The 63,066-nt window shown below is 44.8% G+C and overlaps 1 protein-coding gene across 1 annotated transcript; it reads left to right on the top strand.

Annotated features, from left to right (window-relative positions):
* The first annotated feature begins 38,657 nt into the window (after window positions 1–38,657).
* On the top strand, window positions 38,658–51,650 carry LOC8042487 (cytochrome P450 2U1). The gene is made up of 4 exons (XM_040206959.3): window positions 38,658–38,667; window positions 38,717–38,986; window positions 42,194–42,379; window positions 51,463–51,650. Exons 1-4 carry the CDS (start codon window positions 38,658–38,660, stop codon window positions 51,648–51,650), a joined length of 654 nt encoding a protein of 217 aa, XP_040062893.1.
* The last annotated feature ends 11,416 nt before the right edge of the window (window positions 51,651–63,066 follow it).

Raw genomic sequence — 63,066 nt, 5'->3', positions numbered from 1 at the left:
CACGGTGTGCGGTGGCAGCGGCGGCTTAATAAAACTGTCTGTGAGATCGGTATATTTGATAACGTGTGTTTGAGAGCGTATCTCATAGACCTGCCAAGTAATGCGTGTTAAAACTTGTGAAAAAAGCAGGGCCGGCAAATTCTGCGCCGTGATTCGAGGTTAAGAAGATTAGCTTGAAATTTAAATGAGGTGACACTGGTGCGATAGGAGTAGTCTGAGTAGATGAATGTTACTGCGCGGTTTTGCACGTATTTCATTGTATTAGTAATATTAGATTGATGTGGGTCCCAAAGAGCAGATGCGTAATCCAGTTTGGGTCGGACTGGTGAGAGGAAAAATTGTAGTTTTACCGGTGGTGGAGCTAAGCGTAGGTTGCGACGAAGAAAGCCAATGACGCGATTCGCGTTATTAGCTATGTCAATGAGGCGTGATGACCAAGTTAGATCGTTTGAAAAGGTAATGCCTAGGTATTTATATGAAGGTACAAGGTATATAAGGGAACCACAATTGACGTAGTCAGTAGTTGGGTAAAATTGTCTACGATGAACATAACGTACAAAGGCATTAGTCACTTAGCACACCAGTCCTCGATATGGTACAGATCTCACTGCAGGGCGTGAACGTTAGTGCTGTTATTTATAGGACAATAAACAACGCAATCGTTTGCGAATAAACGTATGTTAGATTAGATATTAACAGGAAGCTCGTTTATATAAATTAAGAAAAGTAAGTAGTGCCTTGGGGTACTCCAGAAGCAACCGGGGATCAGAACGAAGAAATGGTTATTAGCATGAACGAATTGTTGTCGGTTTTACAAGAAGTTACGAATCCAGTTACAAACTTGATGGTCGAGGTTTAAACGCGAAAGCTTTAATAGGAGACGTTGGTGTGGAACTTTGTTGAAAGCGTTTTCGAAATCTAGAAAGTGGACATCCACAGCAGTTGAACTGAGATCGTTAGTAAAAAAAGCAAGCGGGGTTTCACAGGAAAGTCATTTTAAGAAAATAAACAAATGCTAAAAAGAGTATGCGCAAGCGGGGTTTCACAGGAAAGTCATTTTAAGAAAATAAACAAATGCTAAAAAGAGTATGCGAGTAAATTATAGGTTCCATTAATTTTGATTAAACACTGGTGATTGAAAAGAGACTATAACTTCTGCGTGGAGGTAGGTGCCTTTTTTTTCGGTATGTTAACGATCTTGCCCACTTTCCAGTCCAGTGGTACCACTCCAGTTGAGAGAGATTGCTGAAAAATGTTAGTATCTTTGAATTGATGCAGTTAACACCTGCGGATGATGTTAGTTTCGAACCTTCCTTGCCTTTAGGACTCAATTAGAATTAAAGGTTAGGTTGGACATGGCCGGGAGATCAGAATAAAGAAATTCAGGGAGATCACGGCTGGTTCTTGTGTAAAAACAGAACAGAAGGGGGAGTTCAATGTTTGGGGAATGTCATGAGTGGGAATGGGCTAATTGTTCTGATCACATAATGATATCGGCTTGGATTGACCAGGGATGATCATTTTCTAAAATTGCTTGGTATTGCAATGCAACAGTGCCGGCGAAGTAGAAGAAAAAAACGTGCGTTTGGGTTGAGCAAAATTTGAGTCAAACATTTCTTTGGAAGCCTTGTATTTGTCCCATGCTCGCGCGCTGTTCGACAGCTTAGCTGATCTAAATTTTCTTTTTCTTTTTTTTGCTGACACGTTTCAACACGTTATTGATTCACGGAGTTGATGTTTGCGCCATAACAGTGATAGTAGGAATGTACGTTTTGATTAGATGTTCCCTTTTGTTTTTAAAAACAATAACCAGTTTCTTTCAACAGAACATTTTGCAAAGTCAGTGAAAAACCAGCTCCAGAAAGCGTATAGTTTTTCGTTCATGCTTTTGTAGTCCCCTTTATCATATAGTGTTAATGTTTTCTTCACTTTTTTTGAGTGCGGAATTTGACACTGAAATGTGGGTTGTATTGTTACGTGATCACTGAATACGGGTAAATATGCAATTGAGAACATGTTTTCAGGATGCGAAGCAAGTATAAGGTCAAGAATGTTAGAAGAATTATCAGTTTGCCTGGTAGGGGAAGAAACAAGTTGCGATAAACCAAATGTGAGGAACATGTTAACGAAGTCTCTTTGATTGGTTTTGATCTAATAAGTGCCAGGTCGGCTCAGGTTATTGCAGGAAAGTTAAAGTAACCGAGCAAAAGAATGTGAGCGTGTTGATATGACCTAGTTGCCCATCAGAGGGCTTCGTGAAATTCACAATAAGAAAAGAATTGGGATCTGGTGGACGGTAACAAGCACCAATTATAATGGGTTGGTAGGAAGCATTACAGGATATAAATATGATTCCTAACAAGGGCGGGGGGGGGGGGGGGGGAGTTCTAATGGAAACGCATTGCAGGTTGCGTTGAGCAGTGAACAAAAGGCCTCCGCCGCGTTTGCTCGCACGATCGCGCCGAAAAGTATCAAAGTTATAAAAAAAATAACAATTCTGTATCACAAATAGATTAATTTAATCACGTTTTGGTGAATACGCCAAGATTACATTCAGTGGTATGAATGAGGCTGCGAAGTGATTCACGTTTGGGCAAAATACTTTTGATGTTCGCATAAAAGAGAGATAAGCAGTTCTTGTTTCAACTTGCAGAAACGTTTGTTGACAGCTACGAGGGACGTGGAATAAACTTTTGTTTAGTGTGATCGAATACGTAAGTCGTGTTGTTAATTATGAGTTTGTCATGACAGAGCCTGAAGAGACTGAGTTGGTTTTTACCAAATTCAAGCAAATGTTTTCGAGCAGTGCGAGTGTTTGTCGAGTTGCCTTCGGAAATACTGTCGCTGGTACCCTTAAAGGGGTCATGAAACGCTTTTCCAAATTTTTCCTGTTTAGCTTTCCTCCTCAACTCATAAATCGCGCATTCCACCAAACAGTTAAAGAAGACGAAAAGGGGGAGTCCCCTCTTGCTCGCACTCTCGTTTGTGTAATCCGGACACATCCATTCTCCCCCTAGAAGATTAGCCCGTCGCTCAAAATTCAGACAAAAGTTACTTTCCCCACCCCGTTCATTCCGAAGCTGACAGTGCTGTTGAAGCTACGTCCTCGTTGGGCCAGCCACCTTGCCACGTGAGCGTGGCAAATGTGGCTGCAGAGAATGAAGTAAGGTGATGAAAGGGAGGCGGCTGATTGGTCCGGCAAGCGCGTAGCTTCCACCACAATGTCAGCTATGGGGAGAAGGGAATAAGTGAGGTCCGGTTGCGTGTGACGTCAGTTTGGACCCGATGACGCGCTTTTGGGACCGCGGATGTATCACAGTGAAAAGGCAGAGAGGTTGCGAAGGGGAGGAGGTACGAAATAGTCCGCTCTGTTTTCAAATTTTGGCACTGAAAGTCAGGCTTTTGACTTTCTACCTTTTTTCTTTTGGTCCACTGAACGATGTACTGTTAGTAAAATCCCAGTCTAAAATGATTTATCCCAACCCAAAAATCGTTTCATGGGCCCTTTAAGCTATTTAGCAAAAGAAAAAACCTGCTTTCTGATTTTGAAATGTGCGAACTTGATCATAATAGGCCTATTTTTGTTCGGCTGGAAGGTTCCAGTATTGTGCGCTAGCTCGATGTCTGTTGGGTGGAGGTGTACGTTTAGCTCAACGGCACAATGCTCAATTATTAGGCTTTCGGACTGGGCCACGGTGTAAGATACACTATTTAGGTGAAGACACGGCGGGGCTAAACGCGCGGCGCGAGGAATCAGATAGCGTTCCTTCGACGGGCATCCGAAAGGCTGCATCATTCCTCGGCAACCGTGCCCGCGGCTGAAAGTGTCCCCGGCGGCCAAACGGCGAAACTGTGTGAGAGCGAAAAAAATTATCTCGTTGCCATGACACCCCGGCACTCCGTGGGCTTTCTGCATGTGCGACAACCTCGCTGGAGCTCTGCGCGTGTGGAGCATGAGGCGGCACGAGCCCTCTTGTGCACTGCTGCCTGCCTCCTGCGTCTTACACCGTGCCCAATGTGCCCACGGGGTCGACGAGTCATCTGCCGGCGCCGCTTGAAACCATAGTGAGAGAGAGAAAGAGAGATAGTGAAAAGCGAACTTTATCGGAACGTCGCGAGGAGCGCGCTGTCCTCACCTGAAGAGTATTATCGTACACCATGGACTGGGCCCATGTTTTGCATTAACTATCTTTGCGTCCGAAAAAAAAAAAAAAATTTGCTTGACGAGCCCCGTTTTCAGAGTCGTCGAATTTTGCTGTCAGGTAAGCGATCTGTGTAGCGCTGTCCTTGGCGAGAGTCTGAACGCTTTTGACCTGTGGCTTGATTGTAACTATAGACGAGCAGTCTTCTTGCATATTCATAAGCCTTTTTTTAATATCGTTGGACGTTCTATCGTGTTCTGATAGTTGTGAACGGATCGATTTCATTAACTCTAAGAGTGGTGTTTGCCCAGATCTGATGTCGTTTAGGGCCGACATTATCTCACTGTTTTCAGTGGTATTCATACCTGTAGAGCGAGTAGGGGGAACAGGGTTCACTGCAACATCCCCAGATAAAAGCAGTAGTTTCAGTATTACTGCTGCACAGTCATGAACAATGTTAACACAATAGCTTGTGCTCGGCACCATTAGCAACGCGGCGTAACTAGTACGCGATGTATATAAAGAACAGCAAGTGATTACCTGCGAAAAAAAAAAAAAAACATGCGGCGCTCGTGAGCTTAACCCATTGCGGGCGTGCCGCCGAGCCCAATAAAGCAGATGCAGATCTCTGGCAGCGTTTTATCGCAGAGACAGCGCTCCAGTGATGACGGTGTCGATGCTGCGGCCTCTTGCGATGGGGGTGGCGATACGGGCGATGACAGGCGGGGCGGCAACTCGTTCGGGGACGTTGTAGAAGGGTTATAAGTAAACGACCCTTGCGTGGTAGAGAATATGCTGGACATCAGCACGGGAGCGCCCAGGTGATGCCGGGCCAGCGAGAGCGCGACTTCCATCGATGGCGTGCTCGTAGAACGGTGACCGAAGGCAGGCCAGGGCGACGGTCTGCGTAAAAAACATGCGGCGCTGGTGAGCCAAACCCATTCCAGACGTGCCGCCGAGCCCAATTAGCGTATTCCAAAATCCCAGTCCACAGACCTATCGATCGTAGTACGGCTTGAGGCTCTCTACGTGGACGACTTCCAGTCGTTGAGAGCGGCGTGATTAAGTCCGTGTTCCGCCGGGCATCACCTCGTAGTTCAGATCACCTAGTCGATGAAGCACCTTGTAGGGTCCGAAGTACCGTTTTAACATCTTATCGCTGTTACCGCGGTGGCGAAGCGGTATCCAAACCCCTATCCTGTCCCAAAGTTTGTAGTGGACGTCGCGGCGACGAAGCTCGTACCGGCGATCGTCAACACTTTGTTGGTCCTAAAGTCGGAGTCTGGCTAGCTGCCGAGCCTCCTCTGCTCGTTGAGTTATCAAGTGGGCGTCGCCGTTTTCTTCGTCTGCTGCGTCGTGGCCTAGCATTGCGTCGAGCATCGTTGTCACCTTTCCGTTATGCACCAGCTGGAATGGTGTCATTCCAGTGGTTTCTTAAACTCCACTGTTGTAGGCAAACGTGACGTACGGCAACACTTCCTGGCCGCTTTTCCTGGCCGCTGACATGTTAGAGATCGACGGTAAACTCTGAGATAAAGCAGAGGTGCTGGATCTCACGCGCGGTGTAGTCGGTGTGGCTTCGACGGAACAGAAATATCAGTGGCTTATGTTCGGTCAGAACGTAAAAGTCCCGGCCCTCGATGAAGTGACGAAAGTGTTTGATAGATAGATACACTGCTAGAAGTTCCCGTGCAAAGGTACTATACCTCTGTTCAGCGTCTTCGAGTTTGTGTGAAAATAATCCGAGCGGCTGCCAGACAGAAACATTCTGTTGAAGAACCGCGCTGACAGCTACGCTTGATGCGTCTGTGAGGAGCAGGGGTGGCGCGTCTGGGGCAGGATGGGTGAGCATTGCGGCGTCAACAAGTGTCTATTTCGCTAACGAAAAGGAAGACGCTGCACTTTCGCTCCAATTCAGAGACGCCGAGGCTTCCTTTTTGGTGGCGAGCAGGTCAGTTAGGGGTTTTAGTAACTCAGCGCATTTCGGCAGGAACCGAAGATGGAAGTTTAGTAGCCCCAAGAATTCACGCAACTTTTTTAAAGATGTTGGCTGAGGAAAGTCACCAATGGTGGTGACTTTGGTTTCTAAAGGCTTGATGCCTTGTGAGGTGACGAGGTGGCCCAGGAATGGGCCTTTTCCGCAAATGTTGGGCGCCATCTATCGGCAAGCAGGAAGGCGTTTTTGATGGCCTGCCTTGCTTCCGGTTCTGCCCTCTCCAAGCTATGTTAGCTGTCTGAACGGTCTGAACGCGGTCGGAAAATGCGCTCACTGCTCAGCGTTTGTTTTCCCTCTATCCAACACAATCGACGAGCAGATTTGTTTTCAATTAATGTGTTAACTACGGACGACTTCGTCCGTTTGTACATTTTTTTCCCGAATGAATGTACGACTGACTTCGCCGTGGCGCCTGTTGTGACTGACGACACAGTTGAAGCTCTCTTCAACCTATGAGAAAGTGCAAACGGTTACATTAAACTAGGATTCGTGTCATATGCAGTGCCGGCAGTAAATTCAGAAAATATTCGAGACCAAGTTACAGTTAAGGAAAGGCTTTTTTTTTAATTGCAAGCTATTTGTTTAATTTGCTGGAAAATTTTATTTGGCAAGATGTATTCTCATAAATGTGAAAGCTTACTCTAAACCACCCAAAAAGCGCCGGCGCCTGAACGTACCGATGTAATTCTGATCAAAGGTGTATTTTAGTGGTGAATTTCACCTTGTGAAATTTCAACGCGTAGCTCCATTTCTATTATAAAATGAGACCTACAAACCTGGCCGGGTCAACGGTGGACTTCTTCAGCGACTATACTAAATGTCATTTGCGAGCGCCGCTGACCCTGGCGAGTCTGTTGGTCTCGTTTTTTACTGAAAAAATGCACCACTTTGAAATTTCACAAGGTCTAAATCCCCACAAAAAAAAAAAAAAACATCTTTAATTATTATCTAAGATTAATACGTGCAGCCACCGATTTCTGAGCGAGCCTCGTCATTGATGTCACCCCACTTCAGGCTACAGCTGTGTGTGACTGCAGGTCCTGAAGAAAAAACACATATCGGCCACACCTGTTTGCTTTTTTTATATTTTTTTTTATTTTAGCACCTGCAGAAAATATTGCAAACTTATTTTTTGTTTACTCGATACATACACGAGGACAACACATCAAAACGATTGTTTCCTCTTTCTTATTTAACCGGAAGACCAGCAGATGGGGTCATTGTAGCGATAGATCTGCTCCCATTTCACTTTCTGGGTATGCACGTAGCAAGAAACTGTGCAGCATAGCCACTTTACCTCAATGATTTATAAATATATGAAAACTGTGAGTTATTTCAATGTTTACAACAACCAAAAAGCTGACAGGCAGTTTGCGTAGCAACGCGAGACCGTCACATTGGTAAACAAGGCGCTCGCTCTGCGTTGCACATAAGCGACACGACAGCATACCTAACCAATCTGCTGACTTGTATTCACGCACAAATAAAAAATGAAGGAACAAAAACATGAACCTTCCTTGAAGTGGCAACTGCAAATGCGGGAGTGCTTTGAAGGCTGCCTTTACGAGCCGTCCGCATTGTTTCGCTGGATCGCCCGAATCCAGTGCTGCCGCTTCGTCGAGTGCAGGCTAGTAGAAGGAAACCCAAAGAAGCTTAAACCGCGACGACGCTTGCTGTCGTCGCTGCATCCAACAACGAAACAGCGCTAGATCCTATTGGAGAGCTTCGAAACGCGCGACCACCGCTGCCTCCTGCAGCCCCGAGCCGGACGTACCACGCCACCAAAGATGGCGGACTCCAATCTGCTCCTGCCGCGCATGCGCCGTGGAAACCCCGGAAAAGGCCAATTCGATGTTGACAACGCCTAAAAAGACATTTGTTGGGGTTGATGACCAAACCGTAGTCATCAAGCCGGGTGAAAAGGGCACCCAGATGTTCCTCATGTTCTCTCTTCAATACGCTGGCGACCAAAATATCGTCTAGCCTAAGCGAAATCGAAATCTAGGCCGCGCGTCACCTCGTTGATGGCGCGTTGAAAAGTTTGGGCGGCATTCCGCAAGCCAAATCGCGTTCTCACATATTCAAAGAGGCCAAAAGGTGTAACGATGGCGGTCTTTGGGATGTCTGCAGGCTCCACCGGAATCTGGTGGTATGCCTTCACCAAGTCGATCTTGGAGAAGATCTGGCATCCAGCCAGATTCGCGATGAAGTCCTGTATGTGAGGCCGTGGGTATCTGTCAGGTTGAGTCTTGGCGTTCAAGGCGCGATAATCACCACATGATCTCCAGTCGCCTGCATCTTTTTTGGCGACAATGTGAAGAGGTGATGCCCAGTTACTCGACGATGGACAAACGATTCCAAGTTCGAGCATGTGCTCGAACTCGCGACGAGCGATGGCCAGGCGTTCTCCAGACAGTCGAAGAGGACGAGCAAAAACGGGAGGGCCAGAGGTAGCGATGTGGTGAGTGGTGGTGTGTTTCACGGGCGACTATCTTGTGTGCGGTCTTGTGACGTTGGGAAATTCGCAAGAATTTTCTCGTAGTCTGACGACGGCGAAAATGCGCGAATGGCTGTCGCCGTGGTGGTTGAGAGCACGTCATTCACAGAGAGGTGTGTGGTTAAGTCAATGATGTGCCGTGAATGAATGTCTACGGCAAGGTTGTAAAAGCTGAGAAAGTCAGCGCCCAGGATAGCCTGCTTGATATCGGCGACAATGAATAGCCACCGAAATGTGCGGCGCAGTCTGAGGTTGAGTGTGACGGACCGCTGACCGTAGGTGACAATAGGTGAATTGTTGATCGCCTGGAGCGGAGAGGTATTTTGCTTGCGTTGTCGGTCCAAAGAAGAGGCCGGTCGTACGCTGACCTCGGCTCCAGTGTCGACAAGGGAGCGATGGCCAGCTACCCTGTCTACGACGTAAAAGAGGCGGATTTCCTGTTGACCGGTGCCGCTTGCCGCCACCAGCGCCCGGTCATCTAGTTTCCCGCCCTAGAGCAAGGTAGGGTGCACTTGCGGGCAGCGTTTCCAAAGGTACGATGGTACCAGCACGCACCCGAGGTAGTGTCATCCTCACCTGTGTTGGAGAAAGTGCGCACCAGGGAACGGGAGCGAGAGCCCGAGCGTCGAACGGAGCGGAACCGTGGTTGGCCGTGCCGCGTCAAGGTGCAAGAGTGGCAAGTTGACGGCTTAGAGCATCAATGCGGTCTTGGATACGAGAAAATCTTGAGTCTTCCGTTGTTATTGGTGACTGAGGAGTAACGTTGCTGTTGCTAGGGGACCTCGAATAGTCTGCGACTCGGTCAGCAAGTTCAGCAAGCTTGTCTAGTGATATGTCTTCCGCAGCCGCTAGCACCAAAACCATGTTCTGCGGAAGACGTTGGAGAAACAACTCACGAAGGAGATGGTTGTTGGGGTCCTGGTTTTGGTCTCCCAGCAGCTCGCGCATTCGGTGGAGGAGTTGCGACGGGCGTCTGTCACCAAGTTCCTCTGTGGCGAGAAGTTGTTGCAGCCTGCTGCGCTCCTATTCGGACTTCCGGTCAAGGATGGCTGCCTTCAAATGATCGAAGGGGTTGACCGGATCCGGTGTGGAGAGAATGTCGGCCAGTTCCTCGGCTACGTCGGCTGGCAAAGAGGAGACGGCTGGTGATGTGCCGGAGGCGGAACTGTGCCTTGACTTGCATGAGCCATACTCGGAGATTTTTGGACCAAAAAAGGCGGAAGCCGAATGTTCTGGATCGTTGCTGTGAGGAGGGCGTCGCTGTGAGGAACGTTTGATGGGCCGGCGTGAGCCCTGGAAACAGCAGCAGTATGGAAGGCGTGAGTTCGATACCGGGTCACCAAAGCTGTAGGAGCTGGATTGAGAGCAACCAGTACAGACAGCGGTAGGATTCGAACTGCTTTTATCGGCCCGCGACGCGCGAGCCCCGCCTCTTCTTCATTTTCTTTTGTAGGCCGCCTTGTGCTGACCGTTAGGGTCGCTTTCCATTCTAACAGGTGCTGCTCGGTATATTTCTCCGGATTGAGGCAGATTTTTGAAATGAAGGTAATAACTTTTTTAATGAGATACCACATAAATGTCATTGATATGTTTAGCAATATTACGGCCTAGCGTTTGTGTATATCTTCTCGCAGCAATGTGGCTAAAATATAGCGTTGAAATAAAAATTAAAAAAAAAACTCGCAGCGCTGTGTAAAAATAATTGTTCCCAAATTGCTTGGGCAACAGCACTGGATATCGGACAGCCATCATCACTGTAACCAAGCTCTTCGGAAAATATGACTAAGAGGTATCAATATCTTCAAAGGAATTTATACTCCTCTCTGTGTTTCAAAATTACGAATATAAGGTCTTGTTTTTCAAAACATATAATTTATTTGTTTAGTATGCAGTATAGCGATAACCCAAGTACTGCTCCTATCACAGCTTTAAAAAATGGCACAAATATCGATATATCAGAGTCCTAATGACGCTTAGGAAGGTTACAGTGTACCTTGTATAAGCCAAAATTAATCTGTGGTTCCAGGCTAAGTATCAGCTTAGAATAAGGTTATATTAAGCATAATTTGATAGGACTCCTCTTCTGGTATTTTTTGCGGTCTCTGCTATCTAGTCAAGCTGAAAGGACTGCCTGGTACCTATAACAACAGATCTGTTTCTTTTGAATAAACAGATGACCTATTGTTTAATTGGTTGTGGGCTTGATGCTTTTGTTTGCAGTAGGACGATCTAGTTATGCCCTCTGTTTATTTTATATCTTTCATCGGCTTACTTTATTTCACTGTGAAAATATATGACAGTCTTGGCGTCACGGTAATATACTTAGTGGGCAGAGCAACAACATACGTAGCAAAACCAAAACTTTGAGATTACGTATGTAGATTTTTATTGGAGAGGGAAATAATAGTTGATTATTTACAATCACGAAGAGGTCAACCTGCTAATAACCTGATTTGGTTCTTCTCAAAGTTCCTATTACCATATTGTGGTATTAAGCGGCGACCTGCTGCGTTACACAATTCCGATTTCAAGCAAATTACATTGTTGCTATTAACTTAATTTTTGAAACTAAATAACACAAGAGGGATGTAGGTATTGATCAAATGCAATGGCGTCCGGCATTATACAATGAAAGAAGATGATGAATGAAACGTTAAAGACGTCGCCCCGCGTCTAGTCGAGTAGAGAGTTCTAACCTAATGACGGTGTATCAATATTCTACATATTACTTTTTTTTCTTATCGTATGATATTCAGCCTCTATTTTTGTCGTTGTCAAATGAACAATCTTCAACAAATATTAATTACCAACTATGTGCTTGGCAGGAAAAGAGCGAAGGCGAGAAGGACTCCAAATGAACGCAGTTCATATTCTAGTGTATATGATATTCGTTGCTTAGCAGCAAGTATTCGTCGAGCTCTACACCTGTTGCACACTCCGTGGTGAGTTGCGAGCAGAGAAAGAAAGAAAATTAACGAGCCGATGTTTCACATATGTCGTGCAAAAAATAAAAAAAATCGTACAACCACAAGCGCACAAGCCTGCACCTGACACGTTTCTCCGCAGGATATGCGATTGAACATCGTAAGCGTTCATATCGACTAGTTGAAAAATAATACCAGCTAACTCAGTCCACCATTTATTTTATTGCTCGTTTACCAGAACAGGTGCACGAAATTTTCCAGCCATTTTTCAGAACGCATCCCATCGTAGGGCGCCCTAATTAATCCATATGGGGGTTTATTGGCGCATGAACTAGTCTATTTATTTCCATGCTTCAATTTGAACGTTCCCGGCAGTACTTCTGTTATTGCAGACAAAATTAACCACATAGAATACGTTCTTGAGACGGAGAATCTCGGTGCGATTTTTTATGCACTGTGGGCCCCCCGCAAGGCCGCGGGGCGATTTGTTGGGGGAATGATCGCGCGAACAATTAATAAACAAGGCGTGACGTGAGCTTCGTGCTTTCGGTGTTTTGTGTTTTCCTTGGGGAATGACCCTCACCGGCAAGCACCGGAGCGAACTGGGCTAAGGCTCCCATTTGACGTCCAGAGTGGAGCTCGTTCGTGTGGCCTGCTCCCAGAGGTGATTGAAATAGACCGATCTCACCAGCCAGTTTGGCTACGCCACCGCTGCCGCAATGCGCCGAGAGAAATTTAACCTTTCTGCACGTCCTACAGCCTCGCTGGAGTTCTGTGCGTGCAGAGAACATGAAGGCACGAGCCGTCTCGGGCACCGCCCCCTGCCTCCAGGGAACTAAAATTATGGCGGTTTCACGCATGCGCCGATCGCTTGGTGAGGTCGGTCTATTGATTTGGTTCGTTTTCTTGCTTGCTCTTTCTATGCGAGGGTTGATCTCCCATCGTGATAACCGCCGCGATAGTCTGTTTATGTGGCAACAACTTGTGCCGTTATTGTGTCCTTTTTTTTTTTTTCCTGCGCAAAGGCCGATTTTGTTTTGAGAACAGCGACTGTATTACCCGCTCGCGATCGAGTGTTCGGTTTTGTTTCAGGCGCTGAGATACGATAGCCTATGCTGTACCGTTTCAAGATTAGCGGCTAACGAACGTAAATTCTGAAATAGCGCGCTCTTGAGCACCGCGCTTGTACCTCGGTCGTCTTCAGTGGACCCACGCCCGTCGGCGAGGTCATGCGTCTTCTTGTTTGTTTCGGATGTTCCGTCTCATCATTCGCTGAGCTGACTTCGTAGATTGCAGAGATTGGCTCTTCGAGTGTTTTGCGGGTAAGTAGACGCGCAGGCATTTTGTAGAGTGTAAGTAGCAGACGGGCGTTCCTGGAGTGAATGTTATAGGATGAATAGAACGCCGCCGCGTAAAGAGCAGATCGCCGGAGCCAACGACAGGTCGAGCGATCAGGACGACGGACCAGTCGCTCGGCTCGCTGAAAACCTGGACGAGACCAAGGCACACAACGAACCCGACTTCCAAGCTGCGACCCCAGCACGTCCTCCCCAGCGGCCGCGCCGCCGCAGGGCGGCCGAAAGCAGGGTTTAGAAACCGGCGCGAGTCCGACCGTGTGCGCCTGCACCGGCTTGCAACGTTAATTTTTTTACGGGTTGCTATGCTAACAGCTGCGTCCGCTCTGAAAAAACGGGGTGAAAACCGGTTTTGCTGGAGCCGACGGAGCTGTTGCCATAGCAACCTGTACGTCGCAACCCGTTGCAGGTTCACTCGGTCGGATTCGGCGCAAGTGTGTGAATCGCCCTTGAATCACAATTTAAGGGCGACTCACACACTTGCGTTCAGTTCGACCATGCGCCACCGGAACGGCTTGCGACGTTAAGGTCGGCTCACATACATCCGTATGATCGACACGGGCGCAGTACGCCCGGGCTTCACCCATGGTCGTCGCTCCAAAGATGGATGGCTTGGCCAGACTTTGTGTAGACTACAGGCGCATAAACGATATGTCAATTACAGACGATTGTCCTTTTCCCATTAGTTTCTATGTTATGTACGCGCTTGAAAGCGCGACTGTTTTCACAACCTACCCCTGCAGCAGCCGGAGATTCATTCAAATCGAAGTGCACTCGGCTGACGTGCAAGTGGCGGAATTTTTTTGCCACAGAAGATTATTTGAATTCTCTCTCCTTCTTTTTGGGATGCCCAATTCACACGCCAGTTTCAGGACTTAATAGATGTTGTTCTCGGTGACGCAAAGTATGAGTTCGCCATGGCGTCGTGTTTCCACAAAAATTCGGGGAAGACCTGATACACCCTGAGTAATAAGTGCATAGTCATCTCAATTTGCTTTCCGGAAGGACTGTTCTACTGAAACAGCGTTACTTACCCAAAAAGAATTCATTTTGAAAAAATTTGAAAACCAAAAAATAGTGCTACGGTTATTTTTAGATTTCACGAAAGCATTTGATTACCTGAGTCCTAATGTCTTATTTAAAAAAAAAAAAAAAAAAAAACTTGAAATGTATGGTGTCCGTGGACAGGCACTGTTGCTTTTACAGTCCTGCTTGCATTATCGTAAACAATTCGTATGCATGAACACGGTAAAACCCATCACCTCAGGTGTTCCGCAAGGAAATATTTTAGGACCCTTTCTTTTTAACTTATACGTAAATGACATTATTAACGTAAACAGGGAAGCAAAATTTGTGAACTTCGCGGATGATACTAGCACATTTGTTTCTTCCGAAACATGTGATGACTTAATAGATATGGCCAACAACACTTTATCAAAAATAAGATCCTGGAGCGATTGTAACTCTTTAAAGGTAAGCATTAATAAAACAAGCGCAATAATTTTTCGTCCAATAAACAAGTCTGTGGTTTTATCTAGATAACTGAGTTTAAGTTCTTGTCCAATTGAAATGGCTAGTTCCCCCAGAACTCTTGGCGTATTTTTTAATGAGGACATGTCCTGGGATTGTCATATAAATTATCTTATTCCGAAAGTATGCCGAGTAATTGGGATCCTACATCGCAACCGTTCTTTGTTGCCCATGAATGCTAAATTGTTAGTTTACGACTCTCTATTTTACTCTGACTTAACATACTGCCATCTAATATGGGAATCATCGGCACTAACCATTATAGAAAAATTGTTTTGTTACAAAAAAAATATTAAGGAACATATGTAATGTCCCTTATAATGCGCACACTTCTGACATATTTAGAAATTTTAGAATAATTACTATTTACATGTTATACGACTATGTGCTAGTTTCAGGAGGGAAAAAATAAGGAGCTCATGTTTTTTTTAGAAAACCTTGCAGGTTTACAGGAAAATTCATTAGCATACCCCACTCGCGGCGCGGAGAAGGGGAAGATCGTCACTCAGCGAACGAACTATGGTCTCCAAATGCTTAAATATGCCCTACCACACTTGATAGATACTTTTTATATTGATGACATAGATTTTGACTCTAAAACTTCTGAAGAATTGCGTTTGTATTTTTGCTCCTGATTCGTACCTGTTTTTATTTTTTGTTTTATTTTGCTTCATTAATAGGCCAAAGTGCATAGCTTTGTAAATTTTAATTGTTACTTTCTGTGTTTGTCTAATTGCTTCAAAAAACAGGCAAGTGCGTAGTTGTGTATCCTTCATGTTTCTTCTTGTGTGTATTTTTTTTTTTTTATTTCCGTTTTGCTGCTGCTGATTATTGTAGGGGCCCGAGGACCAGTCAAGCTGCATATTGCAGCCTTTTTTCCATGTGTCCAACTTTCACAATCGATGGAAATAAAAAGATTTATTATTATTTATTACTATGTCTTACACCCCTCGTACCCTACATAACACCCCAAAACTTCAGTTCGGCGTATAGCGCACTGACATTGAGCCGACGGTACCAACTTTCGCAAGCGGTGCGACAGCCGAGGGGTACAACTAATTAAAATAACTAATGTACGTGCTACCGACTGGATGGAAAAAAGGAACAACCAAGACGAGGCAGGCGCTGAAAACAGCGCCTGTCCCGTCTTGCTTGTTTCTTCCTTCTAGTCTTTGTCGTTCTGCGTTGTTTTACCTACATTATGTTTAGTGTAAGAATAAGCCCTTGTTTCACAGTGCCCATCTTCGGATTATACTCCGACGGATGAGTCACGTCGGACGTACGATTCACCCAGGAAAGCCTAATTTGCCGGCTAAAAATTAACCTCTATGGCTTTGCGGATAGCGGCACGCTGCGCCCAAAAGAAGAGAAGCTGCGAGCGATAACTAAACACTCACCTCCTCACGACGTCAAAAACCTGCAGCGATGCCTAGGCAACATCGCTTTCTATAGAGACTTTAGTCTGCAGCGTGCCGGAGACTACGGAGCCTCCCAATTCACTGCTTTGCAAGAAAACAAAATGGTGTTTGGCAGGGACTCAAAACGAAAATATAACGCCTCGGTTGCAGTTACGGTTACCGTTTACTGCTGATATCGGTTTCGCTTCGGATTCCAACGGTGTTACTTTTTACGGTTTCAGTTACCGGTTACACGTTCCTAAAATCCGTTTTTGTTTTTAGCTTCTCCAATATTTTGTTCTATTAAAATGCTAGACAGCCGTTTTCTAGTAAACTGTTTAAAGTGGTCCCAGATATCCAACAACGGCCCATTCACAATAACAAAAACATGAAAACGTGTTAATGCTTGTAATTGGCCAAAAGTTGCGCACGTTTCTAGCTTGAACACGGGTTCAATACATTTATTTGTATTAAATGGTTTGATAGCCTAGCATACATGTTACTTCCGCCACTCGCGAATCAACGCATTCTATATAATACAAATAAAATAAACAACGCTAATTCGTTGTTCGACAGCGTTTGTAAGCAACCCTTAGAAACTTCCCACTGGGTGCTGGAAGAAGCATTCGCACCTTCTCGTCGGCATAGTTTGTTGCAACCCATGATATACAGAAGAGGCTTCGCCCACACTGAAGGAAGGAGCAGAACTATAGTCCTACTCTAAGAAACTACTGATAATTGGAATAGAATAATAACATTGAGAACTGGGCTAGTTGGTGAAATGCAAACATACTGTAAATACAATAGCGCAAAACAAGGAAGACTAGTGAAACGAAAAACACAGAAAGCTGTAAAAGTATTTTCTTTGTTGTTCGTTCATTTGCCTAGTCTTCGTTGTTGTTCGCTGTTCCACCTACGTCATGTTTGCTGTTTCCAAGCAAATGCATGTGGTTATAGGAGCGCACGTTTCTCGCTGTCTGACTGTGTGACGCTAGAAATATTGTGCGTTTATATCGTAACGCCATTTTTCTCCGAACTATCCGTTCATTGTGAGAACCGACTCAAAAGATTACGGCCTGGGAGTGGTTCTTTTGAAAAATTATGACAGCATCCTTCAGCCGTGGCTTCCGCCAGCCACACGCTCACCTGTGCTGAACGGAACTACTCGACAACCGACAAAGAGTGCCTCGTAATTAGTTTTGCCCTAAAAAAATTCCACATGCACCTTGACAGTGCCTCCATTTACATCCAGACTGACCACATGACTCTTTAGAAACCTGCAGGGCACCTCGCTCGGTGGGCCCTTACGCTACAACGCCATAAGCACAATACTGAGTACAAGCGTGCTGTGAATAACCATGTATCAGATTTACTGCCCCATCTCCACTCCTCGGGCAGGACACGCAGCTGGATCCTGTCTTGAAAGCACTGGCTAACGCGACACCAGTCACACCAGCAGGGAGGAGATTCAGGTGGACTAACAGGCCGACGGACTTCGTCAGCGGGTGACGCAGTGGCTGTAAGAAGCATGCGCAACCGATAGGGACACCCCAAAAGAGTTCGACTACTACCTGCCGAGCAACTACGGCATATTGTTGAGGTATATCAAGCATGCGGATGATGAGGTCGGCGGTTCACTATTCCGAACTGCGATACCTCATACCCTATGAAGGTCATTCACGAGATATGACTCGGCTATGGCAGAACATAGCAGTGGGCGCAAGGCTTACGAAAAGTCCCAAATCGCGACGTGGCCGGAAGCGACACAGCATGTTTTGAGGTAGGTGAAGCCGCTATGCCCTGGAGTGTTTGGCTTGTGCAATTGTCGGACCCTTCCCTCCTACTCCACGTGGAAACAAGTAGTTGCTGGCACTGACCGACCACTTCACGAAGTAGGGCGAGCTGTTTTACCTGCGCTTCCATGCCGCTTTTTAGAGCGCAGCTCTTAGGCGCCCGATTTCGGGTTTTGCAGCGTCCGCATCGGCGTCGGCGTAACCACGCTAAGTTTAGCAGGAAAATTTACGTCACGTGACCTTAATACCAATTTAATTTCCCGCTAAATTTAGCGGGGAAATTCCGTTTCTCCGCTAGATTTAGCGGACAAATTCGGTATCTCCGCTAGATCTAGCGGGAAAAATTGCAATTCGATTCCCCGCTAAATTTAGCTGGGAATTGGATAGGTGTTGGGTTCACGTGACGTCAATCTTACTGCTAAATCTAGCGGAGAACCTGCATTTGTTAATAGGTGACGTGACACCGAGTCATGTGACGTCATTTTCCCCGCTAAATGTAACGGGGAAACTGAACTGGTGTTGCGGTCACATGGGGTCAATTTTTCAGCTAAATTTAGCGAGGAAACTGCGGGAGGAGGGGAGGGTATGGGAGAGGAGGAGAGAGGGTACGGAGGAAGTGGATGCGAGACTACGCAGGAGCTGCGCTTTAATTTCGCGTTACAGAGATTTGTAAACGTCTGCCATTTTTGTGTCGGTGAATTATAACACTGATTTTTTTTCTTGGCCAAACGAGGATTTTGAGAAGATGTAACTCCACGGCCAGAATATACGTCTTCCCGTTCAATCTTTTCCGGCTAAGTATTTTTAAAAGCGCAGCTCTTAGGCGCCCTTTTCCGTGTTAAGCGGTGTCGCCGTCGCCGCAACTGCGTGACATCATACGGGACGTCACGTGTAACGTCACGAGGGTCACGAGTAACGTCACGAGTGACATCCCACGTGACGTCACATGGGCATACCCTCCCCTTCCCGCCTCCTCCTCAAGAGCTGCGCTCTAATTCGGCATTACAGAGAATTGTAAACGTCTTCCATTTTTTTAGAGTTCAGCTCTTAGGCGCCTGTTTCTGGATTGGCTGGCGCCGCCGTCGTCGTCGGCGTAACCACACGTTGGATTAAGGGACGTTTCCCATACTGACGTCGCACGTCACGTCACGTGTGACGTCATGATTCAGGGAAAAATTTTGCTGTTAAATTTGGCGGGACATTTTCCCGTTACATTTAGCGGGAAAATTTCACCCTCGTGAAATCACACGTGACGCCACTCAACCCGAGAAAAGTTTCCCTCCAAATTTAGCGGCAACGTCTCCCCGCTAAATGTAGCGGAAAAAAATCTAACACACCCCAAGCAAATTTAATATATCTGAATTGGAACCTGGATCGCGTCAGAACATTCAACGCGTCAAAACATTCAACGATCGCGTCAAAACATCCAACGCGTAAAAATGTTCAACAATCAGAACATTCATCCGAGTTAGAGCGTCCAGCGCGTCAAGACGTCCAACAAGCCAAAGCGTACAAAAATGGATCTTTTGGCTCGATAGATGTCTTAACGCGCTTGTGCTGAACTGTGCTTCTTTGTGTAAATGTTTTGTAGCCGAGGTCAGGCGAGATAAGAGAAGGTTTACCACCGGCTTTGTTTAAAACTGTGTGTATGTATGCGCGCTTCTTTGTTTCGTTTTACCATCTTGCTCTATGGTATCCTCTTGTCAAAGAGGTTTGTTGCTTCTTGTGATTGTATTGACGGCGTTGGAGAAGGGGTATATAAGGCGTGTACGAAATAAACTTTGTAGCTTAGTTTCAGATGTTGCCCGGTCTTCTTTCTTTGTTTTGTCTTCATTGGCGTTTTCCTTCTGCTATCCCAGACTCAGGTTTACAATGGGGTACAATATCTGGTTGGATTCTTTATTAGTCAAGCTGAAGCCTACTTAATGAAGAGATAAAATCTCCGAAAATCGAGGAAAATCCGTGGGTTATAAAATGCACATGATGTGGAAATGCCTGCATAAAAAACGCACTGTTATGCACAATAGTCCGTCTCACATTACGTACGATCGCATCCGACGCTACGACGCCATGGAGCGAATCAATCAGTGCCAAAAGTATATCGTCCTCGTGCTCATCACTTTTGTGTGTATGTGCTACGACTGCCTATAATCAATCACGCACAGTGAATTCGCCGAGATCCTACGACTCTTTTTCGCGTGATTGGCTTTGTCAATCAAGCGACAGGAAATGCACAGAGATGACGCGCGGTATGACTATAAACCTTTCGCACTCCTTGATTCACCCAACGGATGGCAACGCCAGCTGTGGTGTGTTTAAACGGGAGATTGCGTCCACGGGAAAGGTATAAAACCGTGTGATAGGAGTTTGCGGACGTGTGTGGCAGGCTTGTCACTGCAGCTGAGTATCGGCACCATCGAGAATTGCGACGAAGAGCACGAGCTTATGATATGACTCACACAGCCGCGAGTGACCATTGGTGAGCTGTTGTTCCGTTTTAGCAAACTCGTTCCTGAAATTGGAAGTTGGATGTTTCCAACCTTTTTGTGTTTTCGAAGCAGCCTCCGAACAGGACACTATAAAGATCGTCAGGCCACACGACTCCGACAAATCGTTCGGCACTCCGATTCCGGCCGTTCTTTTTGCCGGGGGGAAATTTCCCCCTGTATAGACCGTTCCATTAGGGTCATAGCAGAGAGGGTAAAAAGAGAAAAAAATGCCCTCCCCTTCTCACCCGCATATCGTCTGCTCCGCCGAGTGGGTTATACCTAGCATCCGGCTGGCGTACAAACTCTGTGTAAAATCGCGTCATTTTGGAAATTTCAAGCGCACATCCGCTGATTTTGGTATTCCAGTAATCGTGTAACTATGCTAGATAAAAAGGCTAACAGGGTCCAACTGCGCTGTTACCTGCGTGCAAATAATAATTAAAAAAGATAGGGAAAACTGTGTCAGATTGGCCGGTCTCTCCGGCGAAAAGTAAATCCACTTGCTGTACCTTTTTTTACTATACAAAGTTTGTTCTGGTGTAGGCCTTTAGCGACCATGAGTGGAAGTCTGAAATAATAAATAAAAACGTGCTCTCCTGCCGCAATGCATGCAGAAGTTGAGGGTAGTACTGCCGGCTGACTCAACTGCTATTTCTGTAACGAAAAAAAAAGATATGCTAGTTGATCATTTACCGAAATAGAACAACAGAGAGCTCTAGGCTGATTTTGGAGTAGCCATAACTATTCTAAGAACGCGAACCACTTCACAACGGCAGCCACGAGCGAGAGTTTGATGTTCCGTACAGCCCGCCGGTACAGCCCAAAGATGGAGAATGGCAACCTCCCGGTTTGTCGTCTGCTAGCGGAGTCGGGAGCGTGCCCTCTCTCTCTGGTTTTACTCCGCCGAACCCGCTGAATTTCCCGGATGTATAGAGAGGGCGCTGATGTAGAACGAAATGCTGCCGCCCAGAGAGCGCTAATGCCCAGAAAGCGCCTCGATTCTTCCACGGCGGCCTTCCTCTGGTCATCACGTGGGTCCGGAGAGCCACTCGCATTCCTGCGTCGAAGAGTGCGTTTCTCTTCCCGCAGGGAAAGGGAAGGACACCTTCGTGTCATTCTCTTCCCGGTTTTCGGGACCTCAAAACAGCGGAGGCCTTGAACGATTGACCGACAGCCAACAGAGCGTGTGACTGGCTCTCTGGACCCACGTGACGAGCAGAGCAAAGGCACCGTGGAGGAAGCTAGGGTGAGATTTAACGGGGGAAAGTTTCCCCCCGGCAGAGAAAAACGGCCGGGAGCGGAACGCTGCACGATTTGTCGGAGTCGTGCGTTTTGTAGTATCCTGTTCGGACACCCGCTTACTGGGTCCTTCAGGGATACAATGGCTAAATTTTCGGACGAAGCAGCGTTTTAGGTTCATATATACTGGTCATCTAGGGAACGCATTTTTACATAATCTTGATTATACTGACATAAAATGTGTTCAGCACAAACCATACAAATATTGGCTTTCGTTTTTATCTGTCATTTTTACTGTTTTTTTCTGTTTTTGTTTTGTGCAGATGTAACTGGAAATCCAACGGTATATAGTTCATGTTACGTTAGTAGGGAATTGTAGTAGACCGTTTTTCTCCTCCGCTACAGTATCCGCGAAGAAAACGCCGCAGCTGCGCATGCGCGCCGCCAGCTTTGTCTGCATAGTTCAAGGTCGTGTGGCGGATTACGGAGCGCTATCCGAGTGCTTAGCGGGCTACGGAAACGGTCTACTACAATTCCCCAATTTCTTGACTACATTTAGCGGGGAAATTGAATTAGTAAATAGGTCACGTGACGCCATTTCGACGCCAATTTTATCTGGAAACCGCAAGGTCACTTGACGTCAATTACCCAGCAAAAGTTCGCGGGAAACTGGCACTATATATGGACGACGGGATATAAACTTTTCGCATAAAGTCATAGACATTTTTTTTTTTTTTTTTTTTGCAACGGCCACCGTGTTGAATTTTGGCGTAGCATGGGCTGGGAAAAAATAGCCAATAGTTCATTCGCATATTGGAAGGTGCTAGAATTCAAGGGGTCCGTGCCAATAGTTCAACGTTTTCCTTGGCCAAATTCTTTTTTTTTTTATTGCAGTTATGCCCAAACCATTCACTTTGTTTTTGTCGCCCAACTCAATTATGTGCAATGTCACCATTGCAACCGTCACACGAAAACGGTCTATAGGTATCGAGATGTCAGATTCACGTGCTATTAATTTCTTTTTTGTGTGTGTGGATGTACGCGAATAACGCTCGTTTATGACGCTTGTCCAGAACTTTTTTTATATAACACGCATTTCTTTTATGTTAAAGTGTCCGAATTTCCCTATGGCTAGCATTCTTGTGGAAGTTGGTGTGGCGTCTGTCGGCCTTTTCCACTTCAAATCAAGTTTAGGGTCACGCTCGTTGGTTTTGGCTACAATAGTCAAGGACATCTTAAAGGGACACTGACAGGGTATTTATGCACTGCGAGCATTTCATTTAAACATGGCCTATACAGGGTGTGCGGAGGTGAACAAAAACAAATAATAGCCGAACGCCAGGGGGGAGCATGTTACTTCCGGTGGGTTAATATGTTTGGTTATTTATGAGGACCCTCAGGGAGTAGTGCATACTTTAAAAGTCTCACCCCCGTGGAATAACTGCGGTACCTTCTGAAAGGTACTTATTCGGGATAGGCACCCCTCCCTGTTTCCTTGGGTCAAAAGAAAGAGCACTTATTCCTCGAGGAAATGAGAATCTGCCGAAGGTATCGTGGGCGCCTTTTCAAGAATACATATTCGACTAGCCTCCTTCACATGCATGAGAATGGCCTAAAAGGTACAATTTTCTAAACGCGTTCAAATAATTCGTGAACGGCAAGGCATCGGCGGTGAGCACCTACGTTTCCCAGGAGCTGAATATAGGAAGTATTCACTGGCGGCCATAGCTGTTGCGCGACTGCTGAGCGCGTGTTGATGGCGAGCTTCCACAGTTCTTTTATAACGCGCATTCCGCACCCTCAAGATTGCCGGTCTTAGCAGCCTATTAATGTGGGCTCATTCTGAGCATGCGCTCTAAACAACACACACGAATATGTCGCCCAGTGAATACTCCTTATACGCGATGTGCTTCTTCGCAGGGATCGCCGAGCCGGGTCTTGGTTTTAGCAATATTGCGAAAGCTTTTGTTACGCTTCTCTTAGCGCGAAATGAGTTATGAATAATTTTCTACAGCTTTGAAAGGATGATGTGGACCTCATAAAGTGATTATTCTAAAAGTTTCAAAAATTTCTAATTTCCCTAAGGGTTGATTTTGGAAACTTGGCGACTTTAAAACCCCGTTCAGTTTGGAATTAAGAAAATTTGAAAATGTCAGGGTTTCTGAAAGTTTGAATTCGAAGAATTCTATTTTTTTTACCGAAATGTTTACTTTTCAATTTATATTTTTATAACAAGTGTTCGAAAAAAACTAAATACTTCAAGTTTTTTAAGATCCCAGTTTGAAAAATCAAAGATTTCGAATATCTTCGAGGTGCTTGTTCAAAAGTTCAAAGTTTTGATTTTAAGGTTGAAGTCTGAATTTTATGGTGAAATATAAAATTCCGCAGTCGAAATAGGTTCTTTAAGGGTTCCTCTAAAAATCGCGAAATGGGCTACGAATTTTATTGAATACGTTGCACATTTCTCTTATGCCGTAAATACCTCTTCCCTCTCAGTCCTATAGTGACGCTGCTACCTGTATTACTCGTTATTTGTTGCAAGTTGTGAAATTATTGTTGAACTGGTGGAACGGTTCATTGAAAAGCCCCGAGGCGGTCAGGTGAACGTGCTTCTTACGTCTTGGCAAACTAATAGCAATCCGATCAAATGTCACCTAAATGCGAGGCTGCCGTAAGACAACTAAATATGCAGGACAACGCAGGCACTTAAGGTTATCGAGGTTTCCCGAAACGTCTGAGCTGCGCCGAGCGTTCATTTCCGGTGGGATGACCTGCGGGATGATGAAACATCTGGACGCAGACACAGCACCCGACACAAGTCAAGGGTGAGTAGAACACAACCATAAAGTGTTCGCTGTAGCGCATAGGCTTAGCCTCCTTTATACTGACAAAGCCATGGCAGATCGCCACAAGAAGCGCCGCCGAAATATAAAAGTTGGAGCGGCATACAACAAATGAGAGGAGAGCCACGAGACTGGCGTCCCGCTACGGCGAAACGGCGAAACGCGCTTGTCCCAAGCGATGTAATGTCCGCTCGTGGTCCTCTCTTTTCTCGCGCTACCGCTTCTTTTCTCGTTGGGTTTGAAAACCATGTTTCGGGTCCTCGCCTCTGCAAAAGTTGTGCTCTGAGGTCAAGGTTCCCCGAGAAATGGCTCTTTGATGCTCTGTGCTACCAAATCCTCGCGCTCCAAATCTGCGACCGGGCACTCTATGACTCCGTCGTCAAACTGCCAGGCTTTGTGAGCATAGAGGAGGCTATGGCATAGCCCTCGCACACGCGCGCGCTTTTCACCGCCCAGTTGCTTACTCGAGAAAATCGCGGGACTTTTGTTCAAAAACAATTATGAAGAACGGTCCAAGCAAAGCGCTAAGGTTGAATTTCAAGCCTGCGGATCAGGGATCTGTTGGCCCGCAGCTTACCTTTAGGCAACATACGGAGTTGTGCACGGTAGTGGCTCTGTGCGAAAGTCAAAACAACAAGGCGTGAGGTACGAGGCCGAGGCCACCCCAAAGAGATCATTCAGCGCATAAAAAGCGAGTCGTTTGTGGCACGATCAGCTAAGTAAAACTCCAGTGCAATTTACACTTCACGCATTGACATCTTGTGTTTGTTCTTTTTGTTGCCTTGAAGCTATGGGGGTGAAGTTGGTTCGAACTTCGTCATACGTTTTTTTGTTTTGTTTTTTTAGGTTCGAAGTTCGTTGAACTTCTTAACTTAGTAGGCTCGTAAGTTACAAAAATCACTGATTTTTTTAGAGTTCCCTAGAGCGAAAATTGGGAAGTCAAAAACAAAGTTTTTTTTTAGCACCAAATATCGAAAGTTCGAAAAAACTCACAATTCTTGAGAAAAAAATAATGGTATTGGCCTAAAATGGTAATGGTATTGACCAATACCAAATAATGGTATTAGCCTAAGTTCCGTGCATTTTTCATTGCGAACAAATAAAAAGAAGTAATCCTTTTAGCCGTCGTGTTCATCCCAACCAACTAATAGTAGCAAGCCGAATATTTTGCAAAGCCACGAAAGTGCAAAACAAAACATCATACTATAAAACAAGGCATGCATCGGATGCGAGAAAGAAATAAATTCCTGGTTAGTATAAGAAAGACGGCGACGACGTTGAGAGGATGGCACGCCGGGCGACGGCGGTGTCTCAATCTCAGCCCTGGGCCTCGGTTCCTCGGAGGCGGCAGCTTTCTACTTTGACTGGGCTACCTCCTTGGAGCCTGATGCTAAGACCCCAGTGGACCCCAGTGAGCAACAGAGCCATTATGCTCCTGGGGCTCCTTCATGTATCGATCGAACGGCATGGCAGATCCCCATGGCTCGCTGCTGACTCGTCCAACCCGTCGCTATGAAATCTGGACTTCTCCGAATCGGACTGCCATCCTCCGCAATACAAACAATCCATGTCGTCATCATATTGCATGTCTATACTTGTCGCATTATCACGTTCATTAGACGCGGCATCGCGGGTCTCCATAGAATATACGGGCTGCTGCCTTTCCGCGGTACCAAAAACGCACCGCGGAAAGGCAAAGAATAATATCATTAGTTGGCTCTCCAGAGCCAACTAATGGTATTATTATTATTATTATTATATTATCTTTAAGGCGAAGAATCAGATGTTTATGAACCGTGGCATCCCTAACTTTTGATTAGGATAGGCCTACGGTGAGCATAACATAATTAATAAGAATGTCATATCTTCATTTTGCCTCAACGCAGGAGCTGTCCATATAACAAGATGGAATACTGGCATTTCCTCTTGTTTTTTGTCGGCATTGCAAGCCTGCTTTTTGCGTATAACAGAAAAGTGAAGGATGGAAGGCTACCACCAGGACCAAAGGGTTCCCCACTCTTTGGTTTTCTTCCCCTGCTACAGACTAATCATCACATACTCTTCAGAGATTTGGCGAAAACATACGGACCCATTGTGGGGTAAGTACGCCTAAATTTTCATAAGAAGAAGCAACGATCATTTCACACTATGCATTGTGAGAGCACAAGTTAAGCTACCTGTAAACCTTGTATAGAAATCCCTCCAAGATTAGGATTATCTGTGAAATCAGGTATAGAGCGTTATAACGCTGTATAGCCATTTAGAACAAAATGTAACAACGCTATCGTTTAACTAAGTATGGAGTCTACACTGCAGGTGTCATTCTGATGACATACGTGTTAATATATTTTGTCGCTCCTGTTTGTGAGTGCTTATCATGAATATTCTTTAGGAATTAGAAGCTAACCTTCGTTTCATAAATATTCTTTTTTTTCAGAATTGCTAGTTCAGAACAGTTTGCACAAGCTTAATTTCGGTGACAAAGAGCGGAAAGCACAAAATGTGTTGGGCTGCCATACACATGAAGTGTGCAGCTGTGAATTTTGTTTGTGTGTGTTGGAAGAGGGGGGTTGAAAAGTACAAGGCTAGCGCAAACACATACTTAATGTATGGTAGCTCAATAATTTATTTGACTTCAGTTTTTTTTTCCAGCATTTTAAAGTTAGTATGATTTGTTTGTTTTTGAGCCAACGCTTAGCAGTCCCCTACTCTGCTTAGCTCTCTTGTCATAGTACCTGGCTGAGAATCAATTGGTACTATGCTCACTCCCCATCGGGTGTATTCTTGTATTTATGTTCTAATAGTAATCTCTACGGGTCTGTCTACTTTACAAAACTTTAACCTACGTGTAACGGTCGAGCGTGACACTCAAGAGTTACCGTTCTTCATGAATGTTCGTCGAAAGCTTAGTGATTGACAGGACAACTCCGGTCAATCATTTTGAAATAGGGATTGCAACTGCTTTCAGCTGAAGCAGTGGCCCTGAATTACAAGGTATATATATATATATATATATATATATATATTTTTTTTTTTTTTATTATATCTGTAGCTTTATAAACATGACATTTCAAAGTTTGGTTTCGGACGTCCGCAGCAAATTCGAAACTATCTGCTAGAAGGATGTGAACACTGATCATCAGCCGTACGTCCGCGACGAGACGTCAATTTGGTACTTCAGTACGCGGTACAACCAAACGCCCGCAGCTCCACCGTGATGTGACGACACAAGGGTGCTACGCCAGTGTTCCGTGACTAAAAGCTCACCCGCTTGCCGCCCGCTAAAGGGAAGCTGGTCGCATATTTAAAATCGGTTTCAGTAGAGAAGGCCGCTTCACTTTGTCGCAGTATTTTGGCTGCGATTTATTTCGAGCCACTAAACCGATACCAGTCATTTTGTTTGTTGCGTTTTCGAGCAGAGTTACCCATTGATACTTATTGATGAGGAAATGTGAAAGATCTTGCTTTAAATAGGCTAATTTATTTCTTGCACAAACAGGGTTAGGTTCGGCACCGCGTACATTGTTGTCCTAAATGACTTCGCGTCGATCAAAGAAGGTCTTTCCCACAAGGGTCTCCAGAATCGCTCAAAGAGCGTGCTTCTGGAGGAATCAAGTTGTCCAGGTGGGTCTCCTTAGCACTGAATACACCGATGTAATCACTCAGAGTCGGCGGTACATCAATCACTGATATTTCATTCAAGGCGTTGCCACACTCAACGGACAACCCTGGTTGGACAATCGTAATCTTAGCATTAGACTGCTTCGTGACCTTGGCTGGGGAACATCGACCATGGAAAGCGACATTAAAGTAGGTATTTATCAATATCCCCCTTCAAGTCGAACGCAGATCTTGTGGTCCATTGTGTTCATATTCTCAGGGAATTTGGAATCAAAGTCACATACTAGACAATTAGTAAGATAGCCCTGTGGTTTTAATTCGATAAAAAACTCATGCTTTATAATCGTTTACTTTTTTCGACCATAAAATTTAAACTGCGAACAATAATGAATCCAGAGCATGTGTCAGCAACAACAACAATTACTTTTTTGTTCATCTGACTTAGCATAACCAGATGTAGTACACTCTAAAAAAATGTTCGTGCGTCTACTTTCACGCACAACACTCGGAGAGCCAACCACCGCAACTTACGGAGGCAGCTCAGCGAATGACAATGCCGAAACATATGTTTAGACCAAAAAACGCAGTCTGAGTTGTGACATTAAGCAACGCAAAACGTCACGCTTGCATTGCTTAATGTCACAACTCAGACTGCGTTTTTTGGTCTAAACATATGTTTCGGCATTGTCATTCGCTGAGCTGACTCCGTAAGTTGAGGTGATTGGCTCTCCGAGTGTTGTGCGGGAAAGCAGACTCACGGGCTTTTTTTAGAGTGTATATTATGTAATACGTTATTGCTAGGGCTGTCGCGAACTTTTTCGAACCCAATATACGGTGTCCAACATCGATGTCTCACTGGTTCTCTGAACTATAAAATGTTCCATGACTTTCGAAGACGGTCGACATTTTAGACAGTCTTGCCTGACATGTCTACAAAACTGAAACATTATTAATATACAACAGCTTGTTTCTAAATTCAGAAAATTATTAGCAATTTTCTCAAAGATTGCTAATAGTGTTGCTGCTTGCACAGAACTACAGAACTGTGTATAGTTACGTGTTCTTCAAAGGTCTAGTCATGTACGCTCTATGTTTTATCCTTCTGTTATACACAACACTAATCTCACTACTTATCTGGAAACAGTTTTTAATAAAATTCGAGTCCAAGTTGAAGAAATTTGATATTGGTAATTTTTTAGGCGAGCATCCTTTAGGAAATGCATTCCCTTTCTTTTATTCTGACATATCTACATTTGATCATGAGATACCAATTATTATTAATATTGTGACGTAGTGCACTACTAAAAAGGCGTAAATATGCTCGCGCGTCACTGAAAATAAAGCCGATGAATGTTATTAAATGTGGGTGCCATATATATAAAGCAAAATATAAACTTTTATCAACTTAGTTTCGTAAACTTCCGCACCTTTTCGCGCACCCCCTTCTTTTCAATTCACACGCATGCGCATAATAGGCAAACACCTCCAGAAGTTTTCAAACATTGAGGCGAAAGTTGGGAAAAGTTCAACCAGGACAAAACACGAACCTTTGCCAGGTCGCGACATTCTCAGTCATTATATAGTCACAGATAAAAAAAAAGGTAAAATTATAGAAAATCACAAGCAAATACTTAATGAGGCGAATTTGTGAGTGGAACGTAAGGTAAAATACACTACATCTTACTTAGACGACGGCGGTGTGACTTACCCAAATCAGCGTGCCATGGCTCCTTTTATGCACGCGCAACGTACGGAAAGGTTCTACACTAGAAGATACGATCAGAGCCCAAAGGAGACTGAAACGTTTTATGAGAGCGAGCATTGGTAAACCGTCAAAATTCCTAGACTCTAGTCAAAGAATGTTAAATTTGGTCATACCTTAGTCTTTTTGGCTTTCAGGACTCTTAAGTGAAATAACTTCGCACAGTGTACGAAAGCAGAGAAACATAACTTTTCAATGTGATTCTGTGCTACTGAGATGTTAAAATTATTTTGGTGAGTTTTATTTTTTTATTTTTTGCCTTTAGTTTATGTAGCAGATGTCACTGCTGTATTTCGTTGGTCATTTTTTTATGTATTTCAGGACTGAAGTTTCTTGTATCACTGTACAATTTCTTCTTATATTTCTTTCCTTGACACCACTACGTACTTGAAGGGGGCTAAGGACCAGACAAGCTGTAGGGACAAATATTTTTCCTTAGCCCTCACCATACCTGCGTGGTGAATAAAGTGAATAATATTATTATTATTAATGCGAAAGCATTAACTGTCCCATGGGGCGGAGCCGGCGTTGTGCGTGACCACGAAGAATGACAGAGAAATTCCTAGACCGGAACGGCTTTTAAAATGGTTGCGACGCGTAGCTCCCAAGGAATGCCACACTCTAAAAAAAGTCTGTGCGTCTACTTTCCCTCACAACACTCGGAGAGCCAATCACCGCAACTAACGGAGGCAGCTCAGCGAATGACGATGCCGAAACATATGTTTAGACCAAAAGACGCAGTCTGAGCTGTGACATTAAGCAATACAAGCGTGACGTTTTGCATTGCTTAATGTCACAGCTCAGACTGCGTATTTTGGTATAAACATATGTTTCGGCATCGTCATTCGCTGAGCTGCCTCCGTCAGTTGCGGTGATTGGCTCTCCGAGGTGTGTGCGTGAATGTAGATGCACAGACATTTCTTAGAGTGCACCTCACAGAGAAGCCCTCTCAGTGCCGGTAAGAGGGAGAGGGTAGCGGTCGCGCGGCCACCCCGAAGGCCCGGAGGGGGAAAGGGCTGTATCAGGCGTTCTACGCAGCTGCTTTCAGCCTTGTCGCGCCCCACACCCCCACCGGCGCTGCGGCCGCTTCTGCTCCTCTCGTCGACGAGGGCTCCAAGGAGTCCTCATTGGCGTTCAATTGCAGACTTATGCTTTCGCATTCATAATTCATAAGAAGTGCTTAGGTGTCCTCGGAATGTTTTTTTTTTATCTGTTGTTCTTATTGTTGCTGTTAATATTACATTATTATCATTATTAACATTACTATAATTAATAATAATAATATTATTATTATTATTATTACATTGCCAGACAAATCATATTTTAGTTCAAAAAGTGTCTTGCGTGGATAACAAATCAAGAAGCAATAAGTCCCAAAGTCAGTGTAACCTATGGTGCTTGCAGCGGGATTCCGAAGTACAGCGCGTAACACGCTCAGATTACAATGTCATATACCGAATCTGAGCCTATCTTTTCTACAGGAAGAAGCTCGTAGCCTCGTGGAGACTCTTTCCGCCCTCAACGGGACGCCGGTTGCAATTCGAAAATACTCTATGTCAAGCATATCCAACTATATCACAAAACTTCTCTTCGGCATTCGCTACAACTACGACGACTCAACCCGAGTGCAGCTTAACACTTGGTTCAACACGACCGGAAAAATACTCTCACAAAGGACCCTTGTTCTGACCATTCCGGCCTGGCTCTACAAGGTGTTAGGCTGGGTACCGTTCACGGAGCGCCGCACGGTGAGATGTGCAATGGGAAAGCTGGTAAACTTTATAAGGTGAGTAATCAGAAAAGGTTATCAATTTATAACTTATCGATTTGTAAATATTATTTCGGTCAACATGTGGTGATGATGAAGTATCTGATTTTATATGAGTATGCATTCTAAATTGCGCGGGTTACCCCGCAATTGAGAATGGAGTAGGGAAAACTTGTAGCGAATCATTAGCCAATATCTCCACGCAGCGATATGAAAACAAAAGTGCTGGATGATGGAAACATTTCACTTCACTAGGGTAAAAGGGGGGATTTTGTATTGACAAGGTAGCACATTGGCGAGGCATCATGGCTATGGTCCTAGTTTTACAGAAGTCTCAGCAGGAAAGCGATGGCAACATGTTACAGCCTCGTTTATTTCAGAAGTGACTATTGAACGTTGCTTTCGCAAGATATTGCTATATTTATTTCGAATAGATTTTTCCGAAAACCCCGAATTCTAGCAAAGCTTCATCTTTAAACGTCTTTATCTTCCGCGGCTACTTGTAGAGCATTTGGACAAAAAATAGAGGAAAATCAACAATTCATCAGATACATAAAGTAACTTAACACAAATGCAGGCTATCTGACAAAAAAAAAATATTTTTTTGATCTCTTGAGTACCGATTTCAGCAAAATTTATTAGGTTTAAATTTATAGCACGCATTTGTTTCTTGTGTATCGTGTTTTTCCACAAAACAAAAACGTGAGTGAGCTTACTTTTATCATTTAAAAAATGGCAAATTCAGGCCAATCTCAAAATTTCATTTGTTGACGACTTTTTTGAAATGTCTCGCGATATGACAAGAATAATGTCCATGACTAAAAACCTGTGGAATATGGATTAAGGAGTCTTGGTCAAGTAATGCAAGTAATTCGGGCCATTATACGTTTTAGAGCGCAGCCCTTACGCACCCGTTTTCGGCTGGAGCGGCGTCGCCGCTGCCGTAATCACGCGTTGCATTATGGGACGTTCCCCATAATGACGTCACACGTGACGTTATGTGTGACGTCACGAGAGTCACTCGTGACGTCACTGGTGACGTCACCGCGCGTTGCATTATGGGTAAATTTCCCCGCTAATTTTAGCGGAAAATTTTCCCTGCTAAATTTATCGCAAAAATGTCCCTGCTAAATTTAGCGGAAAAATTTCCGTGCTAAGTTTAGCGGGAAAGGTTTCCCGCTATATTTAGCAGAAAAGCTTCTCGCTAAATTTAACGGAAAAAATTGCCCACTGAATTTAGCAGAAAAAAATTAAACGCTAAGCTTACCGGAAAATTTTCCCGCTAAATTTAGCAGAAGGAATTACCTGCTAAATCTAGGGGAAAACGCTCCCGTGCCAGTTTCCCGCTAAATTTAGCAGAAAACTTTTGCCGCTAAATTTAGATAAAACATTTCCCCGCTAAATTTAGCAGAAAAAATTCCCCACTAAATTTGCGAAAAAATATTTCCGCTATACTTAGCGGGAAAAATTCCCCGCTAAATATTATTAAAAAAACTTTTGCTACATTTGGTGGGGAAATTTCTCCGCTAAGTTGAGCGGTGAAATTTAGCCAAAAATTTCTCGCTGAATGGGAAGGGAGCACGAGAGGAGGAGGGGAGGGTACGGATGAAGAGGAGGGGCATACCTTTCTTTTCGTACTTTGCCCTCGCCCTCTTTAAGAGCTGCGCTCTAATTCGGGGTTACGGGGGGATTGTAAACGTCTTTCATTTTTCTTTATCGAAAAGTTGTTACCTACACAAAGTTGCATGGCAAATTGCTAGGCAGTTGTGTTGCGTACGTGAAACGTTCTAGGGTCACAAACGTTTAGCGATAATCTGACGGTGCTCTTCATGAAATAGTTTCAGGTGTACCGCGTGTAAACTTGATAGTTGTTCCTAGAATGAAGCAATACTGACGTTAATCGGGCTGATAAGCCTGGCGATCTTAAAATTCCCTAATCGCCTAACTTACTCCTTCTCTAATGCCCCTCTAGTCATGTGACCTCCCCGTTAACCAATAAACATCGAGCTTCGCGGCCACGCTGCTGAGCACCACGCTCACAGCGTTCAGGGCAACGGGATTTACTGACAGAAAATAGCTTGTTCGATATCTACTTTTTACAAAATGAGCGCACGCGCTAGAAATGCTTGTTTAAAAGCAAGGATGAGAGCCTGCTAGATCTTGCATGTCAACCTTGCTGTTCCGTCAACTTAGCGATAAAAGAAGTAATGCCAGTGGAGCAACTTCATTTAATAAAACCAGAAAACCATTCACTACGTTACATTAACACCCAACACTTATATTTCGGTTTTATTATACTTGTGACGTATAGCTGCTGGGAGTCTAGACGAGTAAACTATGACCATTGGAAATTGCGAGGTAGCAAGCCAGCTTTTTCACTAGGCTTTTAACAGTTTCCCCGCTGCTGCTCGCCTTGCAGGATGACCAGTCTTACTGGTTGAATAAAACAAAGTTATTTTATTTCCAGTAATTGTCGGAAGTCTTGTGCCATCTAGATCCAAAACACCCCATGACTGTTTTGAATCGGTCACTACGAGAGGGACACGTACAAGGGTGATTAATATGTAGGGAAACCTCGGTGTTCAAAATCGTCATTCGTAGTAGAAGCCTGTGATCGAAGACGAAATCTGCGGTACCAACAACGTATACGACGGATGACGAAATGCGTGCACGTTATTTCTCACTTAGACTTGTGAGGGCCCTGCTGAAAGCTCAATATTTTCGGTGTCGAGTGTTTTGATTTTTGGCTTTATATTGATTGGGAAATCGCAGTGAAGTTCCGCTGTTATTTGGTATCTTACTCATTGCAATCAAGACAAGCTTGTGCTCCGGATAATGGTTCACTGGGTACAAAGCCGTACCTTGTAAATGCGCTTCCGCTAGAATACGTACCAATAAATATCACTGCTGTAAAAAAAAATGTACCTGAATGTGCCGGTTTTCATTCTTCTTAGAAACCAAATTCAAGAACATCAAGCCGCTCCTCACAGTCACATTCATGGCGACTATATTGAGGGCTTCTTGAAGAATGCAGCTTCAAAACCGAACATCAGTCGTGAGTACCATCGAAGAAAATTGTGGCAGATAATTTCAACTGGGAACTTGACACTGTGAAGGGTGATTACGGTATAACAGTCTCATCATGCAGTGTCTGCCTAGATAGGTATTTACCTGCGGAGAGCAAAAATAACTAATCGCGTTGATTTACAATAGATAGCTGTAGTCATCGATAGCATATATAGAAAACGCATTGCGTGGCGGGTTTCGCCCTACGGGCATCTTATGTTCGCTCCTCTGCCAATAGAAGCGCCGCATCAGCTGATAAAAAAACATACATCATGCAAGCATCACGTAGCAAGAGGCGTGCATTGAAAACGTTAGAAGTCACTCCACCTTGTCAGTATTTATAGTGAATTACGCTCCCGAGGGAGGCTGGTTGTCACATTACCGTTCGTGTGCGTTACAAGTCCCCTCATGACTGCTCACGGCGGAAACGTTTCTGCTGCAGCCGATATCAGTTCAGCGCCTTTTATGGAAAGGCAGTGAGCATGTAGTTATAATAATGTACATTATAGAAACATAACTGGCGCGAGCGTGCTGTGGCAAATTGAAATAGACAGCAACCAGCTAAAAATTGAGTTTTGGTAATGCATTTCTACGAGAAAAAGTGGGTGCATTTTGCTTCTCTGCGCTCGATTAAGAAAGCAAATATTAAGAATACCTACAACGTAGTAATTAACTTGGAACATTTTTCAATCACGTAAATGAAAATATTGGTTAGTTGCAGTGTTTTTTTTTTCAAATTCATGGCATTAAACGCAGTACTAAGACAACTTTATATATTTATTTTTTATGCGCACTGTCGGACACTGTTTGAGCAAACACGGCGTTGGCGCTTTTTATCATGGGAGATTTACGTGCCAAACGAACGAAGAATATTTGAAAAACTAAGACACACGGCAGGAACAACGCATTAATACCAGATGAGTAGCTCCCTGTGCATATTGACGATGGAAATAAAGTGAAGTTCAAATATTAAAGCCTGATTTGCAATAAATGATAAGTACAACTTCAGTCATTATATGCTCATACAGTACGAAGATGCTTGCTCTGCATTCATAACACCATCAACACGCTCTAAATGTTTGAGAAGCGGGAGATGCTACATAACATGTTTGCGATAAAAGCTGGCCGGCATAGGAAATAATAAAAAGACACACCTTTCATAGCCCATGTACTTTATTCTTTTTACCAGCTCGTAAAGATACACGATGGGGTCACTTCTGTATAGTGAAGGGATCAGAATGTTACCAATGTATAAGCGCAACTGGGATGCTGGCGAACCTTGAACGCACTCTACATTCCTTTTGATTTTCATTTTGCTTATAATCATCTCTCCAGTTTACACACCTGCAACGAAGCAGAAGTTTCGGCCTGAAATATAGCGAAGTTTAACATGGTTCACTGATAAAGAAAAATACGGTAACTAAAGCAATCACATTTACACAATGTTAATAATGTTACCTAGCGTTCGCTACCAGCCAAGTAACAAAGGTGATTCCTGTTACTCTCCGGCGAAGAGACAAAATGTGCGCGTGTTTCCCATAGAGATGCAGAGGGGCGCCGCTAAACTAGACTGTTTGCAGTTTGCTTCAATTTGTAACCCGGGAATCGCAGAGATATTAGCGCCAGTTGCAGCTCTAGCGCACATTATAATAATTTTATAGCAATGAGCCCACATGTAGTCGATCACAATTAAACGAAAATATCACTACCATACTTCGCATCAGCTTAAGTCCAGACGCACCCTAAACTACGAGGTAATGATACCAATCAAGCAGGATTAAAAGCTAAAGTCACTAGGCATTTTGTGTTCATGATTGTTTCAGCAATAGCAAAACGCGCACAGAAATAAGACGAAAATCATGATGGTGGGCTTTTGGCGCTGATTGATTGATCCCATCATCTCGTAGCCTCGGCTGCGTCTGGACCTCAGGTGAGACGACATATAGCCTTTAAAGCAAAGCTAAAGGTAAAACAGTCTTGCCTCGGTTATATGAACATCTCTGTTTCCTCTTACATCGTATAAAATTTGACTTGTTAATGTTAACTAGCCAATATTCGTTCATTTATAAAGGGGTAAGGTACCAGGGTTTTGCAATACCAGCGTGCACACCATTGCACTTACCCAATTGGTCACCAAATTTTTTTTGTATATAGTGAGGTGTCCATGATTAAAAATAAATTACTGTTTAAGGTGAGATGTCTATATCAATCGCTTTATTTCAGGAAAAATTAAAAGAAATATATCGTCGAGGTGGTATCTTGCTCTAGATGTATTCAGATTTCTGAAACATTCCAAGCTTATTGTCTTTAATTATGCAGTTCTCATCAAATGTGTCCTGGTATTTGTCTCATCATATACATTGTTGGAGTATCATACTTTTCACAAACCTATTTTTTTTTTTTTCTTTTTTTGTGGCAAGGGCAGTGTGGTAACACAGAATTTGACGCAGCCTCGAGATGGATGCCATCGCAGTGCCGCTGCCTCTGGTGACGGGGCAGCTCCGGGAGCGAGAAAAACAGTAAAGAAGAGTATGAAAGAATTGTGACGCGCTGCTGCCTCCTTGTGAACGGGTATATTCTACAAAATACAGTTAAATAAAATAAAAACAAATATAACGCGTCCGTGACAGAAAGCTTAAAGCCCGGAGCTGGCTCGTTTAGTGTGTGCTATGAGCAGATCGCGTCGCTGGCTTCGCTTTGTTTGATTACATGATGTAACCGGCGGCAGCAACACGGGTCTAGTCTACCAAGCGGCTTGACTGGCCCTTGGTCGCAATCAGTGAGTATGAACGAGCGCGGCGTCAGCGTTCGGCTGGCACTCTCGAATTCTTCTTTTTTGAGCATAGTTGTAACCCGAGACTGGGGATACGGACAAGGGACAAAACACAGAACGACAGGGACGAAGTCTCAAACGCAGCTACAAACTTTATTTCACAGGACAAACATATATGTCACTCGCCACCCTCGTCCCCCTCTTTTTCCCTTCCTTTTCCCAAAACTCCACCCCTTCCCTCTTCCTTTTCCCAAGCCCCCGTACATTCCAGTCAAAAACAATTTTGATGGCGCCAACTCCAAGTTGCCGACAGATCCCGTGTCAACAGCCCACACCGCGACATCCCGAGGTCACTCCGGCTCTCCCAAACACAGTCGCAAAGACGCCGACAGAACCCTTGTCCCCCCACACACACCGTGAAACCCCGAGGTCATCCCGGTTCTCTCAAACCAGTCAGCCGCAAAAATTTTTCGGCTTCCGAACTTAAGTGGACGGACGTGTGGCTGATGCATTCGGGAGACGTCTTTATTCTAATGGTCTCTCTCACTAATCTTTTCATGTCGTTGTTTTCTTTTTCTACAATCTTTACGTCTCCCCAGGCTGGAGTGCAGTCGGCACATTCATTCAAATGTTTAGCTATTTCCGAATTCGTATCATTGTTTTTTACATTTCTTTTATGTTCCGATAATCTGTCATTCACACTGTGTGTGAATGTCCGATAATCTGTCATTCACACAGTGTGAATGACAGATTATCGGAACATAAAAGAAATGTAAAAAACAATGATACGAATTCGGAAATAGCTAAACATTTGAATGAATGTGCCGACTGCACTCCAGCCTGGGGAGACGTAAAGATTGTAGAAAAAGAAAACAACGACATGAAAAGATTAGTGAGAGAGACCATTAGAATAAAGACGTCTCCCGAATGCATCAGCCACACGTCCGTCCACTTAAGTTCGGAAGCCGAAAAATTTTTGCGGCTGACTGGTTTGAGAGAACCGGGATGACCTCGGGGTTTCACGGTGTGTGTGGGGGGACAAGGGTTCTGTCGGCGTCTTTGCGACTGTGTTTGGGAGAGCCGGAGTGACCTCGGGATGTCGCGGTGTGGGCTGTTGACACGGGATCTGTCGGCAACTTGGAGTTGGCGCCATCAAAATTGTTTTTGACTGGAATGTACGGGGGCTTGGGAAAAGGAAGAGGGAAGGGGTGGAGTTTTGGGAAAAGGAAGGGAAAAAGAGGGGGACGAGGGTGGCGAGTGACATATATGTTTGTCCTGTGAAATAAAGTTTGTAGCTGCGTTTGAGACTTCGTCCCTGTCGTTCTGTGTTTTGTCCCTTGTCGGTATCCCCAGTCTCGGGTTACAACTATGCTCAATTTACACCAGCTAGCCTGCACCCTCACCATTGCTTCATTACTTCTTTTTTACAGGAATGCGATACTGGAAATGGTTAGGTGCAGCTATGTCCATAGGTCCGTTCTGTGTTAAAATGATAACAATTTGTTTGTTCTTTCCTTGCAGTAAAATACCTCCCGGGAAACCTACTCAATCTCTTCGGCGCCGGTACCAACTCCCTAAATCGAAGTCTCGCGTGGCACTTACTAGTGTGCGCCGCGAACCCGGACACATCCCAGAGAAAGATACAGAAGGAAATAGACGACGTCGTCGGACAGGATAGACAGCCCTCGTGGCAGGACAGTCACCACATGCCCTTCACTGTGGCAAGCATACGTGAGATGCAACGCTGGAAGACGGTAATGCCGTTGGCTATACCAAGGAGGCAAGCAGAAAGTGCCCTATTTTAATATAGTATATTTAAACATTTGCCAGTGGGTTTCAATGTTTGAAGCTACCAGAGAAACTTGATTCTTATACATAGAGTTTCGCGCGCTTTTATGTTGCACTATAGGTGAAAGAAGAATATAAATCAACACCGATTATTACAAAGGATATCCATTCCAAACACTATTACAATACCGAAACATCTAAATTCTTCCCGAAACAAATGTACACCGAACAACTCCTTGATTATGTTATTATTTTGTCAAAAAAAACAACAAAAAAAAAGCGAAGAAGTGATTAAAGAAATGAGTTTTCGATTTTATTTTAATGCATGAGACACTCAAGCATCTTCTGGATTATTTCTTGCTTACGGTGATGGATATCGCATATGCGTGTCAGAACAACCTTACAATGTATATTGCAAGCGATGATTCATTTCGTGTGGGAATATCTGCGTTTAGCTATATTTTCTTAAAATACGCCAATCTAGAATATGTTAATTCCTTTTATATGTATTGAGCCAGGCGTATTACAAAATCGAATTCAGAGTGGTGCCTTAGTAGAAGCATGAAAGTACAAATTCACTGAGTAGGGCATGGCTTGGCCATAAAATCTGGATTTTGTCTGTATAGCCGCCTCCAACCAAGGAAGGTACAAGGTTCGACGCAAACGCCTTTCTTATTGTGTCTTCACTGCTAAAGGGATGTCCAAACAGGTCACTTCAAGAACGAGAGTGGCGTTTCGCTTCTGTCCGTTTGTTTTGCCGGGGGGGGGGAAGCTTCCCTCCGCAAAGTTCCACTTATATTCTTCACGAAGGCCTAAAACATACTCATCACGTGGGCCCGGTCAGTGGCTGCCAGTTAATCGCTTGAGGCCACCGATGCTCTTTAAGTCTCGAAAAGGGGAAAGGGAAGGACACAAGGGCTCACCAGAACAGGGGGACAAGCAAACAGGTACACTATTGGCAAGTGGTGTATGACGTCAAGTATGACAAGCACCGATGTCACAAGAAAGCACAGGAGACAAGGAGGAAAGCCGCGGCATTTGCCTGGTTGTTCAAGTCCAAGCAGAAGACGAACTGCCGGACTTCAACGTTCACTATGGCGGAGAAGTTCCACCTCACGCGTTCAGAAGTATCCCGTTTGGACACCCCTTAAAGGGGTACTCCACCGATTTTTTGAGCTACCTCAACTAACTATATTTTCTGACTCCCCGGCCTTTACTCTCTCCGGTATGCTATTTAAAATCGCGAAATTTATAATAGTTGTTGCGAAATCGGCAAATGAAAATGATGCAAAAACCAACATTCAAATATACGCGCGCTTTTCAGGGCCGTGACGTCAGTGGCAGGCAGGCTTGCCAGTCGAGCAAGCAGCCAAAAAATAGAATATGCCAATCATTTGTTCCGTGCTGGAGCGCGGGTACTGCAGCGAGCTTCCCAAGCATTCATTTGACACCATGAAACTGCTTCGCATCAGTTTAAAACAAAATCTACAGCCCAAAGAGTGAACCCCTGCCTTCAACTGACGTCACTTTTTCATTGTTGCTAGTAGAGACTTCGAGCTTGAAAAACACGGTGAGGACCAAAACTGTAAATTCAATAGCTTCGCGAAAAAACAATATTTTGACCTAATATTTGGGATACTATTTTCGCGATGTTTGTTGGTTAGTTTAGCAAAATTTCAAGCAAATCGGAGACAATGAAAACATCGGTGGAGTAGCCCTTTAAGCAGACGGCGATCGAAGCTAAGTGCTGGCCGGACCGATCACGCGCCAGTATTTAATCGCCTCATAACCGGCCTCCACGCGTATACATGGTGAGGGAGCGTAAGAATATGGGGGAGTGCGGATCATTATACTCTGTCTCACTAATTGGGGGCAGTACTGCGGAAGCTACGGTGGAGAGAAAAAGGAAAGCCTTTTTTTTATGAATTCTGAGTGATAGGCTGATTTCCGAAGAAGCGCAAAGCGATGCTGGCTTCACAAAAGAGGGTCCGCCAAAGTGTGGATTTCCTTCTTCCCCTGCTTTTCAACTGCTCGGGTTACGCTCTCCCCCTTGTACCTTTGGCTACGCTGCGCCCAACTACTTAGATAGGGTATAGTGTAGGCTTGCGGAATGAGTGATGGAGCGTCCGTAGTAACGGGATAACTGCAAAAGTTTAATCGCAGTTTGATGTGCTATCGTCCAGCTCAAAAACAGTCTGCATACCAGACACACAGCTTCCGGCGATTTAAAATCAAACCCCAAGGAACGTAGGAAACCTTACTGTGTACCTACTTCATAAAACGGAAACTATCCCTACTAGATATCCATCACGCGTCCGCAGATTAAAAAAAAAAAATTAAACATAACAACCCGTATTCGCCAGGGGCGAGTAGCGCCTCTTTAACCACTGACTAGCGATGTCATCAACTAAAATTATCACGTGGCGAACGATAGTCGCCGCTAAGTGAGCGCTTGGAATTCACCGGTCGTGTTTAGGACTTAGTCGCCCCGCGCAACTAAGAAGTCGACTAAAAAATCTTAGTCATGGGGTAGGGCAAGTTTAGCCGGTGTTTAGGGGGTGACTAGCGGCTCAGCGCCATGGCAGACTAGTATCACCGCTGACAGCCAGAGCTAACGAAGCACTCACTGTCTCGAAATTCTGAGGGGCGAATCTAGAAAGAAATGGAGGAGCAAATATTGTGTAAATGGCCATGTTTAACGGTCAGAGATACCACTAAAGCGATCTCAGCAGGGCGCAAGACGACGAGAAAAAACGCCTTTACGGGCGTTTTTCGGATTGTCTGATTGTCTCGGAAAATTAGTCTCTCATTATAACTTTTTTTTTCCTGATAAACATTTTAGTATTAGTTTTTTATACAACGAAATAACCATTTACGCAGCGGTGTAGAAGTACGCGTATGCGTGACCTATTTTTTGATGTCACTTTGGCTTGTTAGTTCTGACTAGATAGTCACCCGCTCGCTTCGCGCTCGTGAATACCGGAGAAATATTTCATCCTCAGTCGCTGATTTTTTCTTTCAGTTCGCGACCACCCAGACGCGATACCAACTTTAAGAAAGCGCTAGTTGGTCACGACTGGCGAATACAGCTGAAATTGTTCTACGTTACATGTCGAAAACTCGAAACATTCAGGCACTGCAACCGCGCTCGCGTTTTCTAATGAAGTATGGTGACATATACTTGGTCTTTTTCTTCCAGTGCTGATCAAGACATAGTCATAGGAGGATACGTCATCCCCAAGGGAACAGCCGTGATGGCTAACTTGTGGGCGGTTCACATGGACCCGAACCTTTGGGAAAGTCCCGAAACATTTAATCCCTATAGATTCCTGGTCCTGGATGATCAAACTCTGAAGATAACAACAAAACCTGACTATCTCATCCCATTTTCAATAGGTGCTTAGTTCTTTTATTTTTTAAATTCTTCTATTAAATTAGCGAAGCACACCACTTAACATATGCCGGGTGTTTCAATTAGGACTTTTAAAAATAAAATAGTAAGGTTGCAGGCGAGCTGGTGAATGTTAACCATGTTGAATAAGGGCAAAAACTGAGCTAGTTGGTTCTGAAACATCTTGGGTAAAACCAGCTGAACAAAGGAAGGAAGGTGACAGGAGAAAAAGATTGGCAAACCGACCGCTGGACTACCAACTGTTTTTTATTAAATCTTCCTTTTCTTCTTTTAATTCATCTCCAATCATCCTTTTTCTTCCTCTTTCCCATTGCTCTTACTTTTGCTCTTATTTTTTCTTATTTTTTCTGATTTTTATCAATTACCCACGAAGGGTGCCTTGTAGAAAGAGTTTTTATTTGGCTTGCAAAGTAATTGAAGGGATGCTCACGCACTTGTCTTCTTCGTCGATAGCAAGGGCCTCTAAAACCTCCCTTGCAACCCGGTTTCTATGGTGTCCCATTATGTGAACATGGTCGAGCTCTGCTGTACACAGGCATGTCCGACAATGGGCAGCTAAATGTCCTAGTCCCGCAAGGCTCCTGAGGTTCGCTGCATGTTCACGTGCTCGGTCGTTAATACATCGACCGGTCTGTCCGATGTAGCAGCGGCCACATGTTAGCGGTATGTTATATGTGACCTCCTTTTCACAAGGAGCGTATTGTGTTCGGTGCCTGGTGTTACACTTTTCCTTAATGTTGATTGGTGCCTGATTAATTTTGCGGCACATTGAATAGGCCTTGTTAGGTGCCGAGCAAATGACTTGCACGTTTTGCCGGCTCGCTATCTTTTTTAACTTATGGGTAACCCCGTGAATATATGGTATCACTACAAAAGGGTGGTCTGGGTTTTTCGTTTGTTGACTCGTAGCATTATTCGTCTTGATGGTGCGACATATTTTTTCACAGATGGAGGCCATCATGGGTTTCGGGTATCCCGCGCTATGAAGTCGAGCTATTTGGGTGTCAAAACTTTGTTGTACTTGATGGGGACATGATTTTTTTAAACTTGCTGTAAGAGGTGAGATGGCCACAGCTTGTTTTACGTTCTTAGAATGTTCCGATTCATAAGAAAGAAATGCCTTCCCCGATCGTGCTTGATATTTCCAACATACGTGTCCTGTTTTGAATGTCAAAGCTAAATCCAGAAACCGAATGGAATCGTCCACAGGAGTCTCGTAGGTGAAGGCTAGGCCCAAACAGCTTTGTTGGAATAGTGTCATAGTGGTGTTGAGGCATCCGTCTTCTTTTTCGTTAATTTGTGTGGTGGATAGAATAAGAAACTCGTACACATATCTAAAGATACCCGCTATGCGTGTATCTTTTAGTACCTTCTGGATGGCTCGTCCACACATGGCAAGAAAAATATCACATAAAAGAGGAGCCACTTGTGAGCCGATGCACACTCCACTCTTTTGCACGTATTGATGTTCTTGATGAGCTGCTACAGTCGCTGACAGGTAACATTGTAGGATTTCTAAGAAATGACCTACGCTCATCCCTGCATTATTTTGGAAATTAAAAAGGCCTCTTTCTTCGATGGTGGTTTGAATGATTTGTAGGAGGCTTGTGTGGGGAATACAATAGTACATGTCTTGTGCATCTATAGAGAACCCGGAGGCTATGAGGTGTCCCTGTTCTTGGAGGAAGGAAATTACGTGTTCTGAATTTTGTATTCGGAAAGGGTCATCGATTTGGACATTGGATAGTTGTTGGGTCAGAAATTTTGACACGCAGGCCTGCCAGGTGGTTCGTTCCGAGACAATGGCCCGAAAGGGAACTCCCTCCTTGTGAGTCTTGACTGAAAAAAAACACTGATAATAAGTATTTTTTTGCCGCTTTGATCTTGGTTATGAGACCTCATGACCAAGATCAAAGCGGCAAAAAAAGACTTATTATCAGTGTTTTTTTCAGCCAAGACTTACGCTCGGTTCGCCAATCTTTTTCTCCTGTCACCTTCCTTCCTTTGTTCAGCTGGTTTTACCCAAGATGTTGAATAAACCTGAGACTGGGGCAGAAATTAACATAAAAGTCGAAAAAACAGAAAGGGACAGGACAAAGTCTCAAACTCGGCTACCAGGTTTAGAGGGTTTGGCATTTGAACTGGTTAGAGTTGCCACTTTGTGTTGGTGGTGGCTGATTGTGGCCTATATAAGAAGGAGGACTAAATAAACCTGGTAGCTGAGCTTGAGACGTCGTCCTGTCCCTTTCTGTTCCTTCGACTTTTTATGTCAATTTCTGCCCAGTCTCAGGTTTATTCAACATGGTTGACTTTTAAAAATCCATAAAAACAAAAAGTTTGAAAGAAATCACTTTTTTTGCAGGAATAAGCTGCTAAACTATGGCAGACTGGAGAGGTTGAAAAGAGCGCACTAATTAGCAAAATCATTAACTGATTCTTTTTCATTGTTTTCCTCTGATTTGTTAAAATGGTTGTATGGTTTTAATTAAAAGCATGCAGAGCATTGCCTAAAAAAACTAAGAAGACTAATTTTAGAAAAAAATATTAGGCACCTACAGTATTTTACAGCCTCCCCCCCCCCCTCCTCAACCCCTCCCCCCCCCCCCCCCCCCCCAAAAAAAAAAAAAGAAGGTTGAATTTTAACGCGTTTTTAGGTTTTGGTTTGCTGACGGCGCGCATCTTTGAGCCAGAAAGAGTGTCCGCCAAACCCGTGGCCGTAAGTGCGCCACTTCCTTCGATCGTACAAGGAAGGCAACGCGTTAATTGCGCGCTTCGGCCGCGTGGGTGCAGGGCTCTCACGGCAAAGCTAAGTTGTTGTCGCCGGAGGAAGCAATGTGGCCCCTTTTGAGTGAGCTCTCTCTGAGAAAGTTGGTGATCACCAGAGCCTGGCGATTCCATTAAACGAATAAGCCACCGTAGAAACGATTTATGACCTGATTGACACATACAAAGAGCGAGGAAGACTTGTGTCTTCACACCGACATGCATGATGTGTGTACATCATGCATGTCGGTGTGATCAATATTCTACAGGGTGATATACCTGATGGTATAATATAATGCTTAGTGATGAGGTGAACGAAGCGAAAAGGCAGCTTAGCCATATGCTGAGCTCTAGAGATCCGAGGCAGAGGAAATGTGCTTCAGGTTCTGAACTTGATGCTTAATGCCAAACGAAAGCACCTCTGCAAGAAAATCAAATCACAGTTTCTAGGCTTTATCTGATACTTCGAAGACACGACTGGATTCGGGAATGATAGTCTTCACTATTCTTCACAACCTGTGCAATCGGTGAAAACCCGGCTGGGGTTGTGGAAAACCATTGTTTTAGGGTTCCTGCAACGTAGGAGCCAAAGATTAAGACTGCCGGTGACCAGCAGGCAACACATGATACAAGCACCAGTATCTCCCGCGCCAGATGTGAAATACGGCAGTCCAGGTTTTTTGTCTGGTGTACCCCGCGCCTCTTGGCACACCATAAGACCATATACGAAGCCCGGGGACCCCGGACACAAGAAAACACCGTAAGGTTGGCCCAGGGTCCGTTCCAGAGTACCTGAGGCAGTAATCACCATTGGCGGGACTAAAAATAGGCGTTTCTCTTACCTGCGCAGTATGGCCATGACATCCGCAAAGACAAGCATCTAGAATGACGCCAATCAGGGAAACTCATCACTGGGACAAGCTACCACCTGTGTCGGAAAGCTCGCCCCACATTTTGTTCCCCGCAGACTTCCACCGCCTCCCAGCTGCCCCCGCTTTCCTACCTCCGAGTGTAACTGCTCAGACCAACAGACCTTCATCAGTGCGGGGTGTCCGGCCATGCTCTTGGATCAACGGGAATTTTCTTCGACGCCCTTCTGCTCCCCCATAATTGGATTTGCTACACTTTCTGCAACAATTGGTCCAACAGCAGGTTGAAGCTATGCAAAATTATAAGTAATAGAGAGGCCGTGAGCGGGAGCGTAAGAAGCAGTTGATCGCGCTTACGTTCCGAAACGGAGATCAACAACCAAGAAGCGAAAACAAGGAAGTGTTGTGGTAGTCATTCTTATTATGAATGGTGCGCGGCGTCATATATAAGTGGCATTAACTGCACACGGCTCTCCACAGAAAGTCATTTCTATATTCGGTGTAGTGGAAACCCACTTGTGGGACATGGAAAAACCACTTATAGATTAAGCCTAGTGCTGGAGTGGCTGCAGTCGAGTTTCAGGTGAGAGGCGAGGTGAAGGCATAGGACTGCTTTTCTCAAGTCATGAAGCAGCATGGCTTTGGACATGCGGGAACTGCCGGGAGAGCCTATGAGTGCACAGAATGATATGTAACGCGCTGACAGCAGTCTGCATCATTTATCTTTCAGTGGGAAACAACCGCCAAAAAGAGAAAAAACAATATCCTCGAGTGTGTTCGTCAAGATGGACGCAACCTGCCCAACGGTCTCATTGTGGTGATAATGGGAGACTTTAATAGCCACCTGGTCGAATTGGATGGATGGTAATATAATAACCGCAGGATGATGAGACACTTGGTGGAAGACCTGGAACTCGAGATCTTGAACTTAAGAGAAGATTGTGAGGGACAGCATACTTGGACTGTGCGAGGCCGCCGAACGTGCATAGATTATCCGCTTGCGTCAAAAAGACTGGGCACCAATCTTCAAAAGAAGGTCGTAAACGAAAAGGGTCAGTTGAGTGTCAGCAGCGATCACAAAAGCATGTTCCTGCACTTCGGCATTGTGTGAGAAACTCCAAGTCGTTCACAGCGAAAAGTTGTAACCCAACTACGCGAAGACGACTATTTCACTGTCGTCCAAATTTTGACGAGAGCATTCGACATGTGCACGTACTAGGCTATGACGACTTTGCGATAAAGCTCAGAACCCCTATCGCTAATCGCTCTACCGTCAAAAGCGCACGAGGAAAGCGAAAACTAATCTTATGGTGGGATGTTGAAATTAAGAGGTCCATTCAAGTACAACAAAAAATAACCGGAGACATAGACAAGCATTGAAGACACTTGGTGAGAATACTTTGACCTCGCAGATATGGGAAGAATACTGCAAGTGCACGGCGCAAGCGCAAGACACTGTGGAAGAGAAAATACATGCCCATTGCTGCAAGGCGATATCAGACATCAAAGGTGGAGAAAAAGATGGAGAAAAAAAGTCCAGGAGGATATCGAAGAACCCCTTGAAGAGCAGCTCTACATTCTGTTTGGAGCTGCGGATGTAAAATTTTTCTCAGAAAACTCGAAAACTCAGAGCCGGATCGTGGAGGACTTTCTATTGTCATCATCCAGAGGTGAATTTGTAATATTAGTGGTGCAAGTGGAATCTCGACTAGGTGCTGAGACGGAATCTAGGCCGAGATTCCGTCTCAGCACCTTAGCCAAGACGGAATCTCGGCTAAGGTGCTGAAGAATTTGAGACCAAATTACTGCGCCAAAATGGCACACCTGTTTGGCCACATAGCCTGCGGCGAAGAATCAATTTAAAGGGACTAGATGCGTGGTCGAGTCACATTCATTCCTAAGAAAGGCGGCAACAAGCAACACCTGTGTTACTACCGCCCCCTCAATTTCACGGCTATAGCCTACTGCATGTTTGCGACCATCCTTAATTGCCGCGTGTCATACTGGGCGTAGGGCGCTGGTGTTCTCACCGAACGAGAAAACAGTTTCAGCACAGAACGTCGACTGGATAACAACTTGTCCTGGCTGACCCAATGTGTTGGGGTCGTTCGGTTAGAAGAGCAACATCTAATCTGTTGCTATTTGAACGTTTCTAGAGCTTACAACACTGTTCCCCATTCCTTGCTGACCAGGCGGCTTCAGCAGCTCAGCCTGCCGGAACCCTGGGTGGAGCTAATAAAGCAACTATATGATGAAAATCACATTATGGCAACGTTTAATGAAGCTTTCACTGGTGACGTTCCGTTGCGCAGGAGACTACGTCACGGCTGTCTGTAGTCCCCCATTATGAATGCCGGATGTATACATCCTCTATACATCCGCAATGGAAAAGGTGCTGGAACAGACGGGCATTATCTTTACTCTCCAACACATGCAGCACAAAGAATTGGTCTAATTGCGTCTTCCCAGGCTCGCTTCCGCAGGTGATCTAGTACTGTTGGCTCGCAACTTGTCAGACATGAGGAAACTGCTAATCGCCCGCGAAGCGGGAGCTGCTCGGCTTCGACTGCAATTCAGTGCCAACAAGTCGGGCGTAGGGCTGATCCCCGGTAAGGGCGAAGCCTTGAACCCCTCAACATTCAGATTGCTGCGCTCCTGGTTTATAGCCAATACAGATACCTTGAAGTGACCCGGATCAGTGCAGAAGATTAGTTGGGAGGGCACCATTAGAATCTGAAGGCGTCAGCGCTGAGGAAACGAAATGTGCTACGTCGAGAGAGCCTTTGGAGTTGCGATCGGTATGTAATAATCCCCGAACTTTGGAAAAATAAAGCTATACCTGGCGTGACTTTCGCGAATGCCATTAGGTGTGCTCCCAACGACTTCCGAGAATACATTGAGCGACGACAAAGGGAAATCGGACGCCAGGCAATAGTATGTCATAGAGGAGTCGGGAACAAACAAGTTCAAGGAGACCTCTGCTGGTCCTATTTTTAGGCACGGGAGGCCAGCCGCACGTTGGAGTGCAACGTTCGATTGCGACACATGAATTGAGATTGCTGGGCGCTCCGGGTTTTTTTTATGTACATTCACCTCAATGGCGCGCACACCACATGGAGACACCGTACCATCCGACTGGGGACGAAGTACGGGGCCTGCTCAATGCCTGACGAGCCTCCCACAAAGACAGAGCGGGTTGCCAAGGTGAGAGAGCAAATTCAAAAAGTTGAGGCGGACCGGGGGAGAGCAGACATGCAAGAACACTCATGCATGTGTTTACTCGTCTTTCAAGGCCCAGCATTACTCCTATCCTCATGTGTAAAAATACGCTGGGCAGCAGGTTGCTCGCTGAGGCCCGAGGTGGCGCCTTGCGTGCCCGCCTGTATCGCCGAAGTTACGACACCGGTGTGACCGACACAGTACGCTATGCGTGTGGTGAAGTGGAAGAAACTATAAACCACTTCGTTCTTGAGTGTCCAGTACTTGCACCGGCCGCAGACCTCGGCACGCGCATCGAAAACGTGCCCGGGTTTCCAAAGGAGAACATGTATATGCAGTGCTCGAAGCGGAGACTCGATGCCTGGTGGGCGGTACATTGTCGAAACTCAACGAGTGAATATATTGTGATTTCTGATTTTTTTTTTATGTCTTGCTTTTTTTTTTTTTTGTTTATTTTCATTTACGCCTGATTCAAAGGGGAATCGCCCCATATATACATACATACGCACATATATACATACAACTTCGATCGGATAGGTAATCGAAACCTAGAAAGCGTCTAAATTACGAGTTTTTTGGGATGCGTTATGGCCCTAATTTATAATGTCCTCCCCCCCCCCCCCAAAAAAAAAAAAAAAAAAAAAAAGTTTGCAGTGTTTTGTTAATCGCAAAAATAAAATATGCATCGCCGAGCGCTCATTAATTCTCCGGCCAAAGATAGTGCTAGAGGTCAGAACCAGATACCAAAGTTTCAGCACGAACCGATATATTTTATTCGAACGTTATAAGTGATTTTATAAAAATTTCAATTAAGAAATGGGGCCCACTTTTGTCAGTTCTCGGTTTCTGGAGCCATACAGCATCGTGAATTCGAGAGCTCCATCGGCCGCAATTTTCTTATTAGGATTTCAGAGAATCACTAATAACTTTTTAATAAGATAACGGTTCGTGCTGAAACTTTTGTATTTGGTTCGGACCTCACGCTCTGCATTTGGGTGATGAAGGAGCGTTCGGCAATGCGGAAGACATTTCGGACATTTAGGGACATTTTGTATTCGTAATATAGACTGATCGAGTGGTCTTCGATGATGCTCAGTAAGTTTTGAAGTGGACCGATATGTTTATTTCACTAATTAAAGGTTAATTATTCTGTACGTTTAGTTCATCACTTATGCAATTAGTATGTTTTTTGTTTTTTTTTGTTTTGTTTTTTGGCTAAAGTTGTCGTTAGCTTTGGCTGGCAGTTTGTTCCCGTTAAGAGTTTCTTTTTTCCCTCGACCACCCTTTTTTGCGGGATTATCTTAGAGTCTTCAATGAAACATCCGGAATACTATAAATGGGAAAACCCTCCAACATTTCTAGGTCTTTGATAAATTATTTAAAAAAAAAACTTATAACCCAAAAACAATGCGAAAATGCCCACTACCTAAGTTCGCGAAGAACACTATCCCCCCCCCCCCCTTTTTTTTAGACAGAGGAAATTCAAGTCTAGGATCTAAGAGATTAACCAAAATATTTAAAGGCAAAAGATAATTCTCAGAGCCTGTAAACATACAGTATCCATACATTATTTATATATATATATATTTAAATTTGGGGGGTTACATTTTTGCGTGGTTTTTCCCGCGTTTTAAAAAACCACTGCCGACCAACAGTGGAAGCAATAGTTCGTCACATAGCTAGACCGTTTCTGAAGGAACTCAAGCATGCGTGACAGTGCGATTTTATAGCTGATGCCGCATAAGCTCGAGCAATATCATGAGAATCAGCGGAAATTAACATATAAGGCGATTCGTTTGTGATATAATATTGGTTAACAGAATGATTAATACTGCGATCGACTCTCTTTTACTGGAAGGTAAAATTTTATTCAATGATCTTCAATGTGAAACCAGGATGAGGTCACTTTTCTAGACTTTTAATGTGCACTGTGACACTCCCTTGTCTAGGGTTCAGTACCTCGTATAATAAGTCCTACAATACGTACCTTGATTTCTCGGCTATTTTTTCAATGTCAAAACCGTCTGAATCATGTGGGCTAAGTAAGATATATCAATGTTGTTTTATTGGTCTTGAGTGAGTGCCAAGCAAATGAAACAGCTGTTTGGGTGTAGGCCGAACAACTGATCGGATTTAAGCCGAATCGCTGGTTCGGTACACTGTATCAGACATTGATTGAGTGACTGACTAATTGATTGATTGAACAATTCCCCCAGGCAAGCGTATGTGCCCCGCAGAAGGAGCTTCAACCGTGGCGTACTTTCTCTACCTGACCAGCATTCTGCAGAAGTTCAATGTTCTCCCCGAAGAAGGCCAAACGATCGACCTCACCTCCAATTGCGTGTCATTCAACTCACCAAAGTCTCAACGAATGCGATTCATGCCGCGCTCACCCATTACGTGAAAGAAAATCAGGAAAGCTGACAATAGACGCGAACACACTAATTGCAATGGTGATCTGAAGTGAGTCATGCCATGTCTAACATGCATTCCTCTTTTTTTTTTCTCTCTAACTTTGTTCCTATATATATATATATGTGCACACGCACACGTCCGGTATCCTGAAACATTGTTTTATCTTAAACTACTAAAGGTTTCCGAAGTTGTGTAATACGTCTCTTTACTGACCTTTAATTACCAGGGGCAGACTGTGCCCCTTAACGGCGAAGTCCCGCCTACCGCATCTTCTACACTCTAAAAAAAGCCCGTACGTCTACTTTCCCGCACAATACTCGGAGAGCCAATGAGCGTAACTTACGAAAGCAGCTCAGCGAATGACTATGCCGAGACATATGTTTAGACCAAACAACGAAGTCTGAGTTGTGACATTAAGCAATGCAAGCGTGACGTTTTGCATTGCTTAATGTCACAACCAGACTGCGTGCTTTGCTCTAAACATATGTTTCGGCATCATCATTCGCTGAGCTGCCTCCGTAAGTTGCGCTGATTGGCTCTCCGAGTGTTGTGCGGGAAAGCCGACTCACGGGCTTTTTTTAGAGTGTACAACTATTCTACAAGGAAACCTCCTAAAGCCAACATCCTAAGGGATAGCGACTAAAATTAAACATCTTAAAGCACAATTTTTTATCATGTAACAGCTACCGCTTTCAATCGCAGTATAATTTGGGTGGTCGTTCGTGAAACAAAAAAAAAATATATGTACTGTAACTTCCAATAAAGCCACGCAGAAGCACCATCAACGTAAAGAGTACGACAAATTTAAAGCGAAAGTGCATAATATAAAAAGAACCAAAATATTTGCGTGAATTAAATATTACAATGTAGTTCGAGGCTATTTTCATAATCGAGCCATACGGGAGAAGTTTCGTTGAAAAAACCCTAAACATTTCTTTACAGAAAAAAATACTTGCGATTTTCGCTGTATTCATTTCGTGTCTATTATCTTCACAAGTATATGCAGCTGTATTTGACATGTTTGCGTAACTTACTTCATTTTGAAGTTAGTATCGCGTGGTCGTGACCTAAACAAACAGTCAGCGACTAAAAAGCGATTCGCCCCAGCGATGTTCACGAGCACAAGGCATCCGGATCTAGTCGGGTGTAACAGAGGGCGTGACGTAAAATGATAGCGCACACATGCGCATACCCAAACGACACTGTGTGAAAGGAGATGTCGTAGTTAAAAAAAAAAACGACAGAAACCACTATTTTTGGTTGTATATGAGTTGCGATAGCGTTCGTCATGTTCACCTCCTTCTTTTATCGCGAGCCCCACTAAATTCAGGTTCCCCGCTAAATTATGCGGGGAACATGAATTTGTCTTCTTGAAATTTGAATTTGAAACTGAATTGGAACTTAGGTCGCGTGACATCAATTTTTCCGCTAAGTTTAGCGGGGAACCTGAATTGGCGCATAGGGCACGTGGCTGTAAGTCACGTGACATAAATGTTTCTGCCAAGCTTAGCGGGAAAACTAAATTGGTGCGTAGGTCGTGGTGCCCATATTTCTGATAAATGTAGCGGGGAACCTGAATTGGTCACAGATAACGTGACGTCAATTTCTCCACTAAATTTAGCGGGAAAACTAAATTGGTGCATAAATCGCGTGAAATTGCGCGGGGAACATTTGAGATCAGATACCTGGAAATTTCTGAAAGCTTAATAATGAAATCGAATTTAAGAAATAAAAAATAAATACTTACTATACAAAACATGTTTTAATAAAATCCTGATTGTCCAGGGCAGAGGTTTACATATAAAATTAAAAGCACTCATGGTCGACATCCCGGAAGCCAGCGACACAATCGAATGTTGAAGTACTCGCCAATTCCGGTTCTCTCATCGTGCTGCGACCTGCTGATGCCATTTTAGGCCCCTCGTACCTCTCACCATAACTGATCCCGCAATATTTGCTGGTACGATTATTTTCATATGTCTTCATTAGTTTTACAAGACTGTAAATTCTACGATAGCGCTGGCGATCAGCTGTGACAGGAGTCAGCCATGGCTCTGAACCGCTATCCTACAAAACAGTGGTTAAGTTAGCCCTACCCTTTGAATAAAATTTGTAAATAACCTTTTTAAGTCGCTGGAGGCGACTAAGCACTAAACTCGGTCGGTTAATATCGAGTAATAATTACTTCGTGGTAATTACAACCTACCACGTGATATGCGATTTTCTCTTTTCGGTAATATACAGCTTGTCTCAAGTAACGGCGAGGCTCTTTAAATCGACCGCAAAATTCGGTTTCTTATCCTATTGCGCTATGATTTTTCGCAGCGTTTCACACAGAAGGTGCATTCTTTAAATAAATTTTGCAAAGAGCGAACTTACATGAGGAAAAAGTAAAACAATAAAAAGGCTTAACTCCTATGGAAACGCAGCGAAGCCACCGGTCTTCAAACAATCGGGCGACGTTTGGCACGGGAGACAAGGGATTGCACAAGCGGTTGCGACGCCATCTGCCACCAACGAACGAGCGTACGGCAAGGTATATGTACATGGGTAGCGAAGCTTCCATAGAAGCCCACATGTCGAAAAAATGGCGGCCCATGGAGCTGCTTTAGCGCCATCTATGAGTCGTGGGGACACTTCCGGCGGACCAAAAAATCAACAAGAAATGACGACACTCCCGGAAAAAAAACGTGACGTCATGCGTGCGTGCGGTTTGGCGCGAAAATTAAACAAAACTAATTCCAAAAATCACAGGTAAATGAACAACATATACACTAAAAAGTCTCAAACATAGCCCCGTGTTTTAGCTTTGTTTGATACTTTTTAGTGTATATGTCGTTCGTTTTACCTGCAGTCTCGGGTTTTTCTTGGGGTGTTTACACCTTGTGTTTACTCTATACTGGAATACTGGATCGTTTACACCCTTATTTGCCCTTGCTCTTATATTTTGTTCGAAATGTTTTTTTTCTGTGGCCGACTTTGTTAGCCGACCTGCTATGACAGTAGTTTCATTTCGTCACATCATCGTGTCTTTGCACTGTGGTCAAACTCCAGCCGCAGTGTTTTGCTCTTTGTTCCTTCAGGATCCCTGGGAAATATGTGAGGAACCTTAAAGCAAATTATGTAATGTCACAAAAAAGAGTGAATCAAATTGCTGGAGTATGTTGGGCGTATGAAATACACAACAGTAACTCTAATGCAAGTCCAACGTCGCTTTAACAGTCACGTTTTATTTGTTTTATTCACTTACAATCATTCACTCCGATTACTCACTAGAATTATACAATCGGTTTAAAAATTGTTTTAAAAAGGTCATGGTCAAAGAAAATTAGTAGATCGGTACATAAAGCACACTGTTATAACATAAGACAGTGTACAATCGGCTGGATGTTGTGAGGACATTGACAGTTGATAGGCAGCCACTAATAATTCGGAGGTTCCACAGTGTTCCGACGACAAGTGAGGCCACCACTGTAATACACAGAAAAGCTACACTTCTCTACACATTCCTTGGGCAAGGTACCATAATGCTGAAAATATCTTAACTTGCATCTGCTGGTGCTGCTACACTGCAACGTAGCGATTGTTTGGTGCAGGTCAAGGAAGCCAAGTGGAGTAAACCCTCTTGGAGCCCTGTGGTATGCTGCACTTCATAAGCCAGTTTTGCTTCACAGCTTTAAACTCTATATATGTGAATAAGTTAGAAGACTACATTACTCCTCAAGAAACCGAAGAAAATTAAAGGCTCGAATGGAGCATGCCTGCACTGCTTTAAAAAGTACTCTGGGTGGTCTCGCATACGTAGTCTGCGCACTTGCTGTCTAGCTTTACACTTTGGTGCTGTATCAAATAGTCAGCATTTTTTTTTCCGCGCGAACCAGTGCAGAATGACTCTGGCAATCAGAGAAAACAAATTATCATAAACACTTTCGTCACATACAGTCAGAAACTTTGAAATCTTCTGGTTAAAAAGGACACAAAGAGTCCGCCCTACGTTCTCCTTTGAAATTAGGTTGTTGATACATGTCTCGAAGACTTCCTCAGATGCTTCAACAAATAATATGAAAGAAGCAGAAGGATCTGAGAGGATTCCAAAGTGGGAGTCGGCAGTTCCTTTCACACTCAAATACAAGATCACTTGATTTCCCTCAGAAAAACACGCATTTTCTGTCCTCAACTCATATTTCTGGGATGTTCCTACACAGGAATGAACCTTGAGGAATTTCGATGCCAGCCACCCAGCAAAATAAACCATGTTGTTTTCTTCTGTTGCCAAAGGGGCAACAGAAGAAAGCGGCGAATCGTGAAGGCGAATCGTCTGCCGTGGTAAGAAAAACTGTGCTTCCTAAGGCAAGACGAGGAGAAGGTGCCAAAAGGCCTGCTGGGAACGTAGCAAGGAGAGACTTGTCATCAGCACAGTTTGATTTTCCGACAGCTTGAATAGGTTGCTAATCAAAAGGTGCCTGAACGCAGCCTGAATTTGCCAAAAAGTGGAGTTCGTGTTTGCACCTGATTTTGAACGTATAGCAGCAAAAGTGTTTTCAAGGGTGTCCTGGTTCAAATGGCGGTTTAAAAAGTGGGAAAAACCGCAATTAACTGCGAGGTGATTGCTGAGCAGCACTAGAGACCTAACTAATTGTTAAGCAGAAGCCACGAATGCAGTGCGGCTGCCTTCCACATCCGAGTACCTGCAGGCTCTTAAAAACTAGAATGCACTCTTTCAGAAACTCCTCATGGATAGAGCCGTTACAGATTGCAGAGGCATATGGCGTCTTTGCAGATTTCTGCGAGCTATTTAGGCTGTCAAAGAGACGGTCGATTCTTTCAACGAATCTCGCTCTGTGAACAGCTGTGGCTGGCAATTGCTAAGAAGTAACAAGGGCATACATTGCAACTGCGCAGTGATAGCTAAACACTTGAGCTGCTAGCTTCACCGACATCTTTGACGAGAAGGTCAAATTAAAATGCTTCTCCTTCAGCTTTGGCATAGAACCGAGCTCAAGTTTTCGGTCCTTTTCATAAGCTTCCTTGATGTAGGAACTTTTCATTTTGTAATCACCAAATTTTTAGTCGTATTTAAATAACATGTTTCATAGTCACTTCAAAAGGTGCGGAGCATTGAAAAGGGAAAAAAAAGTGGCTTGCCATTGATCTCTACGTAAGGCTTTTCGGCAGTTACGATGCCTGAAAAAGAGACACGTTCTGGCACCGTTCATCGCATCAACAGCTACCGGCTTCAGGCCAGCGTCCACACGGGCGCTGTAGCACTGGGAAAAGAGATCTTTTAGTACATCTGAAGGTGTGCCTTTGTGAGCAAAAAATAGCCAAGCGGCTACTTCCACGGTGTTCCGACTCCTTTCGCCATGAACATGAGAGCCTTATTTGCCAGTTTTTTGCCTTGCTGTCCACTGTGTTTTTTAAATCTTTCAAACCTGTCAGACAAGGGGTAGTATGAAAGCTCTTTTTTGATGTGCATTTCATCAAAGACTATGCTGCAGGTCCGATCGGCTCGAGGAAAAGAAGCTGCCCGACTCTTTATCAGCGCTCGAAAATGCCAGGGTAAAATCCAATCTTTCGTGGCACACGCTGAAGCCATAGCTGCAGTGACCTTACTGATGGCAGCCTGAGCAGTCGCCTGCAATACTTATAGCCTTTGGGGCTATAAAAGTAGAAGCCTAAAGCCAAGGCTTTGTTGTGGCTGCACCATCTCTGGCCAAACCGGCTCACATTGCTCATTCTAAGCTGGGCTTCAACGAGTGCGGCGACACGAGGAGACACATGAACGCGAACACTCTCAACGACTTCGGCAACAGTCCTCATCTGACGTTGTCATTGTAGCCTTCTTTGCAGCCTCTTGTTACGCTCTTGAAGCTGTCGCACCTTGGCTCTCAGGCGTTCACCTTCTTGTCGCCGATGCTGCGGCTTTTGCAGGGTGCTGCAATTTGGCAAATGACCCAGATTAGGTCTCCAAGAAAAACTTGCATTCGCCATCAATTTATTAAATTGTAATCTATTCACGCTCAAGAACATTCCTCAATGATCTGAAGTGTCTTTAAACAAGAACCGCAAGTTTGACGAACTACACATTCAATTCAAGTTTAGGAAAGCAACAGTACATCTTTATGTTGGACTAGGCGCTTCATGTTGGCCAGAGACCTGATAGTCCAAAAAGACAAGGGCGCACACAGAAACATGCAAGTCAGAATAGGCATCCAAACTGTGAAATGCATTTTTTTAAAGCTTGACCATACCTTACTTATGCCCATGGCATTGTAACAGTGAAGCGCTCGCACAACAGCAGGCGACTAAAGTTTGGCAGATAGGACAAGGGACCATGACAGGCTGAGCATCACACACATGTGACCACGGCAGCTTTTCGATAACTTTAAAAAACACTGTCTTACGTGAGGTTTTGCGGGAAGACTTATGATTCAGTGAAACCGGTTCAGATGTTTTGATTTGACGGTGTTAACACCTGAGTGTGGAACATTTTTTTTTGTCTTTTCGTGTGCTTGACAATGACAATACCGTGAAACAAAAATGTGGTGAACTTTGAACAAACTTTGATTTGTAGCTGCCAGCTAGTGGGTCTGGTGTTATGTGACCCCTTGCGTCATCTGCTCTCAAGATAAAGTTTAGTATCCCCTGGTGTTTTTCGAGCCTTGGCTTTTTATTTTTGTGGCCTGATCTTTTATAACTTTACAAAAAAAAACTGCAAAAGAAAAAATTTCGCATCATAGAAAGCACTTACATTTGTGAGAAGGCCCAGCAGCACAGCCAGAGAGAGAGTCTCTAGGCGACGGTGAAGAAATCAAAATCTCCATGTCAGCCACGTCCCCGCTGGACCCTTGAGCAGGAGCAGCATCTTGACGTAGAACGTAGCTGTGACCAACGGCAAAAAAAAGAAAGAAAGAAAGAAAGAAAGAAAAGCTTTTGTAAAAACTGCAAGTAAGAAAGCAAGTTCAACAGAGTGGAAACTTGGACGATTTGGTCGTTCATTTAATCTGGCAGAAACAGTGCCTCTCTGTGTAATTTTACTGCGCCTGTCTGTATACTCCTTGTTTCCTGTTTTACGTCAAGGTGCGCTCTTTCTACCACTTGAGAAAGCAAGCTCACAAAAAAAGGGAATAAAAAAGATAGCACAAGCAATATTCGGCCACCACTTATTATTGGCTCCTAGTCTACTGTTCTCTAGTAAGGTGCACGAGTATGTGTGGTCCAATGAAGCCACAGAAATCCGCTCTGCAAATTTAATGTAAACTTAGCAAAGGAGAAGAGGAAGTCCTCCCTTATTCCCCTATTTGAATGCATAAAAAGTATATTCACCTTCTTTTATGACAGGTTTAATTCAGAAGACTGGTCGTCAGGGTGACTACAGGAACTCCACCAGACTGAGTGGCCGGAGTATGCGCAGCTCGATGTGGCTGGCGAAATCCTCTCTGCAAATTTAGCGTGAAGTGGGCCATGGAATAGTAGAATTCCTTCCAATGTGTCTATTCTAACACACGACAAAGATAATCACCTTGTTCCCACGAAAGTTTCATTTCGGAAAACTGGTCGTCAGGGTGACTACAGAAGCTCCGTGAGTCTAAACTGCCGAAGCATGTGAAGCTCAATGAGGGTGTCACACTCACCTCTGCAAATTTATGGTGAATTCGCCTGTTTTAACACAAAATGTAAATTACTTTCTTTCATGGGCAGCTTTATTATGGAAGACTGGGTGTCGGCAAGGCAAAAGATGCTCTGTGACGCTGATTATGTCACCTCAAGTAAAACATGTCATTATAAACGGGCCTGAAATGAACTTCTAGTAGTACCTCTGTCCATGTTCAACCAGCTTTTCCCAGCTAATCTCACCTAGTTGTTTTGCGAAATGCTCAAGTCATGAAGACCATGAGGTAATGCAGTGGTACTGGCAGTTGCTGCCACTTTATGTTAGTTTCAGTGAAAAAGCTCACCATGCAAAACTGCTGAACCTGGAGAGCTTTTGCTGGAAATGTCGCCCTGTGTCGTCCCTGCAAATAATATAAAAATGTTAAGAGCCCACAAAAGCAACATTTCAACCCCATGTGGTAACCATTTTTCTAAGAGCAGGTTAACCATGCTTTGTCACAAAGTGCACGGAAGGTTTATTGGTCTGCTTACTTTTTGTGGGAAGGACACTTGGCAACGCATTGTGACGGAGGTGTCCAGGGCGCAGGAGAGCTGACTCCTCGAAATGTAAGGAGCAAACTACCCTGTCTCGTAGCTGTCATGGAGTCTTCCCCTGTAGACGTCGGTTGTTGCAGAACCGAACCCAGGCTTCGCGCCTGCAGATAAGGCATGGTGCTATGGGGGTGCCATGAATACTTACGAAAAGAAAATGTAGCCAAAATGTCCACAGACCAAAGCAAATCGGTGCAAGAACCTTAACAAATGCATGACATCACTGCTCTGTGTACATCATGAAGAGTAAAAACACGAGTCTTACGCACAGATGCCCTATTAAATATCTGTGTTGTACCACTGATAACCACGCCGATGATCACGACACTAGGCTCCTCAGAGCCAGGCCGGTACAGGTAAATTTTAATATCGTGGGCACTTTTATAATGACGGCACACAACGCTACGAAGTCAGAGTGATTTCGACCTTAAAACGTTCCTAGTATAACATATTACGCCTTCAGGTGTAGTTTCTTGTGCACATCCAGACAACCCTTATAGTTTTAGGTAAAACTAACAAGAGTTAAGAGGAGACCGAGCAAGGGGCATACATCACACAGCAGGCATGTCACTGACAGCAGCGAAGTCTCACCTTCGAGAGTCGAGGGGAAACCGGTGCAGCGAGATGCCAGCCGTGCGGGTGTTGCTTTCACACATTTCCACGAAGCACCGTTTCTTTGCGTATCGCGTTGTGCTCATCGTCGCAAAAGACGTTGAGCCCCTTGGGCGCAGTAGCGTCCAAGATCCAAGCGCACGACGGCCGAGTTTTCGCGCAGGTAACTGGGCTAATCACGCCCGAGGAAACAACAAAACTCCCGAAATGGTGTTAACTGCCGCTAAAACAATTAAAAGCGAAGAGCACGTGGAGGCCCAAACACAAGCAAGCAGACGTACGTCAGCAGACTGCCTTTCCGCGCGCCACGAGGTCTACAAAAAACTGCAAATATCGCTATTGCTAGTCGGCCTTTTTGCTAGTGGCGTACAGAGGACGCTAATAAGATGTATGCATAATATTAGCAAAAACAAAGACAGTTTTGAATTTTGCAGCGCGTCAAATATGATTGATAATATCTAATAATTATATTTAGCTTGTTTAAAAATACCAATAATTATACTTCTAGTCACAAACTAATTAATTTTAATAATGTTTGTCCCCACCTCTCCTAGTCGCGCTTCAATCGCATCCTTCACGTGACCCTCCTGGTCGATGTCGCTGGCGATTTGTTTTGAACTGCTTTTTGGCCGGAGCTTCGCTACCCATGTAGCTTCGCTACCTTGCGTACGGCGCGAGAGCCGGCGTCATTAGCAGACGACTTTTTCGAACCAAAACCGGTGTGCGTTCCTCAGGCGGCGAGAACTCGGGAAGAACCAAATACAGGCGCGGTTAAAACAAGGAACTGCAAAGCACACGACATAAGTACCCCGAAGAAAACAGTCACGATATTCCGATAAACAAGTTTTAATCGATTTTGTGTCTATTCATTGGGTTTTATGAGTAAGAATGATAAAATCATGCATTGGCAACTGACATCACAAAAGCTCGCGCCGCTTTTGAGTCGAAAATATCGTGTTTGCCGGCTCTTGGTGGCGTTACGTTCGTTATTGATGGCAGTTCGTTTCACGACCGCTTGCGCCATGCCTTGTCTCACGAGCTAAACGGCGCCCTATTGTTTGGAGACTGGTGGCTTCGCTGTATTTCAATAGGAGTTAAGCCTTTCTCTTTTTAGAGTGCAGCTCTCGGGCGCCCGTTTCTGGCTTGAGCGGCGTCGCCGTCGCCGGAAACGGCGACGGCGAGCAGTGCACCTTCCGGCTGGCGTGATGAGGTGTCCTTTAGCGGTTAGTATCCGCGGACCATACCACGGCGTCGTTACTTTTCGAAGGCGACAAGAGTGCCTCCCTCTTAAGACTGATTAGTCCGCTGTGGTGTCCACAAGTGTCAATTAGTCGTGGCCGTCGATAACAACGTTTACGTTGTTGGACACCATTGCAGGAGCGTCGTTGCGATGCATGGCGCCAAGAGAGCGGGAACATTGCGGCGCTCGTGAAGGCTCTTTACATCGTCCGTCAACGCCAACTTCACCTCCGGGACTGGCATCGCTTAGTTTTCCCGGCGGGATATGGTAGACAGGGTGTCACGGCGCGACTGGCGGAAAGGTGATGCGAAACATCGGGGGGGGGGGGGGGGGTTGAAGAACTGGAACCTCGTGGTGCTGTCGGCGTTGGTGACGGAGGGCGACGGAGGTATTCCTCGATGTCACGAGGGCGTTCGCCGTGCCTTGGGGCAGGGTCGTTCGGCGCAAACCCTCGTAGCCCCATTTGGCGGCATGGGCACCTCCGGTAGACGTGGTCAGCCTCACCACCGTGCTAGCACAGCGGTCGCCTGTCGGCCGTCCACCACGCGTCGGTCTTCCTTGCCCTAGCTTGTTCTGGGCCAACGTACACCTGATCTTCCTGACGTGGGGGTACTGCGGCGCTGGAGGTTCACGTTGGGGAGGCGCCATATACGGGCGCGGGGTTGATGGTGCTCGTCGAACCATTGCGGCATAGCTTAGAGCGGGCTCCTTATGTGCTGCTACGGTGACTGGAGTCTCGAACTGAAAGGGGCGGAGAGCTTCCTCTGCGAACCGTCGCAGCAGGTAGGATATTAGGGAGTTTTAGCGAGTCGTTTTTCAAGCACACGGTTCCGAAATCACGAACGGTTCAGCTGGTCCGTTCCGTGAAACCGTACGTCAAATTTGACATACTTTAGCGAATCGTGAAAGTGGCGCGACCGTGTAAACGATGATGATGATCGTGCTTGACGGTGGCGCCATCTTCCAGTAAACATGTGAAACATTCTGCAACGTGTATATCAGTGGCGAAGGTGGCGGACACCGTGGTGGCGGTTCGTGTTTCCGGCGTACGACTGATGTAAACAAGACGGCCAATGTAACATTTGCCGGTCGGAATTTCAAGAACTGCGAAGCTAGATAGAGTAAAAAGTGTCTGAACGACCGTAAAGGTATGTGGTGTGTCTCCGTCATCTTGAACTTGTACGATCATTCACGTTGGGTGCCATCGAACCAAATCATTTCGTCTGCTCGCGGTCGCCATGGCAGCTAGTCTGCCCGCAGTAAAATTTACTAGCGTGCGCAGTTTACAGCATTCACAATCGCTTACGATTGTGAGCAGTCCTTGAAATGATTTGGTTCAACCTCTCAA

Source organism: Ixodes scapularis, unplaced genomic scaffold, assembly GCF_016920785.2.
Source record: "Ixodes scapularis isolate PalLabHiFi unplaced genomic scaffold, ASM1692078v2 PGA_scaffold1__304_contigs__length_218370807, whole genome shotgun sequence".
NCBI classification, from domain to species: Eukaryota; Metazoa; Arthropoda; class Arachnida; order Ixodida; family Ixodidae; genus Ixodes; species Ixodes scapularis.
Note: the sequence above shows the minus strand (reverse complement) of the source record. Positions and strands in the feature narration are given on the sequence as shown.

Excerpts from the sequence above, each read along its gene's own strand:
- LOC8042487 (XM_040206959.3), top strand. Across the intron at positions 38,987-42,193 it reads ACCAAGGAGGCAAGCAGAAA|ACATAGTCATAGGAGGATAC; the intron begins GTGCCCTATTTT and ends GTGCTGATCAAG. Across the intron at positions 42,380-51,462 it reads TCTCATCCCATTTTCAATAG|GCAAGCGTATGTGCCCCGCA; the intron begins GTGCTTAGTTCT and ends CAATTCCCCCAG.